This window comes from Protopterus annectens, chromosome 7.part0, assembly GCF_019279795.1.
Source record: "Protopterus annectens isolate FY-2018-M chromosome 7.part0, PAN1.0, whole genome shotgun sequence".
In the NCBI taxonomy this organism is placed as follows: domain Eukaryota; kingdom Metazoa; phylum Chordata; order Ceratodontiformes; family Protopteridae; genus Protopterus; species Protopterus annectens.
This window is the reverse complement of record NC_056739.1, coordinates 394,114,413-394,186,501: the sequence shown is the minus strand read 5'-3', so window position 1 is coordinate 394,186,501 and position 72,089 is coordinate 394,114,413. Positions and strand designations below refer to the sequence as shown.

Here is a 72,089-nt window from a genome sequence, read left to right as displayed (position 1 = left end):
TCAGAAGAAGCTGACACTTGAGGTAGATGGGAAGAAAGTGGAGCAGGTTAATAGCTTTAAGTATCTGGGAGGGGTGGTTGATGAGAACGCAAGTCTAAATGAAGAAGTCAAAGCTAGAATGTGAGGAGCTTCAGTCAAATGGCATAGAGTGTCAGGTGTGGTGTATGACATACGAATGCCAAAGAAGCTGAAAAGTAAGGTGTACAAAACAGTGGTGCAGCCAGTACTACTGTATGGTACAGAAACTTGGGCAGTAAAGGCAGATCAGATGAGAAAGTCAGAGATGGAAATAAAGTGCCTGAGAAGGGTGGTAGGATGCACACTGTGGGACAGACAAAGAAATGAGGACATAAGAGCAGAAGCCAAAGTAGTTCCAAGTGTAGAAAAGATCAAAGAGACCAGATTGCTGTGGTTTGGGCAGATGTGCAGAAAAGGAGAACACAATCTACTGAAGATGATTTGGGACAGACCAGAAGACAGTAAGAGGAAACAAGGGTGTCCATCAAAGAGTTGGATGGATTGTGTGAGAGAAGCTCTGCGACAGTCAGGCACGAGTGATGGCGACACTTATTATGACACCCCAACCCCATGTAGAAAAATGGGAAAAAGGGAGTTGACGATGATTAAATGACTACTACAGACTGGTGTGACAGGTATGACTAAATGACTACTACAGACTGGTGTGACAGGTATGATTAAATGACTACTACAGACTGGTGTGACAGGTACGATTAAATGACTACTACAGACTGGTGTGACAGGTACGGTTAAATGACTACTACAGACTGGTGTGACAGGTGTGATTAAATGACTACTACAGACTGGTGTGACAGGTACGATTAAATGACTACTACAGACTGGTGTGACAGGTACGATTAAATGACTACTACAGACTGGTGTGACAGGTACGATTAAATGACTATTACAGACTGGTGTGACAGGTACGATTAAATGACTACTACAGACTGGTGTGACAGGTACGATTAAATGACTATTACAGACTGGTGTGACAGGTACGATTAAATGACTACTACAGACTGGTGTGACAGGTGCGATTAAATGACTACTACAGACTGGTGTGACAGGTACGGTTAAATGACTACTATAGACTGGTGTGACAGGTGCGATTAAATGACTACTACAGACTGGTGTGACAGGTACGATTAAATGACTACTACAGACTGGTGTGACAGGTACGATTAAATGACTACTACAGACTGGTGTGACAGGTCCGATTAAATGACTACTACAGACTGGTGTGACGGGTACGATTAAATGACTACTACACACTGGTGTGACAGGTATGATTAAATGACTACTACAGGCTGGTGTGACAGGTACACATTCCTCAAGAGATAGTAGGAGGAATTTAGCAAAAATGCTATGAATCTATAGTAAAAAGATTTATGTTTCAATTTACTTTTATTTGCTCGAGATTCCAAATCTTAAATACTTCTCAGAAGAGCATTTGTGTACCCTTTATAGCTGTGTAAAGTGATTTTTTTGTAATAACAAAAGAAATACTGTATTCTAATACCAGTCTTACTACTGCAATGTACAAAGGAACTAGCATCTCCTGTTTCTGAGAGGTAAAGAAATGGAAGCTTATGAGTAATACATCATAAGGTCTGGTGATTTCATACGCTACACTATAAGTGAAGTTAAGATTTTCTGTAATAATTTCTCCCAAATTTATGAGTTGTGACTGCTTTAATTCTAAGCATTTTTAAAGCATTGTTTTGTTGCATCCTGTGTGACAATAAATTCTGCAGTAGTAGAACCATTTAAGAAAGAGAAAAAGGTATTCCTTTTTATGTGATATTGTAAATACAGAATGAGTGATCACTTTTTTTTACAGATATGCCGATATATTTTTCTTTCATTCTAAACAGCTTGGTTAGATATTCTGAACTTCATTCACATTTCATTTGGGCCATCAAATCGTTATGGCCAGGGATATGCCCTGTGGCCATCTATACTACTGTGAATCACCCCAGTGTCATAGCAACCATGTCATATTGGCTGCTTAGTATCAATACGTCCTTCAGATAAATCATTCATGTTTATATATGTATTATTCATTGTTACTTTGTGCATACCACACTTCATTCTGTGAACTGTAACTACTTCAGGACACTGCATTGCTATATGTGTTTAGCTTTGAACTAAGATACTGAACTCCCAAATTTTTCATCCTGGAAACTAAACCTTGTGGCCAAAGTAACAACGACATTCCTTCCCAGCATCACATAACATTACATCATTATCTAGATTAAGGTCTATAGCAGCAAGAAAGCATGGGGGGATAGACCTGGTGAGGCTAAACAAAGATGGGGGGGAGACCACAGAAGACTGAGAAATGCAGATGATGAATGAATACTTTGCTACAGTTCTCAGAGAGGAAAACAAGGGAAAGTGCTATGCTGAGATGGAAGAAAGGCAAGTGTTAGAGGAATGGAAATATATTAGGATAGAGGGATTTGGTTGCTTTTATGGAGGGTAAAGTACAAGGATCACAAGTTTCATATCCCATAATCCTCAGGAACTTGGGAGGATTGCTGGCAGATACTTGGAAACATCTCTTCACCAGATCACTGGCCAGTGAAGATGAGCCAAGGTAAGGGGGAGAGCAAAAAGATACCCTGATAAAAGATGGGGTAGAGCAGGAGAAATCTGAGAAATTACAGCAAGATAGTACCCAGCCATACGCAATGCATCCTGTATGCCACAGTGTGTGCTATAAAAGTAATCTCTTGTGTGTAGTCATATGTGCTAGAATGTAAATAAAAACTGGTATATTTACCATAATTTTATTTTATTGAGTATTTGTTTGTCTAAATAGAATATCTTGTTAACTAAAAGGGGCTTTTGCTTGTATACAAAATGTATCCAACATAGTGATTTTGTGTTGTCAGGTATGTTACAATGCAGGTGTAACTAGAAATCTACATTTTGTACTTAAACCTCATGGTATTACACCAAGCAGTCACTTACCTCTTAAAACACAACTGACCCTCAAAATATTGCCCAAATATATTTCAGAATGGGGCAAAATATTTTTGCTTGTTGCGAATTATAACTCCAAAATTGCTGTTTTAGAGGTGCATAACTGTAAGAATGCTTTGTATAGCTCTATACAGTGGACACTAGTTTACAAAGTTCTTTTTTTAAACATCTTTATTAAATTACCATTTTATGATGCAGGCAATCTTTCATTTATATAAAAGTATTCAAACCATATTAACAAGTTACAAGCATTATACATCACTTATATTTTTATATGTCTATAATTAAGAAAAAATATTCATTTACTGCCTTCTCTTAAACTTCATTGCTCCTCTAAAATATGTTTCTGCATGCATTGTTCCCATACTTTCCATTTGTTACTATGTAATGTACTCCTACACTTTCCTAAAGAGACCACTTCCTGTTCTTTTATATCTGTTACAGGTTCCCTATTAGAAGCCTGAAACACTATAAGCCTGAAAGTCAAAATCCTGAAAACTATAGACTGAAAATGCAAAATCTCGAAAGTGCAAAATCCTGAAAGTCAAAATCCTGAAAACACAAAATGGACATACTGACGTCATTGTGGCTTTGCTATTGTTAGCCCTGTGGTGTTAGGTCATGCGTTGGGTCCAGGTAAGTGTGCGGTTGGTTTTATGTTAGGGTTAGGGGCGGTTTAAGTGAGTTAGGGTTAGGGCGCAGGTTAGGCATGTATGCAATAGTGACAAATATTGGGGTTAGGGGCGGTTTAAGTGAGTTAGGGTTAGGGCGCGGGTCAGGTGAGTGTGCGATAGTGACGGACCTTAGGGTTAGGGTTAGGGTCAGGGTCAGTTGGTAGATATTAGTGTCTTTATAGTGACATATTAGCATTATTTGTGTTTTCAGGATTTTGACTTTCAGGATTTTGCACTTTCGAGATTTTGCATTTTCAGTCTATAGTTTTCAGGATTTTGACTTTCAGGCTTATAGTGTTTCAGGCTTCTAATAGGGAACCCTGTTACAATATTCACTACTTCAAGTACAGCTAGTTTAGATTTTAATTTCCATTTTCTAGTAATTTCTTTTTGGCAGCCACCAGAATTAAACTTAACAAGGCAATTCAGAACCTGTATCCCAGTTCAAACAAACCATTTCCTTAGTTACCCTCATTTGCTCACCCAGTATTCCTGACAAAGTACTCTGTGGGAAATTTCTAAAGTCTGCCAACTCAGTATACCCCCAAAACATATGTTCCCAGCTACCTGTTTCCTCCCCATCATACGCCAACATTTACCATCTATCTGAGGAAAAATTCTTTGGAGTCTACTTGGGGTATAAAAGCATCTATGCAAATGCTTCAAGGCAAAAATTCTAAATCTTTTAGACTTTGTTGCACATTTGGGAACCATACATATGTCCTCCCATTGTTTCTTTGTGAATTGCATATTGAATCTCTCTTCCCAATCTTTTCTGACTTCTTCTGACCGATTGCTATAGTTGCTGGGCAATATTTTATATGCCCTACGAATTATCCCTTTTTAACAATAACTTCTGTCCTAGTTTCATTTAAAAACTCAGCAAATGCAGGTCTTTCATTTAGGGTTCCCTTTCTCTTTGTCTATAATTGGATATCAATCCCTGATAGGAAAGGCAATCACTAGCATGCAATCCAAACGTCTTCTTGGTCTCTTCCCTTTCTATTACCTTTCCTTCTCTAATTATTTGTTTCCAGTACCTTAGTTCTTTTGTCAGCTTCCTGCAGTAAATTCCAGGCCTTCCTGTCTATTCTCTATACCTCTAATTGCAGTCATCCATCCCAGTTGGCAGAATCTCCTTTCTCCATTTCCCTGCTTGTTTTGTTCTCAGTATACTTTCTGCTACATTATGAATACAACATTCTGTATGACTGTTATTGTTCTTAACAATTTGTGTCCAAAATCCCATCCTTTCCTTATTTCTTGAATCACCCCCCTGCTTTATCACTATCTCTTTCTACTTTGAATTGTAGCTTTCTGCTTGTGTTATGTATAAAAGTCTTTACTGTGTAGCTCTAAAATATCTTTTCAAATCAGGTAATCCTAAACCTATCGGTTCTGTTGGGAGGATCAACGTATCTCACTTGACTCTTTCCCTTCCAAAATTAAGTTCTTCAACTCTACTAATTATTGTCTAGAAATTCTCCCTTGGTTGATAAAAAATATGCCTGACCTCTGTATAAAACTAAAGGAATTAAAAATACTTTATTGCTTCTGTCTTGCTACCATATTCATAGGCAAGAGCTTACAGTTTCTTAGTTTTTGTATTACCTTTTGTTTACTCTCTTCCCACATATCCTTAGCTGTCATAAACAAATCTTTTTTAATCCATTCTAATACTTCATTTTATCATGTCTCCATAAATATGGGTATTGTTAGACCAATTCATATGGGGGTACATAGTTTATAGTTATAATGTTTGTTTTATCTTCACTAATTGTATATTCCCCCCTCAAAATTGTTGCAGAATATTGCACGACGCTGAGATATGCTATTCTGGTTGCATCACTTAGAAAATAATATTATCTGCTAATAAAGCCAACTTTTCTCGAACATCATACCAATTATATCTCTGAATTTCAGAGTCCTTATTTTCTTTGCCAGTGTCTCTAAAAATAATAAAGATAACAATGGGGAAAAGCAGAAACCAATGCTTGGTTCATTTGTTTATAAATAACTTAGAGATTGACCCTCAGTTTGATTTTTGCCTCTGATCCCTCATACGTCTTTCTAATTAACCGTATTATTGTATCAGTAAATGCAAATTATTGTATCAGTAAATGTAAATGCTTCCGTTGTCCTCATGAAATCTGAGTCCAGTCCTTTGAATGCTTTCTCTACATCCCACCAAAAACAGCAGTATTTTCTTACGCTCTGCTTCCCTCTGGATTATCATTCTTCTATTAATATTGTCAAATGTTTGCCTCCCCTCCACAAAACCAAACTGGTCCATATCTGTCAATTTTGGCATTAGCTTTGCCATTCTTTTAACCCTTATAGATAAGCACTTAAACATCATGATTTAAAATTGTAACAGGCCTATATGGAGCTGTATCACATGAGTTTCAGCCACCATAGTTTTTTCCAGGATGTTGGTGCCTCCCCTCCTTTTAAAATACCATTAAAACAAAACCTTCCAGATCTTTTTCGCTTTTGTCCATCCTAACTTCCACCAGAATATCATACGTTCCTGGAGACTCTTATGTGGATTGGCTATATATCACGATTTGTATCTCATCTCCTCCTGTCTTAACTGCTAGTTGTTGAACCTCATCTATCTCTAACCTTGGCATACTTAAGTCTTTATCAGAAGAAAAACAACATATTTCAACAGAAAAGGGGGTGTTCTTTTAGTAGAATGATACCTTTACTGTTAAAACTCACTGTACTGATCATGACAAGGAAGTGTGGATGACTTCAGCGCTGAGTTGCAATTAAACCGCTAAGGACAGAAAGGCAGTCCTAAGTTGACTTTATATCCAACTGTTCAAGTGTAACTTCTTTAAAGATTTACTAATAATTCTTGAAGGTGACTGTCAGGTAACCTTATACGCAGCGGTCCACTTTCATGGCTTTGTAAGTATTTCACAGGGAGTTTGGCATGCTTTATTGTACTGTTTTCACTAGGGGTAGGAATAAAATTTGTGCTCACGAAGAATGCAGCACCCATCCACAATATATCTGTTATTATTTGACATTATATCCAAAGAAAAAGTCATATATAACAAGTTTTTGTCACTGTATACATTCCTCCCCTTAGCATTAGACTTTGTAATGACACAAACGTGCAGAGGTGCATGTCTTTATACCTGAAATCACCAATGTAGTGCATTCTGTATGTGACAGGGATTGCAATTTTTTCTGACAAATTTAGAAATTTTAAAAGTGATTCAGAGATTCTGACTTGTATTTAATAGGTACTATCAGTGGACCAGCATAGCCATTGTCTTGTCTTTTGCCATTCGGCTCATCGGAAATAGTCAAATATTTGTTCAGGCTAATAAAATTGGTAGATGTCAACATTGTATCATTACTGTATTGGGAAATCAAATACTCATTTCTCAGAAAAGTGATGTTTTATGTAATTTTAACTATTGCATAAGAAATTATAGTGCAGACAATTATATACTAATGGCTTGAAAAGACTAACATATTCAAAATGAAAAATGTTATCAGTTTTAACTTTTAGATAAAGTACCGCACATACAGACAACTAAAGAGCAATGCCAGCCACCAGCCTAGATCTGAAAGAAAACATGTCTTCTGACTTTACAGGGCCCTGTTATCTTGCCATACTAGGAAAAAAATATAACAGTTTTTCACTGAAAAATATAAGCTCAAAAGTGCTTCTCAGAATGGTCAGTGTCTCAAAAGTAAGCAGTCGCTCACACTGATAATGCCACAGGATTTGTGTAGTGGTATGACATTAATTTTCTGTGGAATTAAGAACTTTTTTCTTTATTTCAAGTAACAGGAAAAAACAAACAGACCAGCTAAGGCTCCACACTCCAGCGTAAAAACTCAGGTTTTATTCACAGATAAAACTGCACAAGCACTTTCACACATTGCTTTTGTCAGGTGCTTAACAAACAAACACAAAAACTTCCTTATATACTCTTATTAACATATCACATGACTTACCCCCTATATATAATCACATGATTATAAAAGTAACATAAAAACATTATAAACACAATAAAAAAAAATTTAAAAATAATAATCTAAACAGAGGTCTAGACTTCAATTTAGGTCTTAAGGGGACATGGTCATTTAAGCCATGTCCTGCGTCCCCTCTTAATCTAACTATCCAGGTGGCCTCTAACTCCTCAGTTTGATTCTGAATGTCACCGACCCTAACATTGGGATACACCCTACCTATCGCCATGAACTTGAAGATATGTGTAGAATCTGTATTAATAATATGTTTCACTAATGCACTCACTTTATTCTTCTTATTTATGTGGTACATATGCTCACAAATTCTGTCTTTGAAACATCCATCTTACCAACATAAAACTTTCTACAACTTAAACAGTGAGCAAGATAAACTATATGCTCAGTTTCATGTGTGGCATTAACCTTAAACTTATAAACCTTCTTATGATCAAGATGATCAAATTCCGAGCTAGTATAAATTACCCCACAGAATGAACATCTGCCACATGGTAAAGTTCCCCTACTACTCTGTACTAGAGGCATATCTCTAGGGTAACAAAGCCTTCTTTTTAAAGACTTTTTATTCCTAAAAAGGAACTTAGGTTCACTATCTATAACTGCTGCTATCTCTTGATCTGTAATCAAAATATTCCACTGCTTTCGAATTATGTCCATATATCTACAGGCATCATTAGTATAATATAGGGGTAGTTTCAGCTTATTTCTACTCAACCTGGGTTTGACATAGCTTTGTATGTTAGGCAGAGATCACCTCTGAGTAGGCGATATGCGACGGAGTAAAGCTGGAGTTTTTTGAGACGGTCTGCGTAGGGTATCTGTTTTATTTACATATATATATATATATATATATATATATATATATATATATATATATATATATACATATGTATAATGCACACACACACATACATATACAAAAAGCAGACAATTACAAAAAAAATATCAGCACACGGGTAACTATATGTGCAACTTAAAATATTTAAGTAGAATTTAAATAAAAAGCTTTTTTATTTTCTCGTGATGAAAAGCCTGTATCTTGCTCCTTTCAGAGTCTTGAACATAAGACTCTGGGTGGATATAGCTCTGCACCAAATATAGCACATTTTGCTAGGTATGCAATCAAATAAATCCTATATGGGAGTGCGAGTCTCCTATGGTTAGAATTTCAGAAACTTTTAGCTTAATGGCTCAAGGGGGGGGGGGGGCAGTGGTGCAATGGTGTTTGCATTTGTTCCCATGAAAGTCTTAAAATATATTCTAATGGAATCAGAGTAAGTTAAAAAAACTAAACTGACATCCACCCTTAAATAATCTGCAGGGGTCATCTCTCTCCAGTCTCACATGACACAGATAATACTGATTCACTGCTTAAGACTACCACTGTAACTCTGATCTGACACTTCAAATAAAACAACATATCTTGTGGTGTGTTTTGGAATATACTCATTGATATTAACATAGTTCCCCATGTTAGGATATTAAATCCTGCAATGTTTTATATAGTGTCTCTAAATAACTTCAGGACTTTTGGGGATCAAATGTTAAATATACAACCCGTAATGCTACAAAACGTGTTATAAATATATCCTAGATTCTTTATAAATGTTAAATGTGTCATTATAATTAGCCATTTTCTCTGCCTGCCTTATCTCATCATACAGAAGCTGTGTATGCAAAACAAAATCAGATGTACTACATAATTTCATCATCACTATTAAGAAACTCTGTTCTGATTTTTAGGCTGCATGACAGACTTTTTTTGAATATGTTTGTGTCCCTCAAGACTTTGAACATTAAAAGGTTATTCTCATTAAAAACAGCAAATGTAAAAGCTCCCTGTGGCACTGTCCAAAGCATTTTTGCATGGAGGTTATAATGTCCTACATTGTAACCCCACAATCTTGCTACTTGCATATAGTGCCTTGAGACTGCTATACCTTACAGTAAGAGACATTTTCTAGGACACTGCAATTTCAGACTTTAAACCAAAAAAAATTCTAATTCAGTGTTATGAGGATCTTAATTTAATTCTTTGTATATTCAAATGGATCCCTAAATATCTGGGAAAATCATTTATTAACAATTCACAAATCAAATGCCAAGTTTTAGCCAAAGCTTTATCAGTGTTTTTTTTTGCCAGTTTTATATCGTCTAACATTTTGCATGCCAAAATGCTTTATCAAATGTGATATGTTATTGCCCAAATGTATCCACCTTACTTTTGGACAGAAACTGCACTTAAAGAGAAGAATTTTTAGCACAGAAAAAACAGAGCTGTGACTTCCATCAATTTGCTAGCCTGTAGCAGCAACGATTCTTAATTTCGACATGGCTCCCGAGCTGACAACAGGTTGTATGTCTGCTGTTTGTCTGTGTGAACGGCTGCAGCAATGCAATTTAAATAGAAGAAGCATGTTTGGGAGGGAAATCGTAAACCACTATATACCAAGCAAGCATTCATAAACCATTATATACTCTACAAACATTCATAAACTGCTGTATAATGTGCAAGCATCAGCACATATATGGGGAATGCAGAAGCGGGACAAGCTTTAGACTATCCCTTTTCCTACTGTTTAGATAAGATAACAGACTTTTTCTTAAATAATGTCATTATATAATAGCAATACTCCACTCCTGTATGACCCTAACTCTCAATTTACTCACAGCTGTCTTTATTTTATAACTTGGGCTTCACCCTTTTGATCCAAACACATCAATCATGGTGCTACCCAGTTTTAGATTTTTGCTATAATCCTCCATTTGTTAGACAAACTGTTTTCAGATGTGACCCATTCATATTCCTCTGTTACGAATTTCTATGTTCATGTGAAATTTCTTTTTCAACTTTGTTATATAGTCGCTTTTCCAGTCAAGCTCTTCCATTTCACAAGTTCATAGACAAGTGCTAGACTAGCTGCCCTAGTGGGACATTTTAAGCTTAGACAATTTCCTTTTCAAAGGGGGAGAATCAAACCTGTACCTTGTGACTGTCAAGCAAACACTTGAACTATAACAAATGCCAGCCCTACAAGTTTAAATGGGGTCAGTACAAATGCTGTTTTCCCAAATTTCCCCAGCCTCTACTGAATGAACCCACAGTCCAGAATACAACAGCATTTTACCCAAATAATGCAAAAGTGCACCTTGTAGTACCTGAATGGTAGGAAATGGAGCTTCAGCACAATAACCATACAGTCAACATAGTTTACACTCCACAATTTTGCAGGGAGTCAAGCCCCTGCACCCTACTTGTGGGTAGTTGTGTCCTGAAATATTGCTACTTAATTACTCTCACTTCAAGGTCATAGGACCTTGGAGACAGAATAAATATGTAACGGCACAATGGGGAGATGCATGGGGGCTTGCCCCTTCATAAAAGCTGTTAAGGGGGATGGTTTGGAACAGTGGTTAAAGACTTTACCTCACAGATATAAGCTACATGGTTTGAGTCTGCCCTCCACTTATTGACTAGGTTTGTAAAAGTCTGTAGACTGATATGAACCTGTAATTCATGTTGACCAGTTTTCTGTGGGATTACATTTTGGGGTAAATCTGCCTAGTACTGCTTAATTATTTTCGTTCTAAAGTTGTGTGACTTCAGAGAGTAGTTCAATATTTTTTCTCACATGAAAGTCAATGTTGAAATAATTTCTAAGGCTGTACAGCCTCAGCATAAGAATAAAGTAGCTGGGATATGTGAAAAATGGTCTGCAAGAACAAATTTAGGATATTCTAGCCACTCCTACTGATGTGCGTCTGTGTTTCTAGATTCTGGGTTTGTTCAATGTAAAGCCTGAAAAACAGGAGGTGGGTATTTGCAGTGAACATAATTTCCTCACTCGACCTTTAAACTGTGACATACAGGAAATAATTACAACTTATTGAAACATTCCAGCTTAATTTAGAAAATAATCCAACAGTAAAAACTCCAACCAGAGTGAATATTCCATTGTTAAATGAAAAATATAATATGCAGTACGTAAAAACAATGGAATAAAGCAGAAACCAGAAGAACATAAAATAAAATAAAAACTTTTAATGAAACATGAAATAAAATGTGTATAGCAAACAAACAGTAAGAACTTTCATAATTGCTTCTTCAGACCATAAACCCAGCTGTTAAACCTCATTAATTTATATATTTAATAGAGCCTAATTAACATATTAAATTGCATAGTGGGTGGTTCATTCTATACAACCAATGTTCATTCTTAGAAAACACACATCAACTACAATCAAGGCTCAGTCCCTCTCTATCATGGAACCAATTGATCCTTCCGAAAACAATTAGGCTATAAATCATAGTGAGCCAGGCAATACTATAAGATGGAATATATATGGCTTCAGAGGGAATATTTAAATAGACATTAAAAAGCAATATCTGATACTTTAAGTATTAAAATTCCACTAGTGATATGAGCCTGACAATGCAATGCGGAGCCTTGATTCTACTTGTAGTCCTTTTTTGTCACAACCCGTTATTTAGACAGTAAATCACAGCACAGCTTCTTTTTCTTCACCTGTAATACTGTGCTAGTAGCATGACCCCTAAGAGTATCATCTGAGCTCAGATTCTGGATCACTTTCTTGTTAGCCGTAGACAACAGGGTTAGAAACAGAAGTTCAGCATATACTGCCTATAATGTTAACACTTTACCAATTATTAAACAAAGCAACGCCATTTCTTAAAATTATAGTTAATGCATGCTTCATATAGTGATGTTGTATTGTGGAAACCTTGTCTAAATTACTATTAGTCAAAAAATATATATTACTTTTTTGCAGGCCCCTTGGAGGATAAGAATGGAGTCTGGACTGTGACACAGGTGACGTGGGTTCGGTTACTGAGCCTGGCACTAGAGTAGTCAGCAGGGGGATGGTGTATGTGAAAAAGCAATATCTTTTTGAGTTGCTTATCCTGTTATCATGAAGGAGGGGGTTTCAGCACAGGATAATGCTCCCCAGAGGTTAGACAGAGAATATTTATCCTGGTTTGAAAATTGCACAGACATTTTTGATCTGAATGGCATCATACCTTTGCAGAGCAGGGATGGGGGATAGGTACTGTTAAGGCATAACAAAATCTCTATATCATCAAATGTGATGCCTCGGGTTTCCCGTGTGACTATGGGATATATACGAGATCAGGTCGGGGAAGTCAGGCAATTCCTCATGTCAGTGATTAAGGTGAAGCACCAATGGCGGCTGTAGAGGGGGACAAAACACTTTTTTTTTTAAATTTTAAGTATTAATTTCTTTAACAAATTCCTAGAGTGAACATTTATTGTAGAACTTCCTAACACCTCACATAACAAACAATTCAATTTAAAGACGATGAAAAGAGACTTGGTTCATGAAGTCCTCACTCTAACACACCATCAGGGGCCTTTTAATGCTCTTGCTATGTAGAAGTCGGCTGTTGCACTGCTCCTCCCAGATTTTCTGCAGGCTGCTTTTAAATCAATGAAGTCCCTTCTGTTTCTGATTACCTGTGTCCTCTTCATCAATTAAACATTTAGGTTAATAATGTATAAAACTGGGAGTCTAAAAAGAAAATAAAACATACCACATAAAATGTGTCTGATGATGCACTATTGTATGGGCAAAATGCACTCTTATATTTTTACCTGACTACTACTACCACTGCTGTTCTAATAAATGACAGTCACCTCCTGACCTACAGAAAAGGGAGCCCTTTAATATATTTTAACTCTCCTGCTCTCCGTCAAGGACATTTTAGTGATGCCCCTGCTGTGCATATAGAATTCTGTACTGTATTGCACCTTCCAGTATCTTCATTTTTTGCTCCATTTTTTTTCTTCCCTGGTGTCATGCTAACAGCTATCCCAGTGTCCCACATAATGTATACTGGGTCTAAAGGACACTCCGACCCCCCCAGACTATTACCGAATTTAAGTCAGGGCCAGCATGGTACCTAAAGGCATCCTGGGGGAGTTCTTACTGTCCAATCATCAGCCTGGGGGTGGTTCACTTTTACGGTCTACCCTGTTCTTTCTTGATGTGTGTGCATTGAATGAAGGGATGTGCATTGGGCAGACCACACTACTCTTCCTCCACACCTCTGTATGGGACTACCATCAGCAAGCTGACCTGCCCTTCCACCAAACACATTATAAATGGCTTCCCAGCCTCTGACAGAAACCTCTTATTTCTCTGCTTGCCCTGCCTACACACACATCACTCCCCCTTAGGATAAGCATGCCCATCCTCACTGCTGCTCCATCAGTCAAATGAGCAGCTAACCTGAACTGGGTCAACTGGGCTCTAGTCAAAGCTTTATCAGTCTATGCCACCGAAGCGGCCATTCCAGTGTCTTAATTAATGCAAATTTACTGTAACAGCAGCAAAGCTAACAGACTTCTACTTTACTTAATAATTATATGCATTACATTTTAATATAATATAAAACAAAATAGGAAAGAAAAAAAAATGACAGGTAACAATTAACAGTGAAAAAAGCTGCCCTGTTGCACAGTTTTCAAGATGGCTTAGACAATTTAGTACAAGGCAAATGGACAGCACCTTCAGCTGGGCAAGATTTGCCAACAAGCCAGAATTGGTCAGAAAAATAAGTTAATAGATTGCTTATGGTATAGGCCTCCTCCATTTTTCATAAATAAATAAATTAATTAAAATAAACCTACCCAGTGCCAAACATTTGTAGTTTACGTGACAGTATTGACAGCATTTGCCGTGATTGCATTCCTGTAATAATTTTTATACTGTTCTACTGGTCTGTCAATGACAATCTTTATAACTTTCTCCAAATGTTTCACACTTGCAACCATGCAAAATGTAGGATTTACTCTATTTCTGGATTCATGGACAATTTACTAACACCGGTGTTATTAGTTTATTTTTATCTTATCACTAATGACTGACATGAGACTTTTGAAAATACGGGAATATGCGTTTAAAGTTATAGTTCACTAATGTCATAAACCTTGCCCTTCCAAATAAACAAGATAACTGGAGCATTTTTGGGTTATGATCTCATATACGGTCACTAAGCAGTTGGTTCCAAGAGACTATTGCTTAAGTGAGAGCCAGGAACAAAATCAGCCTATCAGAAATATTTTAAGTTGGAACATGGACTTGTAGACTACTTGTGTTAGTATTATACAGCCTCATCAGCGAGAAGTTTTCAACTTCCTGCAGCTTAATAATTGACCAAGAGCTGTGATTCGCACAGCCTTCCAAGGGTCACATTCTCTCTAGTACAGAAGCTGTACACCTCTCTTTTTGTTAATGCCACCCAGGAGGCCCCTCACTACATTTACATAGAAGATATGATTACCATCACAGAATTTCAGAGTAAGTAAGAAAAATTATTGTCGAGTTGCACTGCAAAGTTGTAGTGTTTACTATAGCATACTGTCTATTTTAATCATTTTTGCTAGTATCTGTGTAGAATGTTAAAGTAATCATTCACAAATCAGGAAAAAATCATTGTTGATACAGTGCTCATATATACTTGATTATGTATCTTATCTTTAAATACAAGGAATGTAATAGAAGGCAAAAAGCAGCTGTTTTGCCTATTTTATCAGCTTTGAGCCCATGCTGACAATTGCAGTTCACCCAGTGTTTTCAAGTTTCAGTTTTGATTTGCACCTGTGTTTTTTTTCCCATGAATAATAACAGGACAAAATGAAATCCCTGCTTTTCTGTATTCTTTGTTAATGTTCCAGAGAAATTTGAAAATACCATCATTGAAGAAATTATAATATGTTGTATTGCAGGCTTAGGAGATTATTCAAACAAAATGTATACCTCACTTTGGAATAAAGCAATATATGTAAGGTCATCTTGTTTAGGCATATCACTATGACTTTGGCCCTCAGATTTAGTTTTGCTCCTCCTAGATTTACATTTCTCTTAAAGTCAGACCTGTTTATTAGTGCATATTTTATTAAATGCAGAAGCTAAGCCTAAATAAAGGCTCACTACCACTAACTATATAGGGTCTAGTAAATAAAAATGTTCTACCATGAAAAAGAAACAGCTCCTCTTCCAGACCTTCTGCTATGATTTTTTTAAAGGCCAGTGCTGTAATTTATAATGTTTGGAGGTTGAGAGGTAGAGGGAAAAACTTTGTATGACCATTTCAAGAAGCTACAGTTTGGTCTCAGAAAGAGTTATCAATCTACAATCATTTCATTTAATATTTTTGTACAGATTATTTAACATCAGAGCAGAGGTAACATATACTATATAGCACTTTGCGCTGAAAGCTCTGCTTTCTTGCCAACTCCATGCAGGTTTACAGTATAGAGTGTATAGTATATAATTGGGGTGGGATCTGTAGAATTCATACAGTTTCTAACATATTCACTATTAATCCCCATTGTTCTCTTTCTCTCTCTATAAGGAGAACAGAAAAAAGAAATACTAATATATGTGAATGCTGTTAAATGGGAGAAAAAAATCAGAAAGTTTTACAATGGCATCTTCATTCATGAAGAGTTTTTTGCATAACAAACTCAAAGGAGTTCTGTCTCATTTATGTCATGTCTGCCACCTTTCTGTCACTATTCAGACATGTTAGTAACAACCCATCCCATGCCTTGTACTCCTCACAGTTTTAGCTATCCTCCGTTTCAGTCTACAGATCCTATCTTTTCTGTTATGAAAGATTGCCCTACATTTCTCTAGGCTCTGAAGTCTGCCTACAATCCTTTGCTATTAGGGTGTTGTATTTTGTGTTCATATAGATGTCTCATGCCTACTGTAGAACAGTGTGCTATGCTGTGCTTCCTTTACCTTATCAGCCACTGCAGTTTAAGGAATTTTCCAGGTTGGAAGGCAAAAATATAAAGCAAAATCAGCATCACGAAGCATTTGATACTTTGAAAAATAGAATTTCCAGTCAACCTACACTGGGATACTATGGTGTTTATAAACCTGCAACTCTCACTTGTGATGCTTCTCAATATGGTCTTGGCGAAGCATGTCTTCAGGAACACATTCCAGTTGCATATACAGCTTGTACTTTGACTCCAACAGAAATGCATTATGCACAAGTACAAAAAGAGCTTCTTGCAGTTGTTCCAAATTCAATAACTGTATATTTATATATATATATATATATATATATATATATATATATATATATATATATATATATATATATATATATATATAAAGCTATATATATATATATATATATATATATATAAAGCTATACATATATATATATATATATATATATATATATATATATATATATATATATATATATATATATATATATATCTCAGCAACAGTCCTAGTCCCAAGATATATGCAGGAAACAGCCCCAAAAACGAAAATGTATGGAAGGTACAGTTTCAAAAACAATGATAGTAATTCACTTGAATACACTCACTTGAGTACACTCAGATAATCCAATTCAACGGATTAAAACCAAAACAGCTTTATTTACCAATGTAAGCGCTTTCACGGAATTGTGTTCCAGAAATATTGCAATTTTCATTAAGCCCTGGCACTCTAAAGGCATCTAATTTGAGTTGCCATTCTAATTCTAAGTTCTCGAGGAGTAGGGAATAGGGGCCTTCTCTAATAGAAGTTGGTACAAGATCAATGGCCATAAATTCGAAACTGTGGCCTGGGAAAGAGTGGACATGTTTTGCCAAAGCATTTTGGCAATTACCCTTTCTTATTGCATAATCGTGCTCGTAAATGCGGTCACGGCCCCTATTCCCTACTCCTCGAGAACTTAGAATTAGAATGGCAACTCAAATTAGATGCCTTTAGAGTGCCAGGGCTTAATGAAAATTGCAATATTTCCGCTGTCCTTAAATTGAGAAGCTATTTGAGATAAACAAGCCCACTCGCTCCTGTCAAATTTGGCTTTGTATTTTGTTTCATAATGCTCAATTTTCAGTGGTCGTTTTTACAATATTTTTATAATATTTTTATATATTAAATATTTAATTTTACAATCTGTTCATTTACAATGAATGTAGCCTTTTTAACTGGCAAGTTGGTCCAAATCATAAAATAATAATTAAATAGAACAATATAGATTATACATTTAGTATTACAAATATATATAAATTTTTTTGCACTTATGTACACCATAAAGATAGCCATACACCTTAAGGGTGTTCCTTTTTTATTTTTGAACAGTCTATGGTGATATGTATGGTGTATTAGTGTGTAATATATATATATATATATATATATTTTATTTATTTTAAGGGAATTAATTAATTCCCTAGGTATGTGTCTGTATGGTGCACTTACTTGTAGATCCAAGGAAACATTTTTATAATTCTATTTACTTTTATATGTAGTTTAAGTTGGTTTTTATAACGTTTTATATTTTATAAAACTAAAAATTAGATAATGATTTAATTATATATGTCATTTCCTGTCTATAAGTATTTAAGATACGGGTCTTTGAAACTTTCTTTGTATGTATTAACTCTGATGAAGCCACAAGAGGCTTGTGGCGAAAACGCTTGATCTCTTGACAATAATAAACTTGCGTTCAGGATTCCTTACTGCTTGACCAAGGTTGCTGTGGCATTTTTTCGTACTTTATTAGTTTTATTCTTGACTAATATTTAATAGTTTGATACCTTTCTGGAATATGGCACATACAGTTTTCTTTCAATTTCATAGAAAGAAAAAGGAATGTTAAAACAAATTAACAGAAGAATGCACTCTTGGAAAAGATATGCAAGCAAGAAAGCTACTGACCTCATTCTAACATAGTACTTTTGTTATCTGATCCGATTACAGAGATTGGAGTTGGCATCACAGGATTTGGGATATTCTTTGTCCTGTTTGGGATACTTTTATATTTTGACTCTGTTCTGCTAGCATTTGGAAATGTGAGTACTATTTTTTTATTTCTAATATTAATCAATGTGTGTACATGTATGTGTATAGAAATGCATCGTAGTACCTCCCTCTGTTTTTAAAATGATTGGTTTTACAATACTGTATTGGCTGTTTGTCATCAGTTTTGTTAATTTCCATTGTCCAATTCTAAAGCTACTAAAATTCTAATACAAATTTTAACGATGTGTTTTAATGCATTACAAAGCTAACAACACAACATAATATTTCTAAAAACAATTTGATTTGAAAGCCACAGACTAACAAAACTGAGCTGAATTGTGACTGCATATTTTAATTCTGTACTTCAAAATGCAGGAATTGCAGAGCAATGTACCACACAAACTTCTTCTCCTTCAAGAACACCAAAGCAAACCAGTGTACTTTCTGCACAATTTGTTTACTTCAAAATGCAGGAACTGCAGAGAAAAGTACCATACAAACTTGTTCTCCTTCAGGAACACCAAAGCTTTATTTTACAAGTACTTGTTTACTGGTTTTTGGGTTGTTTTGTATATTTTAATTCTGTATAAAGACCATGTAGAATATGGATTTATTTGCCTTCATAATGCTACACCATAAGTCTAGTATAATTAATTACTTCTTCATGGTAATGCCCCTCAGGGAACTGTGTACATCGTCGTAAGTTAATGGGTCATAATAAAACAAATGAGATATGTATCAGAAGAGAGGGAGGAAGTATATGTAATAAATATCTAAATACATGAACAAAAGGGAAAAAATGCAAAACAAAGATAACTGAAACAATGAATGTCAATACATTTATAATAAATGTATTTCTGTTATTAACCCCTGGGATGGCTTGTGGTACTGGCTACTGCGCTGCAGAATCCCCCAGTTAAAAAAGCTAAGAGAAATGGCAATATTTTTCAGAAACTTGGCTATTTTTAATTTAAAGTAATATTTGACAACTTCTTTCTTCATAGCTTACATCCCCAAGGAACACATAGACTAACTGAACGAAGGTAGACAAGTCATCAGTTAAGATTTAAGGTCTGGGGAGTAAAAAGAAAATGTCTAGACAAAAGTCAGATAATGGGTCCAACTGAAAGACAATAACAATGCCAAACAATACATTATAATCAATGTCCAAATTAACAAATTAAACACATCAAATAGTACACCATTTTATTTACTTGTTTTATTTCATACTGTTTTACCAGGACAGAACACTAATCAAAAAGTGACCATTTGGAAGCTCAGCCAGGATACATCATAATGTAACAAAACACTGAACAGAATATACTCACACTGAAGTTAATAAATGTGGCATACATTGAAAGGTCAACAATTATTATAAATATACATATTTATATAAAGAGAATGGAAGGGAAAATAAAATTACTTGTAGAGATGAGAAACACCGAGGGACTTCAAGCTGGTAATAACTTAAATTGATACAACCAGATGAGAACAAGTGGAGAGTAATTTATGTGGAGGAAATATAGAGCAGCATGGGTATAGTCACCCCAATCCACTGCAGAACGTGAAAAACTGTAGTGGGTAGGTGTGATTTGAAATACTTTTACACATCCAACAGTTCGAAAACAATCTACCTCTAATACATTTAAATAGGATGTCTTCATGTCAAGCCTAACCCAGGGCCCATACAAAGCAATATCACTTCTGAACTATTTAAACACTCAACCATTAACAAGTCAGAGCTAAAAATAATAGGAAAAGGCTACTTAAAAAAAGAGAACAATGTTAACAAGGTAACATAATATGCTAAAATGGTGGCAAAACTGAGCATTCAGGGGTCCAGGAAAATATTAATGAGGTTATAGAAATCTGATAAAATATCACAAATAAAACTGGGTAGAAACTGGAAATGAGATTAAAAAAATGGAAATGGCAGGAAACAAGGTTAAACAAGCAAAGGATTCCAGAAGGAATGTGAAAAATGGGGTCAGCTGCAGCCAGAAGGTTAACAAAAGATTTTGTCCAGGAATAACCAAGGGGAATTAAAGTAACTTGCATAACAATGCATCAAATCAACAGTAGTTGGAATTGGGCCTGGGAATAAAAAAAATAGCCAGATGCACTGTGAAGGGAGGAAAACTGTAGTGATATATATATACTTTTGTAATTTGTTTAAGTAAGATAAACTATAAGCAATAATGTAAAATGTACACTGTGATGGTTGAACATATGAAATGTACTATTGTATGATCTGAAATAAAGCTCTATTTAAATAAGAACTGACATGAGCACAAACAATAAACTATCGGATTTACATACATGGCTAGCATGGTCAAAACCTAGCATTACAGATGATCAAATTATCCTACCGGGATATAACATTATATAAAAAGAAATGAAAATCAAATGGACAGGACACATTACAAGTCTCAAAGTACTTACAAATTCCACTTTTTGGAAAAGATGAAATTTTACTAGGCTTACTTAAACTGAGCACCCACAAAAACTTTCATATTATTATATGGTTACCTACTGAAATGTCAGCACTCATAGTGCCTAAAATCCAAAAAAAAAAAAGACAATAAACCTGGAGAACAGTGAATCTTGAAAATTGCTCTTCTCCTTAAAATTTCCTTTTGTGGGGAGCAAGTCCCCCTTCCACCTGTCATGTGGGAGGTAAGCCCCCCCCCCCTAAAATAACTTATACATACTGACTCTGAGATCGCCATGCCTTGAAGAAAAAGGAATAGTCCATGAAATGGCATCTCCGACTTGGTATATACAAGTCCGATTTTCAGCTATTTAGTCTCTCTGCATTTCAGGACTCGCTCTAGCAGGTCCCAACATTTCAGCTAGTTACCTATTATATACCACTACAATTCATGTTATAGGCAATGCTGTGTAATATTTCAATACCACAATTTGAATCATCCCAAATTCTTTAGCCCCACTTCATAGAAATTTAAATACAGTATTCCTTCATGGCCAATATGACCAACTAAGCATGGCATGAACCACATAGATGAAGCTTAGAAAATACAGTGTTTGCAAAAAAGTCCACATAAACTAAAATCATGTTAAACTAATTATCAAAAATGATAAGGAAACCTATATTGCAAGCCATTCATAAAAACAACGTCAAAATGCTAGTCTTCAATAAACAGTCTTCTTAAATCAGGAAGATTATTTCAATCAACTCCATTGTCAGAAGGTGACAATTATATAACAGCGTGTAAATTTAAAATACTTCATACAAGCAGCAATCTCTAGCATAAAACTATCAGCAATGTATAAACTGAATAAAACCATGAATGGCTTTTTTACTCTAGATCCTTTACTGAGAGATAGCATGAAAAAAAAACTCTCATGAAATTGAAACCAACCACAGTAATAACAGATAACCTACTCCTACATAGTATTTTAATTCATACACTTACACAACTGCATTTCCTGTGTTCTTACTAGTCAGATCAATCAAGGAAACCTACACACACTTACAATGGAACCAATGCTAAATCATCCCACTACACAAACTTGGACTGTCAATAGATCTAGCAAATAACGGACATATAGCAATTTCACCCTCTCTCTCTAAAATGTCACAGAACATATTCATAAACAAATACTAACTCACCTAAATAAAAATGACCTATTCTGGTGTAAGGAGGATATTTTCAGACCCCATTGCAGTACAGAAACAGCAGTAATATCTTCTTCTTCTTTTGGCTTTTCCCGGTTAGGGGTCACCACAGCGGATCACCTGTCCGCTCATGATTGGCAGTGGAGTTTTACGGTGCCGAGTTGCCAGCCCGGCACCCAAACTTCCATAGAAGGCACACACATGCACACACACACACCTCACCTAGGGCCAATTTAGAGTATTCAATCCACCTACAGCATGTCTTTGGGATATGGGAGGAAACCGGAGCATCTGGAGGAAACCCACGCGACCACAGGGAGGACATGCAGACTCCGCACAGAAGGCACCCCAGCCGAGGATTGAACTGGAGAACCTCTTGCTGTGAGGCAGGAAGAATGCTAGTATAATCATTATGCAGAATTTGAATGTCCCTTTTTGGAACAGATTCTTGTTTCTTGTTGTTCACCCTCCTTACGTCTGTTTTCGGCTCCTTGTTTGGCTCGCGAAGGAAGGGATGGTTTGCTTTGTTTCTTAGATATAAAAGAGGATCTGAGAAATCTGTAAAAGACAAGGTGCTGAAAAACCTTGGAAATTTCCTATATTAATTTTTGTCTCTCATCACATTGTTTGAGGACCCGAGTAACAGGTGCGACAAAAAAGACCTCCTTATTTAAAGTGAATTTATAATTTCAGACTTTACCCCATCAGAAAATGTTGATTGCGAATCCAGACATCTCTCTTCAATAGTGTAGCAGTAACAGTAGCCCTAGAAAAAGTAACTGCACAATCATACACAAACCTTAAAGCATATTTTAATACTTAAGAAATGTCAGAAACAGTGAAATTCAGACAAATGCTACCTTCAAGGAAAGTGTAATAGAGAATTTTTTCAGTCTATACAAAACGGAAAAAACTTCCTCACGCAAATCTGATAGCTAAGAATTCTATATGCCAAAATGGAAGAGGAAAATATTCTCTTACCAAATCTGTCCAATAACATTTGTGATGTTATGAAGTGGTACCATCTGTGCCAGGGAGAGTATAGACAGCAGTAATATAATTTATCATAATCATTAATGAAAATAGAAACCAAAACAAATGAATAACTGCACTATTCATTGATCTCGCTAAAGCATTTGCTATAGTTTAACATCATTTTATACACATATGTTTAAAATACTACTACGATTATAAAATGGTTTAATAGTCATGTCACATAATGCTCATAAGGTGTATGCTGGAAAGACTCCTGCTCATCTTCCCTGGTAAGTACTAGGCTAGCTGCCCATGAGGGCCATTTTACACCTAACCAATTTACCTTTTAAAGGTGAGAATTCAACTCTGTATCTTGTGACTGTGAGGTAAACACCTTAAACATTATACCAACCTTAACCCCCCCTCCCTACCTGAAACAGTAGTACAAGTACCACAAGGATATGTACTTCTACCACTTTCAATATATTTGTTAATAAAGTGTACACACAAGTAGGGAAGGCAAATAATATACAATATGCTAATGATTCCACTCTAATAAGCTAAGCTTCAGCTACCCAAAAAACTTCAAGCATTCACTCAAATGCCTTTCAGTATCCTGGAAGAATGTCTCAAATTCACAACCAATACTAAAAAAGCAACAAAACTTAGCTTGCTCTCTTTGTACCACCAACTACACCAGAAATTTGACAAGATTTTAAAAATCTCTTAACTTGACAACACATACATAGAACATATATCGGATGCAAAGGCAATAGGAGATTTGATGGATCAGTACTTAACAAGTGACATTCACAGTAACTACTTTATCAAAAAAAGCTGCAGTACAAACCTAGGTCTATTACATATAGTCAAACTGTCTCTTACAGACCATGCCTGCTCACATATTTGCCATTGATTTTATCACCCAGACTGCTATTATACATCATCTATTCTCATTAATATCAATCCATCTTAATAAAGTGGAACAAACCTACAATAAAATAGCAATATTTGCAGTAAACAGAATACATCATTGCATATCTCTCAGAGATCTTGATTAGTTACAACTTAAACAACTACTTATATTCAGAAAACTCATAGTAGCACATAATATGCTATTTAAAACATTCAAATGCCCCAATATAGTGGACTTGATAAAACCAGACATATCTGAAAGAAAACTAACATCCCAACACAAAAATATAGTCCAAATACAAAAATCCAATAATAGCATTCAAAGTAAATGTAATAAAAAATGGAATACTATCCCTTACAAATTTAGAACTGAACCACATTTAAAAATCGTTTAAAAAAATCTAATGGCACATTGGACACACAGCTAAAATACTTTTAAACAAAACTATAAAAATGGCTAACTGTTCCATCTTGAAACCACCTGTTGAGTTGCTATGATGTAATGGTAAATCATTTAAGTTCTTACAACTCAAATGGTGTAGTGTTACACTCCTCTGACTATAGTGTACAGGGTCCTGGGTTCGAGACTTAGCAGGGCTGATTATTTAGTGGTTGGGAGGGTGGCCTAATGGTTAAGGTGTTTGCCTTACAAACACAAGGTGCAGGGTTTGAGTCTCACAAGGGACAATTGGCTAGGCTTAAAGTGGCTCACAAGAGCAGTTAGCTTAGTATGAACCTATGAACCTATTCAAATAACCTTAGGGATACCAAATATCCTAGGGATTCAAGTAGGTTTAACTACCAAACAATTATATATACTACTAGATATACTATATCAATTAGCAGATCAAATAAACTGTACCTAAATATTTATAAACTGTGATCAGTTCATTACATGACACAGTTATATCTTGCTTGAGTAAATTGTGTGTTTTAGTATAATCAATACAGTCATTAAAACAATACCTCTGCTCTTATCTGTTTTCATAATGTGGAGGTATTTGTCATTAGTTTATATAATAATTAAAAAACTGAGCGGAAACAATAAAAGCCGTCAACCAACAGAAAAATAAATTAAAACTGTTTAATTGCGAGCACTTTCGGCTAGGAAGTACCGAGCCTTCATCAGACAAAACAGTTACAATGAGCAAGCAGGTTCATTTTATTTAATTAGGCATTCTCAATTAAGCAGCCTAATTAAAAATTTAAAGCTACATGTCATTGAATGACAACCGAGTACACCAAGATGTTATTACAATAAAAACTCATAATCTAGAAAACCTTATTCCAATATAAACAATAAAATATGATACTCTATATTTATTTATTTTAAAATGTTATTTATATATACATGTATATAAAAATTATATATATGCACATGTATATGCAGAAACTACAGTATTTGAATCTAAATGTACTTATTTTTAAACTTATTTTTAAACTTATTGTTAAAGACAGCTTCTCAAAGACATGACATTAGGTTATACAACCAGTCCCATAATCTATTATAACAAGACACCATAAGCATAACATTTATTCATGTGTAACTCATCTAAAGATAACTTGTGTGTCCCAACTTCATCAATAATGGATAAATAAAATAAATTCTAACCCATTACTAAAATATTATCTTTTAAAGGACAATAACTTCAAAATACATTTAATGGATATATTCTCATTCAAGTCCGGAAAGGTATGAGCCCCTGTTCTTATTTGCCATTTTAGCTCGTCAATCTCTAATTGTACTTGCCACGGTCCCCCTCTAATACCTGGTGTTCTTTGTTGCAAAATAGCAAATTTAAACCTATGGTTGGGGTGATTCATAACATGCTTGGCAAGTGCATTATTAATGTCATTTTTACTAATGGCATAATAATGTTCATATATCCGTTGTTTCAATTTCCTTTCCATCTTCCCAATGTAGAATGCATTGCATTCGTTACACAATGCCACATATATAACTGCTGTAGTTTCACAATTGTATTTAAAATTCAATTTGTACATTTTATTGTTAATACTCAATTGATTACCAACAGTTATATGTTTACATTGGGGACACGCCCCACATTTAAACATTACATTTTTATTTTGGCATGGAATATTCTTCTTTTCCAAAAGGGACTTTAGATTTTGTCCTCTCCTGTAAGTTATTTTTGGTTTAAACCCCAAGGCTTTTACTAACATTTCATTGCCTTTAATAATAGTCCAATTTTTATATACCACCTCTCTGATATGAACATAATCCAAAGAATAAGTACAGAGAAAACTTGTGTGGTATATTTTATTTTGCTCTACTAGGCCATGTTCCTGTACATTAACCTCATTAATTTGGGGACTTGAATTATCAATTAAATTCCCAATCAATGGTGTTTCCTGCCTTGACAATAACGGAATAAAGAACCCAGTGGTTCTTTTATGAATGGCCTCGTTTTTGATGGCCATTATTAAATAAGAAGGATAACCTTTATTTAAAAACATAGTTTCTAACAGGTTGCATTCAAAATTAAATATAATAAGACAGATTATTCTTTTGCGAAAGTGTAAACTGCTTCATTGATTTTTGATCTTGTAAGTTTCTAATATCAATTTCATATTTTTTTTCTGCAAACAAAAGTACTTTTTTTCTACAAATAACATGTAGAATACAAAGAAGATTAAATACTGGTCATTCTGGTAACTGTTTGAAATGTCAGGGCTGACTTTAGCGAGTTCTGAATGCTGAGACTGAATGGCCATAAAATTACCATTTCTCAGAATATTCCCATTTCTCAGAGCTGTGATGATCTCAAAGTTAGTGTATAAGAGTTTGGGGTATGTGGGGGCTTCCCCTGCAAAAAAAAAAAAAGAAGTTTTAAGGAGAAAAGTGATGTTCAATATTTACTCTCTTCCTGCAGTTGTAGTGTTCTTTTATTCAGCATGTAAGCACTCAGGGTTGCAAGACATAAATGAATGGGTCTATATTATAAGCTCAAAAGCTTAAAAGAGCAAACGCTTGTTTATCCAACTGTAAACATTGAAACCACTAAATAGCGAAACCATGTAACATCGATTTTTTTCCCAGGGAAAAAATTGCTGCTCCGCAAAACAAAACAAAACACCCCCCTACTTAAATATACCAACTGCTAGATCACACCACGGTGGAGGAAATGGCAAAGTCCCAAAAACGGCCAAGTGATTTCTTTTCCCTGGGAAAAAAAATTGCTGTTCCATGGTTTCGTTATTTAGTGTTTCGCTATTTACAACTCAATACATGAGCGTTCGCTCTTTTAAGCTTTTGAGCTTATGATATAGACCCAAATTAACAACAAAGAGAGGTTAAATGTCTACATAGTTCTAATAGTCTCTCATTCTACTGTAAAACCAGAGATTCTGTAGACTGTGACAGACAACATAACAATGATTTGGTACATTGATAAATTCAAACTATTTGCTTAGAATGCAAATCACTTGGGGAATAAGATTCATTTCAATAGCAGATTCCCAAGTAATCATACCAAGCCTGCAAAGCGTTACGGTGGTTAAGCAGTGTGGACCCTTTTACTACTTATTGGAATCCCAGCTTCTTCTGCTCTACTCTACTCTACTCTCTGCTTTTTCAAGTGCAAGCTATGCATATCAATGCCTTTTCAGTTTAAGTCAAGTCCTAATGTATATCTTTCCAGCAACTATACTAATCCCTAGAGTGCTGTTAAATGCAAAAAAAAAACTTTAATTCTTGTAGCTCCAAATTGTCTCAGAGAGCCTTGGTTATACTGCTACCCTATTTGCAGATAGTTCCTCCATTAAACCCATATCTACACAATCTAGCCTTGTCATAACAACAAGACATAGTTTTGCATCCAGATCCCAAGTCTTGAATTTAAAGGAGAATTGCACCCACAGACTCAAAATACATGCTTATTTCATCATGATTTGGTGCTGTATCCTACATTTTAACACCACTCTGGGACTATTTACAGGTTTTTAAATATTTTTATATGTAATTTCTGAGTCAGACCACATGGGGTCTAGCATCTTGAAGTGATCCTGATTGTTTAGTCTGCCTTTAGGTATCCCACGATGCAGTGCTTGTCTGTAAAAATATTACATCACACAGGCCTCTTGCTTCCTAAAACTACTGTCATTGCATTGATTTTACATGCACACACTACTGTCTTTCAGTCAGTTAGTTTTAAGTAATATTTCATGCTGTTCAATGACTATTTAAAACAAAAACAGTGCAAATGCCACAGAGCAGACTCTCAAAGTGCTTTTTACTGCTGCTTCTTTTTAGAATGGCTAAATTGCAGTCTTTTGTGAAGCCTGAAGTGTACTTCTTGAACTCATCTCCCATCCCCCTTCACACCTAACTTCTCTAGCTGTCAAAGTGCTAAAGGTAATTTGAGCTGTTACCTGCTGTGATTGACAGCTCACAGCAGAAGACCTGATTCATACTGTTTCTTTGTTCTAGGCTTTACTTTCTGTATGGGTAGGGAAAGGACCTGGGAGCTGTGACATCACAGCATAGGTGGGTTTTTAGGATGCAAATGGTATGTCAATGTGGGGAAGGAATTGGCTAGAAAACTACCTGTATTCATTGGCCTTGATGACATCAGGGAATTGGAGACTGCAGCAAGCTTTTCCAGGGCGGGACAAAAGTTTTTTGAAAGTGAAACCACCACAGTACAGTAAGGTACTGTTCTAGTGGAGAAAAACAGTCGATTTAAAATATTTTACATGCTGTATTGTTGTTTATTCATAGCAGGGCAAGTAAACTAGGAGAAAAAGGACAGAGAAGTTGGGCATTTAATAATAGAATCCTATTGTTGTCCTTTAAGTATGAAGAATTGTTTAATTTCAGATGACCATCTTTTTTTTCTTTATAGGTGTTATCAATTTTGAAGAAAACTAAAATACCAGTTAGTAGAAAAATGATACCTCCTTAAACTAATCATTTTTTTTTTCTCACTGGTCTGAAAAGAAAATGATGGATCCTGCTGCTTACTTGGTTTCTTAGATTCTAGAATACTTCTATATGTTCAATACTGGCCTGGCCTGTTCATTTATCATGTATACTTCTCTGCTATTTTGACTTCTCTGCCCATTTCTATAGTTATTGCTTCTCAGCTGACTTGTAAAACAGTAAGTTGTTTTTTTTTTTTTTTAATTTAGACATCCAGACATCCAGTAGCACCTACACGGTACTTTAAATTTTGCACATGAAAAGGTCTCTCTTTTAACCTCTAAGTCTGCCATTGCTTTAGACCAACAATTTCTCTTGGAAAACACCTTAGCACAGTCACCAAAACAAAGAGAATTTCTAAGCTGCAAGCATTGTTATGTGAAGAGCCATACAGAGTTTTGCAAAGATGCATTTTCTACTATTTGGTATTTTAGCTTTCTTTAAAATAAAAAATCTCTGTAGAGAAAACGGATGGTCATCTGAATATTGACATACCCCTCCATTATCCCTACAGTAATTTCAGAGGTAAGACTTTTATTCAGCTGCCTGTCTTATTTCATAAGAACCTGAAGGAAAAACAATTGTACAACACTGATATGCACAAGTCAACAGTATTTCAGAAGGAGCACCAAACCTACTAGGAAGATTAATCAACTGCTTATTTCCTTAAAAAAAGAAACATGGAAAGGGGGGTCCAGTCACCAAAACAACTCACAAGTGGTTAGCTATCTGCATTAACTTTTGTTGTGACAAATAAAATGAGAATATTGCTGGGGAGTTAAGGGTGCACACTCTGTCAGACTAGTGTCTGATAGTGTAGTCTTTTTTACAGTAATATATCTGAACTGAATGCTTGTGAGGCTGTTATGTGAACATCCAGCACATTCTCCACACAAGTTATTTTCATCCATAGCTCTGCACAGCCTTAGGGTTCTGTCAATGTTTCCCAAGTGTTGTGCTAGAAGATGTCCTTACATTCACCACTGCAGTATTCATTACTATATGGGATTCCCTGCCATGAAGCCCACTGTCCAGCCAGTCTACCAAAGTCTACTGTTGCTTAAAGTTATGCTGAACATCACCTACACACTCCTCATGTAGTGTAGGGCATAAAGGTGACATTCAGGTATACCATCCTCAGAACTTCTTTGTCGCCAGTGCGAACACTGTTTTTTAACCATCGGTCTGTTTGTCTCTGTCTGTTTTTTGCCATTTTTTATTTCTGTTTATTGGAACCCCTGTGATTTCTCCTGTTTGCTGAAGTCCTCACCATTGCAGATAAGTACCCAGTTGGGGATTTTGCTCTTTTATTAATTTTTTTGTGCTGTTTCGGAAGGGGGGGTTAATGTCATCCAGGAAGGATAAATGCCAGTGTGGGAAACAGATTCCCCATAAAGACTGCCATGATAAGTGCCTTTTTTCCCTAGGAGCTTCTCACAACTTTAGCTCTTGTTCTGTTTGTCAGGTATTTGTCCTGAATATCCTTTGTAGTCGGCTTTCTTCCCTTTCATTGTATCTTGAGAACCAGCGCCTTGAGGTGCTTGCTAAAGACACTATGAATGGATCTTACTGCCCTGAGGGTCAGCTCAGCTGTCAGGGAAGAAGAAGAAGGTGAAAAAGGTAAGACCGGAATTTTCTGCTGTCCAGCCTCTGCCAGGGGTTTCTTCCGAGGTTATTACAAACCCAGAGACTCGCCTGGTTTTGTTGTCAGATTCCTCTGCCACATCTGGGTTGGAGGCCAGTGAGGATATGGCAGGCAGCATGTCGACAAGGCTTTGTAGGCATCCATTTCAGGTGTTCAGGGAGAACCATGGTTGATTGTTTCCAAAGTGTATAGGGGGGTTTTGCAGTTTTTTTCTTAGGGAAGAAGTTACAAATATGGTTGTGGAATGCTGCCTGAGTCAGGGCCATCTCAGTTTTCTAGGATAGATGTCCCCTTAAAAAAGAAACAAAAAAACTAGACGTTTCTTCTGCTCCCAGGGATCCACAAAGTGAGTGGCAGGCCTTTACTCAGGGGTTATTTAATGCTTTACTGTCATTAAGGTCTTCTTCTTTATCTTAAAGGTCCAGGAAATTACATTCTTCTGAGGAAGAGTTGGATTCTGATGAAGAATCCCTTACTTGTTCTACACAGATTCCTTCTCCTTTAGACTATGAGTCTGAGGAGGAGCAATCTAATAGTCTAGATACTCCTTCTGAGGAAATCTCTAGTATGACTGATTTTTTTAAGTGGGATTGTGCCCAGTTTTCTGATATCCATAAGAGGTTATATGAGTTACTGCATATGGAATCTCCTAAACCTGCAGCTGTTCCTCCTGTCTTGCCTGCTTTACTACATGTTTACTCTAATGCTTCTAAAGTGCCTTATTCTCTGCCCCCTGCTCCCAGAAAGTTTGAAAGGTTTTATAGGGTGCCTGAGGAATGTTTCTTTTTGTTCAAATGTCCTGCTGCTGACCCCCTGTGGTGTCTGTATCCTCTGATAAGCCATCTCAGTTGCTTCCTTTGTCCAAGTTACTGCTTTCTGACAAGGACCACAGAACAATGGACAGCCTGGATAAGAAGGTTTATACTACTGCTACCATAGCTTTTAGAGCTATTAATTATCAGACTCATATTTCTAGATATGTGTTGGCTCTTCTTTCTCAGGCTTATCAGCTTTTTTTCTGCTCTTCCAGACTCTGAGAGTAAATCTTCTGCTCTTTCCTTGTTAGGGACTTCCTCTCAAGTAGTTTGTTATTCTATCAGATGTAGTTATGATGCAGTGGATGCTTCTTCTAGGGCTGCTGCTTTTGGTTCAGTACTGAGGAGGTGTGCTTGGCTTAGACTTCAGCCTTTACCTAATGATATTAAGGGCAAGATACTGGATGCTCTTCTGGATACTAAACTTTTGTTTGGGGAAGAGGCTGCTAGCTTGTTTAAGTCTCTTCAGGACAAATGAAAGGCCTTACAGGAGCTTAAACATGTCTTTGTTTCTCTTGTGCTTAAATTTTGGAGAAACTACCCTTCTAAGCCAACCTTTGTTCGTAGTCAATCTCTCCCTCCTGCTAAAGGTAAAAAGGGTCATAAACAGGCTCCTCCTGCTAAGACCAAGTCTCAAGTCTTCCATTCCTGACACACCAGGTGCTGTCTGACTATCCACCTGTTTCCAACTGCATTCCTCTTTTTCTTCACCTTTGTCTTTCTCTTCCTAGTTGGTTTCAAATCACCCAGGATTCTTGGGTTCTGTCAATCATTTGTCAGGGATACTTCATGGTGTGGAATTCCTGTTCTCCTTTTATGGACATTCCTCAGCCTCCTTGGGAACAACTTCCTTTTTTCCCAGAGGTTCTTTGAGCTCTCTTGTCTCAATGTACTATTTAAGATGTGCCAAGAAAAGAGGGTACTCGGAGACCAATTTTAGACCTCTCTCATCTAAACACCTCTCTGAAGGTGCCCTCCTTTTGGATGTTGACCCTTCAGACCCTTTTTCCTCTCTTGCTACCTCAGGCCTTTCTGGTGTCTCTAGATCTCAAGGATGCCTATCTTCATATTCCGATCCATCATATTTTCTGGAGGTTTTTGCATTTCTCTGTTGCTTCTTGTCATTTTCAGTTCTGTGCTTTGTCCTTTGGGCTTTCTACTGCCCCAAGGATTTTCACCAAATGCATTGCTTTTGTGATTGCTTTTTGCAGGCTTCAAGGGATCCAAATATTTCCTTACTTGGATGACCTGCTGATTCAGGCATCCTCTTAAGAAGTCCTTTTGCAAAATCCTCATTTTTACCATTTCTCTTCTTCGAAGTTTGGGGTTTACAATAAACTTCAAAAAGTAATCCCTGACTCCTTCTCAGGATCATGTCTTTTTGGGTTGCAGGATTCAGACAGTGCCAATGATAGCATCCCTGCCTCATTTCCTACTTTTAAACTCCTCTTCCCCTAGGGTCCATTACAGCCAGGGAGTTTCTCAGAGCTCTGGGGTTCATGGCTTCAACCATTCTGATGTTTACTCTAGCCAGACATCACATGAGGAAGTTCCAGTGGTTTCTGAAGTCAGTGTGGCTTCAACATGTGCAGCCTCTAGACTTCACAGTTCCTCTTCTCCATTGTCTCAAGAAGGAACTTCTGTGTTGGATTCAGCAGTCGTCTCTGAATTCAGGGCTCCCTTTTCATCCTCCTCTTCCCTCTCAGGGTCTGTTCACAGATGCTTCAGATGTGGGATGGAGGTCAACATTTGGCTCCCTGAAGGTTCAAGGAGGTTGGTTGCCTCATCAGCAGAAGGAGCACATCACTGTCAAAGACATGAGAGCTCTTATGCTGGCCTTTCATACTCTTTTCTCTCCAGGGCCTCTCAAGGTATTCACAGACAATACCACAGTTATGTGGTATATCAACAAATGGGGAGAGAAATATCTTACCTTCTTTGACAGCTGGCACTTCTGGTATGGGCTCTGCCTATCAAATATCAAGTGACTCTTCAGGCAGTTTATATTCCTTTAGATCACAACATTGTGGCAGACACTCTGAGCAGGTCCTTCATTCAATCCCACGAATTAATGCTTCACAGGGATGTGTTTCTGGGAATTGTTCACCAGTGGATACTCCTCAGGTTGATATCTTTACCTCCCCTCTGAACAGACAACTTCTTCTGTTTTGTGCCAGAGTCCCAGGTCCCCTGGTATGGAAGGTGGACACCCTCTCATTTTCTTGGAAGGGGATGTGTCTTTATGCATTCCCTACCCTTCCACTCATTACAAGAGTACTATTCAAGATTCAATGGGATTTCCCAAAATCTTGTTGGTGACTCCCTTTTGGCTGCAATAGCACTGGTTCCCTCTAGTTCTGCATCTAGACAAGGGCAATCATCACAAGTTACCTCACAGGGTGGATGTACTCACACAAGACAAGGGATCCCTCATCCATCCCCACCTGTCCACACTTCAACTGATACTGTGGGTGATAGGGTTTCGATCCTTCATAGACACTTTTTTTCTGAGGACATGCTGCAGGTCCTGCAGGAAGCCAGGAAAGCTACTACTAGGAAATCCTACTTATCTAAATGGAAGAGGTTTTCTATTTGGTGTCTTTCTCGTGACCTGGACCCACTTATTGTGGATATTCCTTTGGTTCTCTCTTATTTGTATAAGTTGCTCAATACTGGTTTGGCCTATTCTCCTATTAAGGCCCACTTACCAGCTCTGTTCTGCTTGTCTGCCTTTAACTCCCCCATTAGCTTCTAGATTTGAGGCTAAGTAATTTCTTAAAGGCGTCCTTAATATTAGACCTTCCAGGAAGCCTGTTCCTCCTCCCTGGGATCTTAATTTAATTCTGGAGAAACTGACTCAAGCTCCTTTTGAGCCTACTTTTTCAGCTTCCTTGCAATATTGTTCCTGGAAGACAGTTCTTTTGGTAGCTCTTACTTCTGCCAGATGGGTGTCTGAGTTGCAAGCCCTTATGGCTTTTCCACCTTTTTTGATATTTCATGAGGACAGGCTGTCCTTGCATACTAATCCTTCTTTTATGCCAAAGGTGGTTAATGAGTTGTCACTTAATCAATCAATTAATTTGCCTACTTTTTTCCCCTCTCTGCAATCTGACAGTGAGAGGGTGCTGCACACCTTAGACATGCATAGACGGTTCAGATTTTATTTGGATAAGACTAAAGCTATCAGAAAATCTGATCAGTTATTTGTTTCCTTTCATCCTAGGTCTTTAGGATTTGCTGTTTCCAAGCAAACTATTTTTACTTGGATTTCTAAGGCTATTTCCTTTTGTTACATTTTTCATGGTGAGGGCCTTCCTTCTTCTGTAAAGGCTCATTCTACTAGAGCTGTGGTTTATTCTGGTGCTTTTTTCAAGGGTTCAGACACTAATTCTATTCTTGAAGCAGCTACCTGGACTTCTGTGCATGCTTTTACCAAACATTACAAACTGGATGTATCTCCAGAGCTAGAGCTGGTTTTGTTAATGTCATTCTTCATGGCTTCTTAGAGGGCTCTACTGCTGCTTCCTCCTCCCAAGTTTCTTCTTGAGCTTTGCCACTCTCCCGTATAGTAATGAATACTGCAGCAGTGGTGAATATAAGGACATAGTACAGTTCTTTAAAATCTTACCATAACTTAGATTTCCTTGCTTTCACCGCTGCAGTATGCACTCACTCCCTCCATCCCCCTAGTCTTATTTTTCCTTCCTGGATATGCAGGTGCTCTTTGGTTTTCCTTGGACTGCTGTTCCTACTGGGACAATCAGTTCTGAGGATGGTATGCATGAAAGTCACCTTCATGCCCCATGTTACATGAAGAGTGTGTAGGTGACATTCAGCATACCTTAAAGCAATATAGACGTTGGTTGACTGGCTGGACGATGGGCGTCATGGCAGGGAATCCCATATAGAAATGAATACTGCAGTGGTAAAGGCAAGGACATCTACTGTATGGTAAGATTTTACACAACTGTACTTTTTTGTTAACATTAAAATGCTGCCTCCTTCCTTAAATGGACTATTCAGATATTTATGTGGTGCTCTTTGTGCAGGTCTGACAACAGCATGATTAGTTCACTCTGTTAGCTTGGAGGTGGATCCCTGTCTATCTAACCTTTTATTCTTGAATGCCATCTACACTGTAGCATTTGTTTTCCTAATGCATCCTTGTTTCAAACTGCCCCACTCTCTACCCTTCAAATGCTGTAATTAGCAGCTGTAAGAAAGATGGGTCAAAGCTCAGTAAGTGTATTACAACAAAATGATAAAAACAGAAAGTTTGTAATTGCTCCTTGAAAAACAGTGATGCCATGGGAATTTGCATAGTAATTTATAGTTTTCAAAATGAAATTAACAGATGAGTTAAATGTGTAGTTAAACTAAATGAGAATATGAAATGAAAAGTAGTCTAAAGTGATATTGATTCTGTCACTTGCAGTGAGAATTGCTGATGGCATGTTATAACACTTGTCTTTCATGCTAATGTGTAGTAGGATCACTAGCTAAGGGTTGAGAACTTTATTAAGGCTCCACTTAATGGGTTATTGCTTTTCAATGTTTACTTGAGGATGCTGGGAAATATGGTATTTTTGTGGCACTTCCTTAATGGAACAAGGCAACATCTATGCATTCGCTCCTGAAGGTCAAAAATGGAGGTTGAAAGTACTACTGCATATGAACATTCATGCAACATGTAGGGTCCCAGAGTGCTGTGATTTACAACTAGATGACCAAGTGAATAGTGGGAGGGACCGTGACCACTAGCTGCAGCCCAGATACTTCTGTAGTTCGTTTATGGTTGCTATGGGTAGGTCTTGACAATTTGGTTACAGTAGGCTCATCAGTAAGCAAACTTGAAATAAAAATAGGATAGAAGTACTGCAGAAATCCAAAGCATTATTGGCTCAAAGGTATTTTATTATAAGAGGCACAGTAGCTATAAATGCTACTGTCAGGGCTGCCTTGATGTGAGTATTTCCCACTAAATATAGTGGCTAAGCTTCTGGTGTAATTCTAAGGGGAACCAGTATCTGTCTGCCTGGGATGACATGGGTGACAGACCAGGATGCTTTGCCAGAGAGGGCCTGCACCTGTCACCCCTGGGATTCCGGATATTGGCTAAGGCTCTTGCCACCCCACAGTGCCTTTTTAGGCAAGGTTCAAATGCTAAATTCACCACCTTAACAGGTACAAGCAAGCAATCTCTGAGGGTAATGCTACTCAGTGCTAGAAGTTTAAACCTCAAAATGCACTCACTTGAGGCATTCTTTAAAATGGAGAACATTGACATCTGTGCAGTGACAGAGACCTGGTTCAAGGCTCCAGAGAGCACCCCTGCATTACCATGCTATAATTCATACCACACCTTTTGGCCACCTAACCTGGACTGAAACACTAAAGGCAGAGGCGTGTCCATATTCATTAAGGATATCCACACCTCCAGGCTAGTTGCGCAACATAATGCATCTGAAATTATCCAAGTGCAACTAATACTGGGCAAGACTGCAATCCAGGTTGTAGCTTGTTACAGATCCACCACCATGCCCCAGGATTCCCACTCTTCATTTCTTAAGATACTGGAAAATATTAAGGTACAACCCAATACCTTAATTATGAGCGATTTCAACTACTCCACCATCAACTGGGAAAACTACTCATGTACCAACTGATTAGCTCAACATTTTCTGGAATTCATAAATTCCAATGCCTTGGATCAGCTTGTCCACACCCCCACCAGGAGCATCAATATCCTGGACCTGGTCATTACCAATATGGGTAACTGGTGTTCCACACCAGAGGTCAACACCTCGCTGGTCAGATCCGACCACAAGCTAATCAACCTAAACATCCATATCTCACCCCCACCCGCCATTAAGGAAACCGCCATCAAAAACTACTCCAAAGCCAACTTCATGCTTCTTAAGACAGAAGTGCCAAACTTCATGACACCCATGCAGACGGAAAATAGAGGTACGACTGCTGAATCTTACACAAATGCACTGTATAAGCACATACACGAGTGCATGCATCGTGCCATCACCAACAGAACCAAGACACTATCCTCCAAAAAAAGGAAGCCAATCTGGTGGTCCACTGCCATAAACAAACTCTACAACAGAAGGAAGAAGCTGTTAAAAAAAAGAGTAAAATCCCAAGACTGGAGGAACTCCCTGGTCAGCCTCAGCAAGAAGCTGAGATCCCTCATAAAATTCTCCAAAGTCAGTTATGAAAATAAAATTGCCACAGATTCCAAAGACAACTACAAAGCATTCTACAGCTATGTCAAGAATCTCAATGGCAACACTCAGATCTGCTCTGAGCTGCAGCACAATGGCACTAAATATACAGAATCAACTGATATTGCCAACATCCTGGCAGATAGGTTCAGTGCTAACTTTACCCCCCCTCTCACCCTCCAAAGGGCCCATCTTAATACTAAAAGAATGCAAAGCCCCTGTAATCACAGATGAACAAGTAAAGACTGCACTCTCCAAAGCCAAGAACACAGCATCCATGGGACCGGACAACATCCCAGGCTGCGTACTGTACGAACTACAGAACGAACTGGCACCCCACCTAAGTACAATGTGCAAACATAGCCTCACCTCAGGTTATGTGCCTACTGAATGGCACACAGCAACAGTTATCCCACACCACAAAAGTGGCACCACCATGGACCCAGGAAACTACTGCCCCATTAGCCTGACAAGCCTAGTCTGCAAGGCCATGGAATGTATCATCTTGGAGCTTATAAACAAAGACATAGGTAACCTCCAAACCCTGGACCACACTCAGTTTGGGTTTGTAAAAGGTAGATCATGTCTACTAAACCTGATTGACTTCTTTGAAGCAGTCACTAGAGCTGTAGACGAGGGCAAGGTAGTGCACACAGCTTATCTTGACCTTGGCAAGACTTTCAATACCATCCCCCAATTTGGAATTATAGATAAACTCACTAAACTGGGCATAAATTCCTACGGCATAAGATGGGTGGCCAACTGGCTTACTGACAGAACCCACACAGTAAAAGTAGCCGACTCCAAGTCTGACTTCAGACCAGTGATGAGTGGAGTACCACAGAGTTCGGTCCTGGGTCCTCTCCTGTTCGGAATCTACTTCTCTGAAGTGCAGGCTAACACAGAAGGTCTTTGGCTAACAAAGTTGCAGATGACTGCAAACTGGGAGCCATAATAGAATCACCTAATGATGTAGACATTCTACAAAAGGGCCTCACAGAGACAGATGCTTGGTGTCAAGTCATGGCCTCAAGCTCAATGCCCAGAAGTTTACTGTCATTCCCTTTGGGAAAAACTCTGTACCCATGAACTACCACATAGGCAGTAGCTCACTAAACACTGAAAGTGTGATAAAAGACCTCGGGACACAGGTGGACAGTAGTCTCTCCTTTGATAACCACATTGCCACAGTAGTCAGGAAATCCTTCTATGTGGCACACCTCATCACAAAGATCTAGCTGGAAGACTGATGTCTGTCAGTATCTTTATCCCAACCATAATACAATACCTTTTGCAAGAATACACCATTAAAATCTCTACTGTTATGGTGACAGTACTCTTGCATCATACAGGCACACACACACACACACACACACACACACACACACACACACACACACACACACACACACACACACACACACACACACACATTTATAGTTTCTATTATATATATGTACACATACTGTGGTTGACAAATCAACAAGGTCGACAGCAAGAATGTCGACCACAAAAGGTTGACAATACAGATGATGACATATTACCATGGAAGCACCAAGAAAGAACCTCACTGCATACAAATTTAAAAAAATAATAAATAACATTGTTTTTTTTGCACCGGGGAGGGGGGCAAGATCCCTGCACCCCCCACACCTTCTACTAATTACACATACTAACTCCAACATCACATAATCCTTGGGAAAAAGGAATATTCTCCTACCTATGGATTGTCGCTCTAGCGCACCTTTTGACCATCTGCTGTTGTTGACCAAATGTGGTGGATTAAACAGAAGTTAAGCACCTAACATTTTGACCAAATGCCAGACTCCCATAGATATATATATACATATATATGTGTCTGTACACATACAGACATATATCTAGACTGTATGTCAGAACATCTCATAAACTGAGAAACAAAGTTATTCCAATGTTCACTCAACAAGCTCTGCTGAGATATTACATGCTTCTTAATTTATCCGGATAAATTATTTTAATTTAAAAAAAATCATGCTGATGTTTTTTCTATGTTATATAACACAAAACATACACAGTAATTATATTTCCAAATTCAATTATCTGAAGAGCCCAAGTAGTACATTTTGTTATTTATCAACAGCAATTCATTACAGGAAATATGGGTAACAGATGCAACAGCTATACCTCAAGATATACAGCTACAACAGAAATATATTTTCAGTACATTTCATCTGAATACTCATTCAGGCTAACTAATTCAAAAAACGAAGACTGCATCTCAACATTTTCCCTCCACATGAACTCTCTGTTGAGTACAGTATATTAGCAATACTGTTATGTTGAATCATTCAGCATAGCAGAAATTACTTTTCATTTAGTGCGGAATTAGAGGAAGGCATGAGAAAAGCTTAACCCCTTGTTTTCTGGGTGCATCTCGTTTCTCCTCACTACTGCAGTGTTGTTCCTCCTATAAGGGTCTAACATCCACTGTGTAAATGGCAGCCATTCACCTCTGTATCACACTACCAATATTGATCATTATAATATGGCGCCCCTCCATTCTGAATCAGAAAGACAACATTGATTAAAACATTCCAATAGTTTTTTAGCAAAAACTGCATAAACTGCTACCTTTAATACAAAGTACAACAAAGGAAAAAATACATTAGTAAAAACTTCTTTATTAGAACGTACTCTTACTGCCTTGGCTAAAACTTTCACAAGAAGGTGAAAGTGTTATAGTATGGTTTAATAAAGAAACTTTAAAAAAAATTACACAGTTGAAAGGGAAGATATACCTGATGAATTCTTGAACAGGATTCACACTGATCCTTTTTCAGCCCTCACAGGGCCACATTGCTGGGTGTTAGAGCTTTTAAGTCTGTTCCTCAAAACAATGATGGATATTTGGTCATCCATACATAGCCACTGCCTGTAGTTTTATACACCAGACAGTCTGTAATGTGAAGCGCAAGCATTCTGTCTATATTTAAGTGGAGAATTGTTTCAAGTCCCTCAGACTGAACAAAGACATGATAAAAGTTGTGAAAAAGAGAGTAACAGAGAGAGGTGTACTGTGTACATGTGAGGAAAGAATTCACTAGGTGGAGAAATTCTTGCTTGGGATATAGGATTTGGGCAGGCAACATCATTAGTAGAAAAGTGAGTAAGTTGCAGCTTAGAAAGAAATACTGTGGTCTGAATTTGTGAACTGCATAAATTTCATCTAGTAATGTGACAGACTAGCCCTTTCTCAGTGGCCACATAGTGACAGTTATAGGTTTGAGTAATTTAACTGCAAAAAGTGCAACTACTTTATACCAAATAAAAAAAAAATTAATTTAATGCATGATGTTAAAATAAAATCTGTTTTCGCTACTTAACATGATGGAATATTGGGAATCATGACTAGGCCTAAAAAGGCCCTTGAGGTTGTTAGCCTAATAAACACCTATGAACCTATGAACAAGCAGCATAATTTGGGCAATTTAGTTAACAAATTATTTTCTTTCTCCCAGACAAGGCTTTTAATTCTTTTCATTACACTGCAGTGTGGGAAGTTGTGCTTAGACACTGTTAATGGTAAATTCTATAGTTAAGGCAGAAAAATGTAAACATAATACATGTACACATATCTGCAAAAAAAGAAAAAAAGAAATAAATGTACAGATATCTGTGTTGCAACTGAACAACAACAAACATATATACAATCATTTATACCAAACCTTGCAATAATGGTGACTGCAGATATTTTATTCTTAAAATCTTTTGGTGAGTAAATTTTCTGACACCTACCCTTAAAACAGGTACTTTTAGGTGTTATCCCATTTTTACTTCCCATCTGTAAAATTGCTTTGATATGTTCATCATGGTATTAGCATGGGACGAATGTGATATAATGATGCATTTGTGCACCAAACACAAATACCTGGGCAAACCCACAAGTGTTCTCAAAGTGACATACATACTTGCTTCCAGTTTGGTTTAGTAATACTAAAAGAATCACAGGCCTAAAGCAGATGCCCTATGCTGACCATCTAAAAAAAATCCAGCTATACTTTGTCACATATCGTCTATTCAGAGGCAATCTCTGCTTAACATACAAGGCCATGTCAAACACTGAGCTGTTGGACATGCTCCACTTAAAGAAATCCCAATCCCTCAGAGCCACACGCTCCAGGGATCTAAACCTTGTCATCACAATGAACAAAACATGCTGGGGGGATAGGTTCCTGACCCAGAGACTCCCCAGACTCTGGAATAGACTGCCCATACATGTCAAGCAGAGCACCTCATTGGCCCTCTTCAAAAGGAACCTTGGCAATTGGATAGGAGATAGGAAATTCACCCCAAGGATCACGTCAGTTGCCCTGCTAGACAGGGGTCCAGGTAAATAAATATTGTGGGAAGAAATAGCCAAAGAGTTGTTATGGCTAGGCTTGTATAGGCCCTAGGGCCGATAGCGTAGTACCAACCTATGAACCTATGAAACATTTTCTTGAATTATGTATTGCTTTAGCCATAGGGTTATAAATTGACTGTGATTTCTCATGCACTTTTAAGAGAAATCTGCCTAAACCCTAGGACATCGTGCAGTGAAGATGAAAGCAGATTTCATGTAATTTAAATGAAATATATAATGGATGGGTGGATTTTGATAATCCCTTTGTTAGCACTTATCCAGAAACATCAAAAATAGCTGCTTATTCTGATATTGTGGATGATCAACTATCCTTTACTCTGTAAACACTATTGGAAAAGTTCTAAAGAGAGACACAATAGCAGTGTAAATGTACAGGTGATTTGTCTTTAAGAACAAGTTATGATCTCCTCCCTCTTCTGTCAAACAATGGATTTATTGCCTTTTTCTTTTCACTGCATGCACATTCCTGCTTTTCTCATAAAATAAGTGAAAGACATGCAACGTTAATATACCAGCACTAATTATTGCCTTTGAGCAGTTTTGACAGCCATGTTTGACAGTATTTCTTTTTTTGTCATATACTGGGAAGTTTACTGCAATATACTGTCTGATATGCTTCTCTGTTTTACTAGATGCAAATGTCGGGTATTTTTTTTTCAGAAGTGACTTGGACCAGTGGTGGCAGAAGTCTTATCACAAACATTTCAAGATTACAAGTTTTTATACAGAATACATGAGAGATTACATTGTAGTGCAGAGAGCACCATGATTATGCTCCAATGTCCGTTAAAAGATAACCTAGTTCAACATTACTTGAGCACAAGAATCGATCTTAATACTTAGAAGGGTGTTAAACACCCTTTATGTGCTGCTAACATTATGTCACATATGAGCCACCAATAGCTGACAGTACTGGTCAACAAACAACAGTGACAGGACTTTAAGCAGCTACTTTTCAACTTTGTTTCTGTCTGCTGTCTTAGTTATGGTCAGTCAAAATGAAGTACTTCACTGACATACAGACTATGTAAATATCTCTTACAGTCTGACAGTGCTTGCAAAGTCCTTCACTGACAGAGAAAGTCAGCAGAAAACTTTCCATTTTTTCTATAATTAGTAGTACATGGAACTGCAAATAATTATGATAGGACCTCCAGCTGTAACTCTATATTATCTGTTCTCAACATGGATGCCAAGATTCACCTGTTCACCTTTCAAGCTTTGATCTTGAGGTGAATTTCTTAGGATTCATATCTTGCATACATTAGGTAATGGTCAGAGACCCAACCATAATCCTCTATGTAATATGTAGTACAGTAGATACATACAAACACATCTGCATATCTAAAACAGAGAGATAGATTCACAACTGAGGTATACATCGAAGAACGTATGAAGTCCAGATCAGTGTATGGTAGCAAGAATACATAAATATAAAGAACAGATTGCTACAAATAAAGAAAAACAGAAGTAAGAGCTGTGGACCCACTCAGATGATAATATAACCACAACAGACTTGGCTTTTTAATATTAAACAGTCTTGCTGTACTCTATACTGTTTGCACAGGTCTATATCACAATGTTGAACTAAAATAAGTTCAAACGTTGTAACATTGAACTCTAAAGTCCGAAACCCAACCATAACAAAAACACAGAACAAAGATTTTTTTCCCAGGGAAAAAAAATCGCTGTTCCATGACAAAAAAAAAAATTAAATCTTAAACTAAAGTGGGGGGCTTTGCTCCTCACACCCCACAACGTGGTGCCCCCACACCCACCTACTTAAATATACCAACTCAAAGATCGTGCCACAGTGGAGGAAATAGCAAAGCCCCGAAAATGGCCCACCGATTTTTTTTTCCCTGGGAAAAAAAATCGATGTGTGGTGGCTTTGCTATTTTTGAATTTCGGACTTTAGGGTTCGATATTACAATGTTCAAACTTATTTTAGTTTGACATTGTGATATAGACCCTGTTTGCACATAGAGTTCAGGATGACACTTTATTCTTATAACAGATACAACATTAGCCTTCTTTTTCTTCCAGACTACTGTATGAATCATATTTTTGTGACCTGTATGCTTTGTAGATACATTTATACAGTGCATGTTTTCTTGCCACATGCTTGTTTTAATGCTATGCTTTTTACAAATCACATCTCCTGTCTTAAATGTGTATGATTGCTGAAGTGCTTATGTCTATGTTTACATATAACAGCTTTCATCACTGGAAGCTTTATCCTTAGGCCTGCCCTGCAAATGGGCCTAGTTGTGTTGGATACTACAGGTCAGTAAAACAAACTATTAAGTGTTGCGAAACCTGTAGTGAGAAACATTTCTAAAATGAATATACTGTACTAGGTACATACCTACTGTATGTTAATTACAATTATGCCAAACCTACTGCATTATAATCAGGTTACTCACCATCCTGGGATGATAATCACCAGAGTTTGAAGACTATTAATGTATTAGTACACATACCCTGTTTCTTACAACTGGACTTAAAGCACCCAAGTCTGATTCTGAGCATTAACATGCTTTTCTCTATTGTGTTTCAAAGATCCTCTTTTTAGCAGGCCTTGCCATTATCATTGGACTCCGAAGGACCTTCACTTTCTTTTTTCAGAGACCAAAGTTGAAAGGAACCAGTTTTTTTCTTGGAGGAATTCTAGTGGTGCTGTTCCGGTGGCCTGTTATAGGCATGATCCTGGAAACTTATGGATTTGTCACACTCTTCAAGTATGTTTCTCCCTCTTCTCAAAAAATCATTGTTTTTTTTTTTTTCATACAGTAATAATCAAATCAAAAACATTTCATTAAAAATGTGATGGTCAGTCAGTTTACTTATATTTATGATTTGGAGCTGAACTTTTCAGTACAGTTGGAATTATATCTTGTGCCATGCTCTCCTGAAATTGAAATGACAAACTAATTCAACTTGCAAAGAAACTATTAATCTTCTAAGATTCAGTGTTACTATGCAACCTAACCATATTTGGAATTTTTCCAGAGCTAAGACATCATCATCATCATCATCATCATCATCATCAGGCCCATTTTTCCCCATTTTCTACATGCAGTCGGGGTGTGCTGTGTCAGCTGTTGCCATCTCTCTCAGTTCAGTGCCACTTGCTTACCTTTGAGAGTCATGCCTGATTGTCTCATGGCTTCTCTCACTTAATCTAGCCCATCTCTTTGCTGGATGTCCTTATTTTCTCTTACCTTCTTCCTATCTCTCCCAAATCTTCTTCACCAAATTGTGTTCTACTTTCCTGCACATAGGTCCAAACCACCGTAATCTGTTCTCTTTGACCTTCTCTGCAACTAGAGCTACTTGGACGTCTGCTCTGAAGTCTTCATGTCTTCATTTGTCCTGCAGTGTCCATCCTATTACCAGTCTCAGGCACTGCATTTGCATCACCTCTAGTTCCCCAAATGTTCTGCCTTCACTGTACAGTATAAATGTGCAGGTCACACCACTGTTTTGTAGGCTTTACTCGGCATTCTTCTTTTGGCACTTTGTGCCGGCTGGCTGCAGCACCTCTGATTTTACTTCTGACCTCATTCAGATCTCCATTCTCTTCAACCTCCCCTCCCATATACTTGAAGCTGTTTATTTGTCCCTTCTTATTTTTCCTCTTGTTGTGATTTCCTCCATCTGCTGTCACAACAACTGTAGTCAGTTTTTTCCTATATACCTTCAGTTTTGCATACTGGTCCCATATAATTTGCTATTCTGAGGCTGTAATATTACCATCTGCATACAGCAGCTTTGCTGGTATGTCCATTCCAACCTGTTTACTAATCTAGTCGATTATTAGCATAAACAGTAGTGGGCTCAGAGCTGAACCCTAATGAGCCACCACTTCCACTGGAAACAAGAGTTTGAATACTGTTTGTAAGTGTGTCATCAGATCCTTATACATAGGCTGCACTAATTATACCAATATTTTTGGAGCTTCAAACCATCAAAGGACTGGCCAAATCAGCTTTAATGGGACCTTGTCATTTGCTTTCTCCAAATCTAGGAAAGCCCAGATGAACTCTATGTTTATCCCTAGCTTCTTCTCTACTGTCACACTGCAAACATCAGACAGATTGTTTTGCATCCTGATCTGGACCCAAACTGCTCATCTCCCATCTTAATTTCTACTAATCTGCATATTCATTTTATCAATCACCCACTCTACCACATTCATGCAGTGTGATAGTAGTCTGATACCTTTATGCTGCCCACAGTCATGAATATCCCCTTAGTTTTTGTACACTGGCAACAGGATGCTTATTTACCAGTCATCCAGGATTCACCTTTCTCTCCATTTTGTTATGAGTATCCTCAGGAGGCATTTCTCCCTTAATTTACCCAACATCTAGATCATATCTCCTGTGACCTCATCTGAGCTGGCTTGTTTCTTTGACTTTATTTCTTACTTTTGCTAAAGTGGACTCTTCTTCCACTTTTATTGCAGGCTGTGCACTGGGCAATGCAGCTTCTGTGGGATTTTCTTCATTCAGAAGCTGCTGAAAGTGCACCTTCCATCTGCCTTTGATGTCTCGTGGCCTGGAAAGCTGGTTGTTGTTAGCATCCATTATGAATGGTGCCTGATGACTGTCTTCTTTATCTTTCTGTCTTTGCCTTGCATTATGACTGAGTTTCTTTGTGCCATCTGCCGAGTCCCTTCCAGAAGCTGGTAGAGGCCTGTGATGCCTTATTCTTTGCTATGGCAGCTGCTCTCTTACCCTCTTCGCTAGGCAACCAGCATTCCTTCTTATCCTGATCCATCTTTTCTATCTCCCACCTTTTTCCTGCCTTCTTTCTTTCTTTTGTTGGTGATGGCTTTCTGCACTTCTGCATTCTATCAAAAGCTTTCCTAATGCACCATATTTCAATAACTGGCTCAGCACATATCTGTTTTATAGTCTTCATACATGTGGTTTTGAGATACTGCCATTCTTTTATTTCCACTTCTTTCTGAGGTGCTAGAGCCACAAGTATTTCCTTGAATCTTGTGTTTTTGCTCCACTTAACTTCCAGGTCTACAGCTTTGTCTCTATTGACCTTGAGCCTTCTCTAACCACTGTTTGTATCTGATTTTGGCCACCAGTGGTTTATGCTGTGTGCTGACTTGTTGGGGATGACTTTGCATTTTCTAATTCTACCACAATACCCTTTCCTTTCTATGAAAAAGTCTACTTGAGATACATGTTGGCCACTCTTGTATATGATCTTGTGACTCTCTGTCTTTTGCTAAAACTTGCTTAGGCCAGCATCAAGCCATTTGCCATACAGAGGTCTAGAAAAGCCTCTATTCCTATTGGCCCATCCATGTGAATCCAGACAGCATTCATATGTCTAGCTGTCCTAAAAAGAACATTGACTTCCCTCATTATCAAGGCCAACTCATGTTGTCCTGTATATGTATAGTAGGTCCTGCAAATTCTGCCTAAATGCACTCTTTTCCTCACCATCACAACCCTGCTGTGGACATGAGCTGAGATTATGAATGCCAACATCCTTTTACACTGGGGCCTGCTTGTCATGAATCTGTCCCTAATTCAAGCTGACAACCCTCATTATCTTCAGAAGACTCATTCTCACCACAATTCCCCCTCCATTTATATTCTGTCATTCCTGAAATAGTAATCTCTGGACCCTAACCAAGTGGTTTTGCTGCACTGTCCTTCCACCTTGTCTCCTGGATACACAGATTGTCCAATCTCCTCCTTACCATCAAGTAGTCCACTTCCAAGCTACACCCAGTCAATCAGCCTATATTCCGTGTTGCAATCTTTAGATCACTTTTGGCAGGTTGATTGTTTTTAATTCAGCTTTTGCTCAGCAGTGTTATTCCGGGCAACCCAGGCTGAGCCACTGACCACCAGCTGGCAAGTAGCTTATTGACCCAGGGCTGATGGGCTTTACTGTGGACACACACTAGTCAATAGAGCCACATAGACCCCTTTGAATTATAACTTAACTTTACATGTCTTAATATGGTGGTCAGTCTTCTGTTTTGTTGAAGATTACATTATTGTATAGGGATTTAGATTAGCAAACTTTGTAGATAAAGTTCTAACTTATAGTCTGTATGCAACATTTGAAACAATAGTTTAAGTGAAAAAGCAGCCTTATTTCTTCTTACTTTCCTTGTTTCCAAGTCCGGACGTTGTTAGAATATGGTGTCCATAACTGTTATATTTATTTGCAAACTGTCTGTGGTACTGAAACAGTTAAGGTTCATACTAAATATATTTACACATATGTGTTTCACACTGTCTTGTATTTGTTAGACTTTAAGTTGTAACTTCACCCTCAGCTGAATCACCTTACTAATGTAAGATGACCTTAACCCTGCCTGTGCCCCTAACCTCAACCCTACACCTTAGGAAACAGCACTTACATAATATTACTGCTACAAAAGACATTCAGAGACTCAAACAACTACAGCTATACTCCATCTCATATTGCCTACTTAAGAGACGATCTCTGCTTGGCATACAAAGCCGTCGGACCCAGTGTTACTAGACATGCTTCATCTGAATAAGACTCAATACCTCCACACCACATGGTCCAAGGACCTCAACCTCATCACCAGAATAAACAGAACCTGCTGGAGGGACAGGTTCCTAACCCAGAGACTATCCATACTCAGAGCACCTCACTGGCCCTCTTCAAGAACAATCTTGATGAGTGGATGGGTAACAGGAAATTCGCTCCGGAGATCATTTCAACAGCCTTGATTGATAGGGGTACAGGGAACTAACCTCCAGCAACAGGACATCTGGGTATGTTCTTTGACTAGGCTTGTGTTGGCTGCAGGGTCATTAGCCTAGTACTCACCTATGAACCTATGAATATCCTACAATACAGCATACACACATAAAACTAAATCTATTGTCTTCCCTAGCACTTACGCTAACCCTAACCCAAACACCTGCATACGCATTCCCATCCCTAATGCCAAAACTTTTGGTATATCTGAAAGTTGTCATTAAAACCCCAAGCCATGCTTACTGTAACCACAAACACTCAATTTTCCTCCTTTCGACATTCAGCACCTGATGAAGGGTGCATCGGTGGAATTCCCAAGTGCCTCCCAATGTTACTGAACTGACTGACAAAATAAGCATGTGCCCACAAATCATATACATTCCAATGAGACTCCATTTCTATTCCCAACATTAGTTATCCCTGAGGGGTCCATCCATGACATCCCCACTGTATTTGTGATAATGCACAGAGTACGCTTGATACACCCTTTTAAAATTCTACATTAGGAATTAATGAACCACTGTAGGCAGTTTTTCTAAGTGATTTTTCAAAATGAGGACCTTCTAGTTCCTTACTCTCTGCTAAAAGTTCTGCATGCTTCTAGAAAAAGGCTTGTGGAAATACTGTGAATTTGTTTACAGATAGCAGACTGCTGTTCATTTTTATTTCTTCACTTCTGTCCTCAGTACTTTGAAATGTTCTACCTTGACAGGTAAAGCAGTTCCCAGACCAAGTTACCAGACCCAGTCACCATGTAAGAGAGAAAATAAACTGGTTTCTTTAAAATGGCACATATTTTGTCTAATCTGGTTAAGGACAGCTGTTTTTTTATTTTATTATATTTATTTTGGGGGCATCACTGACAGCTGCCAATAGCTACTCCTGGTGCCGTTTCTCAGCCTCTGGTTCCCTGAAGCCAACTACCCCTCCAGATGTGATCAGGTACTTGTGACAGTCAGGAGACTAAGGCATCACAATGCTGTGTCATACTGCTGCGGATAAGGGAAATCTTTTGTTCATGCCCCATGCCTAAGTCTGCCCCCTTGCACAAGACAGACAATGATGCAACCAGAGCATCCCATGGATGTCTGCCAGTCCATGCCTAATCTACTATGGTGACTATAATCAGTTCCGTATTCACTAATCAGAAATCACAGCACAAACTAAAGAGCCACCTCTCCCCAGGATATGCAAGCTGTCAAAATGCTGTTTTTCTTATCCCCTCCCCCCTTCCTGAGTCCTCAAGAGCCAGGTCTACAAAATTAATTTAGGTGGTTCATTTGTGTAAAAGAAGTAGTATCTTTTGATAACAGTTTATAATGATTTTCCTTTTTTACTTTAAAATTCTGCAATATTAACAGATGAAAATAATATTTGATTTTCCTCCTACAGGAGCTTTTTCCCTACTGTCTTTGGATTTCTTGGTACAATAAGCAATATTCCGGGACTCAGCAAAGTAAGTTTACCAGATCAAGTTAACATATATTAGTCACTTTCTGAAACAATTTGGCACAAAATGATTACTGGCGAAGCTTGATTTTTTTAATTTCACAATTTAGTATTTTTTTTTTCTTTCTAACCAAACTCACAAATTGATTTCATAGTTTGTAATGAGTAATGACTTACATACATCTGCAAGGTGACAAGGGTAAGCAAACAACTTAAGTTTTATAGAAGAGAAGCTTTGTACTTACATTGTGGTTTCCCTACTATATCTTTGTATATGTTAATTTTGAATGCATAGTTTTCATAGGTTCATAGGTAGGTACTAGGCTATCTGCCCGAAGGCATTTATAAGCCTAGCCAGAATGTGTTGGCTTTCGCCGCCCCCATAGATTAGTTCCCTGTGCCTCTGTCCAGCAGAGCCACTGAAGTGACCCCTGGGGTAAACTTTTTGTTTTCAAAGGAAACTCTTTGTCAAGCTACTATTTGCAGAACAACACGCAGATCACTAAAGCGCTCAATTTTAATAAGAAGCTTTCGGGTTATCCACCCTTCATCAGCATATGCTGATGAAGGATGGATAACCCGAAAGCTTCTTATTAAAATTGAGCGTAAACTTTTTGTTTCCCATCCACTTGCCAAGATTTCTCTTGAAGAGTGTTAGCAAGGAGTTCTGCCTAATGTAGATTGGAATCTTGTTCCAAAGCATGGGAAGTCTCTGGGACAGGAATCTATCTCTCCAGCACGTCCTATTTATTGTTGTGGCGAGGTTTAGATCCCTAGAGCGTGTGGCTCGAGGGATAAGGTTTTCTTTAGGTGGAGCATGTCCATCAATTCTGGGTTGAACATGGCCTTGTATGTCAGGCAGAGATCACCTCTGAATAGGCGGCATGCAACCGAGTACAGCTGGAGTTTCATCAGTCGAGCTGCATAGGGCATCTGTTTGAGGCCAGTGATCCTCTTGTTGAGGTACTTCTGTGGTCTTTCCAGCTGTTGTAGGTGTCTTGTAAGGTACATCCCAAATGGGGCGTTGTACTATATGATTGGTCTGATGAGTGATGAGTAGAGGGGCACAATGACCTCTTTTGATCTGGATGCAAACCCTTTTGTGATTAAGTGGGCCACATAGAAGGATTTTCTAACCACTTTGGCAATGTGATTATCAAAGGAGAGATTACTATCTACTTGGGTCCCCAGATCCCTTATTACATTTTCCGTATTTAGGGGGCTACCACCTATGTGGTAGTTTGTGTGTACTTTGTTTTTTCCAAAGTGGATGACTATGCACTTTTTGGCATTTTTCTTGAGACCATGATTTTGACACCAGGTATCCGTTTCAGTGAGACCCTTTTGGAGGATGTCTGTGTCAGTCAGAGAGTGAATTATAGCCCTCTGTAACTGTGTCAGTTGTGGAATCTTTCAAGTTTTTGGGATCTATAATCTCCCAGGTCTTGAAGTGGGAGACCAGTGTAGGGTCCATCATAAAAAAGGCACACCAGCGCATGTACTTTCTGCGACAGCTGAGGAAGTTCAGCCTCACACAGGAACTGTTGATTTAGCTCTATATAGTAGTCATTGAGTCTGTTCTCAGCTCATCCATAACAGTGTGGTTTGGATCTCTGTCTAATCATGACAAAAATAGGATACATCGAACAGTGAGGTCTGACGAAAATAATACTGGTGCTAGTTTGCTCTCCTTACAGGACCTGTACTACTCCAGAGTCATGAAAAGGACAGGAAAAATCATCACCGACCCTTCACATCCAGGCCGCCATCTTTTTGAACTATTACCATTGGTCAGGCGTTATAGATCAATATGCACCAAAACAAGCAGATAAGAATATTTTTTTTTCCGCAGGCCATCAAGTTCATAAATGGTTAACTCAGCTTATTAGTTTGGGATATTTTTTTTCCCAAGCCTCCAAAGATTCTGTAGTATTGTTTACATATTGTTAATACTGGTTTCTTTCTGAATTTACTTCAGTATTTTGCACCTTGTATGTGTGACAAACCGAAATGCTGCCAGCACAGCTAGATGGAATTTTGTAAATAATCATATGTCATTTGTGAATATTAATATGATGCATACGCTTGTCTTACAAATGTAAGAAAACAAATGTAAGAGAACTATATGTTATGTGTATATTAAACTACTGGTACAGAAGTGTGTGTTGAACTGTATGTTATGTACTGAGCTTCAAGAATGTAACCAAAGTGTATCCTACTGGAAAAGTTAATTTGCAAACTCTAAGAAAATAAGTGAACTGTTTTATGATTGTGTTTATCTCTCAGTTTCACTGAAGGAAACAGGATGTCTACAGCTAGAGGTTTATTTTTATTGTCTTGAAACAGAAATAATTACTAGGTTTAAAATGTATAAGTGTTTTAACTGTTTTACGACTTCCAGTTCTAGCCAAACTTCTGAGAGATATGTACTTCTCACACAGAGATGCTAAAAATTCTGTTGATATCTGTTAGCCTGGGAACTGAAGGCAGGTGAGAAATAGTGATGCCATCTAGCCTGAGCAGCCAAATGGTCTGGATTATGCACTTGCATGACCTAGTTGACAACTTATCTTACTATAAAGTAAAAAATTCCAAATGATGCATCTAGTGTGGAAATACAGTGGTCTAAACATTGTCAGGCATTGTGGATTCAGTCTTTCATGATGCCATGGCAAGTGTTTCCAGTTTCAAGAAATTTTTCAGGCAGGCACTATAACATTTGGAACTATATATATATATATATATATATATATATATATATATATATATATATATATATATATATATATATATCTCGTAAAAGAGTGGCATACATAGCTTGAAGGGTCAGTCACTTAAATTTACTTCAGAAAGTTATGCCTGCAGTTTAAGAGAAAATAGCTGAATACGTTATGCACTACCCTCATGCCATACTTTCATTTTACCTATTACTAATAAGAAATGCAATAATGCTAATGAAGATTAAGTCCACATGTGCTCATCTGCACTGAATTAATAGCAAATTTATTAAAGCAAAGGGGTGGAATAGACCAATTGCATGAACTAAGGCAGAGTAAGTAATCATGCAGGTGCTACATTATACAGGTATGTCTGTGCAGTAATCATGTAGGTGCAACATTATACAGGTATGTCTGTGCAGTAATCATGCAGGTACTACATCACACAGGTATGTCTGTGCAGTAATCGTACAGGTGCTACATTATACAGATATACTTGTGCAGTAATCATGCAGGTGCTACATTATACAGATATGTCTGTGCCATCACATACCCATACCTGATTGAATCAGGTGTTCTTAAAAAAGATTAGCCTAACACCTAATTTCTCCATTTTACATTTTTTGATATTTTGAGGGATTACAATGATACAAAATGCATTATACAAGTTAGGAACAAAACCCTATATGCTTGTTAAAAGCAAGCTGTTGTACTTTTATATTATAGGTGTGTGTGTGTGTATATGTGTGTGTGTGTGTGTGTGTGTGTGTGTGTGTGTGTGTGTGTGTACACACACACACACACACACACACATCTATCTAGGGAGAGACAAAGAGTGATACAAATACATATCAGACGTCTGGTAGAGGACCAATATTGTATTGTAAAGATTTGTGATGAGTTATCAAGAGTCAGGAAATACATTTCTTACTGCCACACTACAAATTATTATATATATCTAACAGCAGTCTCTGACGCCTTGGTGTTCCATTTAGCTTTTCTGCGTATGTTATGTTTCTGCACTGTTTAATAAATTTGCAGTTCTGAACTTGTGCATTAGCACAATTCATATCATTATAATTTTTCATGACTAGATGTCACTGACAAGGATATTAGGTCAAGATGACTTTTTTTCTATTTTTTTGTGTACTTTTTATTGGCTGGGGTTTTACATTGAGGGGGTTCATTGTTTTACTTTCATCTGAGGTTTGTAGCTGCCAATAAGTAAGGGCTAGGTTAGGGAGTCAGAGTCTATACTTTTTTATTGAACAGGTAATAGATTTTTTTCTATGTTTATGGATGCATCCATGTGAGTGAAGGTTTGTAGTAGGTTCCGATGAATTATGGGAAACATGGACTTTCATTAAGCCTGAAGTAATAATGCATCAATGAAACTATATGGTCACTGGTATGTCTCATTGGTTCCCATTCAGAAGCCTGAAACATCATAAGCCTGAAAATCAAAATCCTGAAACCAAAAGCCTGAAAATTCAGAATCCTGAAAACTCAAAATCCTGAAAGCCCAAAATCCTGAAAGCCCAAAATCCTGAAACTCAAAATCCTGAAAACACAAAATAGACATACTGATGTCATTGTGGCTTTGCTATTGTTAGCCCTGTGGTGTTAGGTCATGCGTTGGGGTCAGGTAAGTGTGCAGTTGGTTTTATGTTAGGGTTAGGGGCGGTTTAAGTGAGTTAGGGTTAGAGGCAGGTTAGGCATGTATGCAATAGTGACAAATATTGGGGTTAGAGGCGGTTTAAGTGAGTTAGGGTTAGGGCGCGGCTCAGGTGAGTGTGCGATAGTGACAGACCTTAGGGTTAGGGTTAGGGTCAGGGTCAGTTGGTAGATATTAGTGTCTTTATAGTGACATATTAGCATTATTTGTGTTTTCAGGATTTTGAGTTTCAGGATTTTGGGCTTTCAGGATTTTGAGTTTTCAGGATTCTGAATTTTCAGGCTTTTGGTTTCAGGATTTTGATTTTCAGGCTTATGATGTTTCAGGCTTCTGAATGGGAACCGTCTCATTACATGTTCATAGCATTGTGAAGTGTACATTAAAAAGGTGGTGACTCATCTTGATGATTAATGATGGCGCTCTTATGATTACATCATCATGGAATTAGCATATATAATTTAAGTAGGTGATGGGGACATAGGCATCACTAGCCAACTTATTTCTGTTTTTTTATGGTTTATGTTTTTTGATGTAATATGATGCTTAGTAGTCCAGTTTTACACCAGTTTTTATTCAGCAGGTTTAGTTTTGATAGGCTGATTTCTGATTACTTGAGGTTCTATTGGTTGCTATGAATCCAGTTTAAAAATATAACCAAACATTTAGTCAACACAGAACTTCTTTATTTGAATCAATGCACAGAAAGGGCTTTTAGCTTCACAAAGGCTTCATCAAGCTATGTATAACCTAGGAAAAGATCACATTGAATACAATAAAGTCCAGTACAAAGTTAAATCTATTTAAGATAGCCAGTCCTATAGTAAACACTATCTATGCTTTAACAAATGCCACTTTAATGCAGATTTTAAAGAATGATACCACTAGACCTATAGAACTGCATAACATTTAATTTGAGTTGCCACAAATATTCCTTATTCTGCAGAGTGATCTCAGAGTTAGCAGTGTGTTGTTCAGCTGAATTTCCCAGTGTTATTTTTGGTGTTTTATTTTCATGATTTTGCTTTTATTTCTATTTATAGTTATGTCATCTAGCTACCTGCAAGCAGATTAGTCCTAAAGAGTCATATGGAAAGTGTGTGTGTGTGTGTGTGTTTGTGTTTATACAGACATACTCATCTATATGACTTAGACAAGAGAAAGTACTTTTTTCACGGAAAAGGATTGGTGGATACAGTGGATGAATTGCTGGACATGAAGTAGAGGCCAAGGAAGTAGGAGCTTTAAAAAAAGCCTTAAATTCACAGAGATCGTTTTTTTTTTTTGGGGGGGGGGACTCTGTTCACCTTAAAAGTATTGATATGAAACTGCACCAAAGACATTTTCTCTGTTTACATAAAACAAAAACAAAACAAAAAAATATAGAAAAAGAAAGCAATAAATTAAAAATAAGCATTTTTCAGGGGGCTTTTGCATTCATGAAACTTCCTTGTTAATCCATAGTTGCACAAAAGTTGGAATAAGGGAGAAACTCCTTATATGAAGCACAAAAATTTTATTAAATGTAATGTCATAAAGGATATAGATAAAAAAGGAGTGATTAATAAAAACCTACCATTACACAAGCTTATTAAAAATCTAAAGGTAACCATTTGAAATGTCGGGACTCACTGGTGTAAGTCCTGAAAAATGGAGATTAAATGTTTGAAAAAACGAATTTACATATACGAAAACCAAGACGGCTGTTTCCCAGAATGTTCACTTTTCTCTGAGGTATGGTACTCTCTGAATTGCTATATATAAGATCAGGGGGTATAGGAAATGTTCCCCTACATTGGGGGGGTGTCTACATGTGGCTTGAACCCCCTGTTAAAAAGAAGCGCAAAGGAGAAGAGTGATGTTAGAGATTCCTGCTTCACTTGTGTTTTTAATCTTTTTTTTTTCTGTCTGTTGGTACTCAGTATTACAAGTGCCAACATTTCAATAGGGAGCCCATCTAAAACATACAAATTGATCAATACAAGAAAATACTGCTCTAGCAATAGCATATACATACAAACTACACACAAATAAATAATTCCATATCATAAAGATCACACTTTAGATCAGCACATACCTTTATACCATCTAATAAAATCCAACTAAAATCATTTTTGACCTCCTAAAACTGTCAAATTGACCTATCTGAGTCTATCATACCACAATGCAGGACACCTCATGCTAGAGCAGTTTAACAGGAATTATGGCTAGACTCGCTACAGTGGTCACAGAATAGCCAGGCTCTAAGCCTCCTTCTGGCAGCTTCCAGCTCCCATAACATGTAAGACTTTGAACATGGTAGTTTTCTCCTAGCTTTGTAACCACAGCTGCTGTTGAGACAACATAGCAGTGCTTCATCCTTGGAGCCAGCACAATCAGTCAATGTTTACACAGAACTGTGGGAGGCAGCATGCATTCTTAGCTGATGCTAACGTGAAATGTACATTTTCTATATGTGAACAAGAATTGTGCCTTTGCCTTTGTCCAGTACTAGATTTGCTTTAGGACTATGCACTTTTGGCATTTTGGAGCAGTAAGTAGTAATTTGTCTTATATTACTGCATAACTAGTTGGTATAAGGAAGAAGATCAAAGTAGGGTGAGGTAAATTACAAGATATTTGAAGGCAGGTGCTTTAAGGATAATTCACTGGGCCCAAGCATACTCGAGTAAATCCATAACAAATAAGATCCTTCAGGTAAGTTTTGCTGGTATTAAGAGATGAGGTGAATTCAGAGGTAATGACAAAACTATTCACATGCAGAGTAGACACTGAGACAAGAGGAGGGGGTGACATATGGATCCAAAGGAACCCCATCAGTGTTGATAATAATGATGGTACTCTATAAAGCACTTTTTATTTTGACTCTCTGATGTTCCTTGGCATGATGACTATAAACTCAGGATCAGGGCGCATTCAAAACGTAAACTGCAAAAAGTGGAGAATGATATAGTGCACTGAACAAACAAACATTTAATCTATGGAATAGTTTGCTTTTATCAGGACTAAATCCTTCATTAGATGTAACATTAATGTCATTCAAATATCTGTATAAACAAAACATCATCATAAAATTTCCATATGGATTTATGAATACGTTAGCCCTTTTCATTTAATAATTATTCTCAAAAATAAAAATCCATTCTACACATCTACAGAATATTTCTAAAACATTAAGCTAAGGTACTCATTTTATAAATGTTTAGTGTCCTGAGTTGCAAAGATGCTTTAATAAAACATTTTGATCAGATGTATTTGACAAATGTCAGAACTTGCCAGTAACACTTTCTTTTCTAATATAACTCTGTACATTACAACTAATACAAAAAATATAAAAGAATGAACATGGTGAGGTGACCATTATTGTCTTTTTAATATGTGCCATCCACAGTTTCTAATAATCATCATCATCAACCCCCTTTTTCCCTATTTTCTACATGGAGTCAGGGCATCATGTCAACTGTTGCCATCTCTCTTGATTCAGTGCTACCCTTTTACTTTTTTCAACAGTCAGGTCTGACTATTTCATGTATTGTCTCACACAATCCATCCATCTCTTTGCTGGATGCCCTCATTTCCTCTTGCCTTCTTCCTGTCTATCCCAAATCTTCTTCACCATATTGTCTTCTGCTTTTCCACAAATGTGCCTGATCCACTGTAATCTGTTCTATTTGACCTTCTCTGCAATTGGAGCTACTTTGGCTTCTGCTCTGATGTCCTCATTTCTTTACTTGTCCCACAATGTGCACCCTACCATCCACATGAAGCATGTCATCTATCACCTCTAGCTTCCGCAACTAATCTGCCTTTATTCGTTAGGTTAATGTACCAGATAATAGTACTGGTTGCACCACTGTTTTGTACATCTTACATTTCAACTTCCTTGTCATTCTTCTGTCACACACTACCCCTGACAGTCTGTGCCAATTGGCTGCATCCCCTTTGATTCTCGCCTTAACGGTTACCAGATGGTTAAGATCTTTATCTCTCCCACGCACAAGGTTAGATCCTGACCTCTGGTCAATGCCTGCATGTAGTTTGTATGTTCTACATGGGTCCCAAAAACATGCCAAGCATTTCCACCTCAAACTCAGCCATGTATGGAGCTGTGGGCAGCAGCTCAGGATCTAGATGGTGCCCTTTAGGGGGAAGAGTTGTACAGACCAACTGCTTTGGGCATCAACTGTGGTGCACAGTATTGTCAAGGCAGATGAACATGGCTCATGGACTGCATGCTGTGACAGAGATAGCCACTCGATGGTGGAAAAATTGGCTCTAGGTAATTCGGTTGTATTGACTAATGTTGCCACAGTTTCTAATAATATTATGTTTGTGCTCCAATATTCCCTTTACAAAATTTATTTTATTTTATTTATTTATTTTACATTTGTTGACCGGGCTAGTCTAGCTGGATACATGTCCTTTTTCAGTAGAGGCCCGGGGAGAAAAGCTCCCACAGTTAACAGTAGTATCACCAAACAATTAGATACAATAAACTACATTAATATAAAAATAACACAGATAAGAACATCTAAATATACAAGCTGATAGTTTGGTAAGCATTTGTTGAGATGGTCATATGACATAGATACCTGTGGAGGTAGAAAAGTACTAGATAAAGCTTGAGAGGTAGAACAGAGATTAGGTACTAATAGACCTATTGGAATTAATCAGGGTTGGAACATGGGCATAACCATTGAGACTTAAGTAATTCTCTGAGATTAGTTTTGAATAGATTGAGTGAGGTCATGAGCCTGAGGTTGTTGGGAAGGGAATTCCATTGCTTTCCAATGGAGTTAGCATAAAGAGCATCGCCGCCCATGTTATTAGGTTTGATGGTTAATATCTGAATACTGTTTGAGGATCGAAGGCTACTTAAGTTGGTGTAGGGGGTCAGGATTTTGCTCAGCGAGGGGGTTTTCTCTGGTTGATTAATTATTTTGAATGCTTCGGTGAGTTGGTTTAATTTAAGAAGATTGGGCAGTTCCAACCAGCCGAGTTTCTTGAGGTTGAGGCAATGGTGGGTACGATAGGGTGTACCTGTTACAAATCTGGCAATATGATGGTAGGTGGTAGAGAGGTTATTAAGCTCATGTTTGTTGAGGAATGATAGTATCGGTGAGGCATATAGTAGGGTGGAAAGGAGATGGGTACGAGCAATGGTTAATTTAGCATGAGGAGTAAGAAAGTTCTTGATTCTGTACATAGAGCCAAGTTTCTTGTTAACTGACTTAATAGTTTGGGCAATGTGCATGTCGAATTTAAGCTTGTGGTCAATAGTGACACCTAATAGTTTGGTATAGGGGACGGGCTCAATGATGGTGCCATTAAAGGATTCCACAAAAAAGGTCCTCGGATTGTCAGGAGGGGGTTCTTGGGGTAGTGGATTGGTGGATGTGGGGAAAAATAGAAGTAACTTGGTTTTAGTCGGGTTGAGTATGAGTTTCCGGTCGGAGAACCATTTTTCAACTTTGGCAAAACATTGTTGGGTGGCTGCTTGGAGATTCTGAAGAGACCGATCAGAACAGATCAGGGTTGAGTCATCTGCATATTGAATGCAGGTGGCTCTGGGGATGACTGTGTGGAGATCATTTATGAAAACAGAGAAAAGAAGGGGACCAAGTATGGAGCCCTGTGGAACACCAATGTTGTTTGAGAGCAGGTGAGGTAGACTATTTTGCCATTGGACTGCTTGTTGCCTGCCAGTGAGGTAATCCTTAAACCAGCTTAGGGCTGAGTTGTCAAGATGGAGGATTTGTAGGGTGTGTAGTAATAGCTGGTGGTTAACCATATCGAAAGCTTTCGATAGGTCGAGAAAGAGAGCAGAGGATGTTAGTTTTTTGTTACGGTTACTATTGACTGAGTCGACAAAGGAGAGGAGGGCAGTGGTTGTACTATGATGGTGGCGGAAGCCATGCTGGGTTATAGACAGGAGATTATTGAGGGTGAGGTAGTGTAGGAGTTGTTTGTGAACACACCGTTCCATAATTTTAGCTATTGGAGACAATATTGCAATGGGTCTATAGTTAGATATTTCTGTGGAGGAACCTCCCTTATGAAGTGGAATGATGTATGAAATTTTCCAAATGGGGGGGATGGTAGCCTCAGTTATAGATCTATTAATCAGGATTGATATAGGATAGGCAATGACATCAGACGATATTTGTAGGTATTCCGCTGGGAGGCGATCGGCCGCTAGGGTGGGCGGTTTCAGTTTTTTTAATAGGGTACGAATATAGGAGGTAGAAACTGGTTGTAAGTTAAAGGAGAGAGGAGGTGTGTCATCAGGAAGTGTTAAGGAGGGGGAAGAGGTAGGTAGATGATTGGCTAGGGACTGGATGGTCTCAGTAAAGAAAGTGTTGAAGGTGTTGGCTACCACTTCTGGTTCTTGACCAGTGAGATTCTCAGGGGTTGGGGTAGTTGATTTACCAGGATGGAGGAGGTTATTAAAACCAGCCCAGAACTTTTTTGGGTTAGTCTGATGTTTGTCCTGGAGGTGACAGAAATACTGTTTTTTGTCTCGAGTTATGTCCGATTTCGTAGAGTTTCTTAGCTGTTGAAATATAATACGGTCTAGGGGAGTTTTGGTAGCTCTCCATTTGTGCCAAGCCTGGTCGCGGAGTTTAATTTTTGCTTTGGTTTCTCTTGTTAACCAGGGAGCTATGCGGTCTTTGGTTCTAATTTGTCGATTTGGGGCATGAGAGTGGAGAATGTTTAGGAATGTGTCATTGAAGTATGACACGCTCTCGGCTAGGGGTAGAGTATTTAGGATAGACCAATTGCAGGATTTTAGTTCCGCAAGGAATAGTTCTGGGTTAAACTTTTTCCTATTTCTAACAAGTTTGTATAAGGGCGGGTTGGTACAAGAAAGTTTGTGTTTTAAAATGTAAGTGACAAGGTGGTCACTAAGGTCATTAGGGAGGGTACCAGTGGTATAGTTGTTCGGATCTTTATTGGTGAGAATCCAGTCAATCGTGCTCTCTTTTTGCTGAATATTACCAATTCTAGTTGGAGATGTAATATTTTGGGAGAAGCCATATAGATTGATTGGGTGGGGATTTGACTTGGCGGAGCAGTGGGACCAGTCAATATTGAAATCCCCTAGTACTATAGTTTCTTGAGGGTAGTTGGTGGCTAACCAACTTAAAGTTTGCTCTAGGTTTTCAAGGTTCTTCCCTGGTGGAATATAGATTACAACAAGATTGATACATTTTTGGGTGTTAATGCAAATCTTTAGTGCAATAAGTTCTGTGTTAGAGACCTGGGGAGGATGCAGTGGGTTCCTAATGATGTTAAATCTGTTCTTAAACATTACAGCTATACCTCCGCCCCTTTTGGTTATTCGATCCATCCTTAAGATATTATAGCCAGGTGGAAGAATTTCTTCATCCTTTGTGGCAGGTTTGAGCCATGTTTCTGATAGGCACATGATATCTGGGGAATGTGTGGCTATCATAGCATGTAAGCTATGTACTTTATTGTTTATGCTTCTCAGGTTTAGGTGAAAGATGAGGAGGGAGTTTGTAGGAGTTTGGGGTAATGTTGAGGTGACAGAATCTCGATTGGTGGTAGGGCCTGGATTCGGGTGAATGTCACCATGTTGGGTAATACATTGTTTTAGGTGCTCTAGGAATCTATGGAGTTTGCATAGTAATTTGAGGTGAGATTTATTTTTGGTTGAGCTAGGGTAGTGAAGGGTTAGATGAGTTTTATAGAGACCTAGTGTTTTTGCAGGGTGGAGAGAGGGTACTATTGTGTTAGGGGGAAAGTGTGTGTGTGTGGTAGTGTGAGCCTTGGGAAAGGGAATTCCAAAGAGTGTTTGGTGTTCTTAACACAGAATACAACACATTAGTGATTCAGAACAACAACGTTCTTAAACTGCAGCCTACATACTACTTGATATAACACTAGTCAGTGCCTGGATATTTAAAACAATTCTCATTTTTAATCCAAGCACAAAAAGTATAGCTATAACATTTAAATGGGTCTATATTAGAATCTCGAAGCCTTAATGCTTCGAATTACTAAAGATTGAACTTTAGTGATCGAAACATTAAACCATCAAAATTCTAGTAGACACTATTAAACAAAAAACAAGTAAGGGGCGTTTAGGTAGGGGGCAAGCCCCCCTGCACCCCCCACACCCACTCTACTTAAATATACCAACTCTGAGATCGCACTTCAATGAAGTATGGTGCGGAAAGGGAAGATTTCCCTTTTCTACACTGTAGCGCGATCTTGGAGTTGGTATATTTAAGTAGCAGGGGTGTGGGGGGCAGCCCCCCATATGGGGTGCAGGGGGGCTTGCCCCCCTGTCTATACTCATTAGTTTTTTTGGGGGAGGTTAAAAATATTTTTATTGGGTTTGATTGTTTAATAGTTCGATGCATACAGTTCGATGTTTATGCATTTGAACTATTAAACTTTCGAGATTATAATATAGACCCCATTTAAATGGCCTTTTTATTATTATTATTATTATTATTGTTATTATTATTATTATAAAACAAATTTATGTTATCACAGTTACACTTATATTGTTCTCTCTTCTAAACCCCTGTGTATAGATATCACAAATTCTTCTCTTTGTGTTATAGCTAAGAGCATAGGTTTCTCCCATACAACTTTATCATTTGCATTGTCACTGCTGAATAATAAAACCAGTTGCATTTGATAATCTTGTCAGTCTCAGGACTATTAAAATTGTAAGTTGTTTAAAAAAGATTAAAATGATGTCCTGGTTGATAAACGTCAAAGTCTATTAATATTAGATTCTCTCAGTCTCAGCATGCTTACTGTGTGCCTCTGAGCAAGTCACTTAACCAAATAGTGCCCCTGGGTCATTTCTGATGAGGCAGCTGGGCATACTTCATTAACAAAAATATAATAAAAATAAAACAAAATTATCTATTAAATATGGTAAAAAGTCAAAGTTCTCTACCTTCTGAATATTATCATCCTCATTTCGGAATAGGTTTTCCTTATAGCCATGTTCTAATAATCAGTAAACCTCCTTGGTAATTGTCAAACCCTACTTTGACCTTTTTCTGCAATTCTTACTGTTTTCAAGAACTAACCTTTTGATATACATTTCCTGAAATGGAATGGATGACAACTGCTATAATATAAAACATTGTTTGCAATAACATATTACTAAAAACTGTACTACCTAAAACCATGTCTTATAAATCACTACATTCAAAAAAATCTTTTTTACAGTGAAACACTTTATATCAAACTCCAGAAGTGAAAAGATTTTCTTCATCCAATCATATTTACTGATGTTTCAATCCCTTAACAATAACAGATGTCAATAAAACTTTTAAAATATATTTCAGTCCCTGCAAATACATTTTTGTCAAAATCACATGACATACAGAGAAAATGTGTAAGTGCGAGCATTCCCAGTGGCCTATGGGAAATCCCACATCAGCACACTTCAGCATCCTAAAGAACAAACCCATTTTAAAACTCTTCTAACAGATGCTAGTTAGTATAATTGCAGTAAATGAAAATTCAGTTGAAAACAAGCATAAGATATCAAGTTTCTCATAATGAGAAATGTATATGGATAAGGATCACTACTAAATAAGATATCCATTGAACATCATATTCCCTTAAAGACAAAAATTCTGGGGATGTTATTATTATCATTATTATTATTATTATTATTATTATTATTGCTACTAACATTTTAACTGCTCGTTTTAAATAACGGTCAATGAAAATACCTGCTGTTTAGTAAAATAACTACTTAGCCTATCAAAAAAATGAAGTGTAGCAAAGGATTAAATGAACATTTGTGTATCTTGGGAATGCAAAAGGGTCTGGAGCAATACTTGTTATAAACATGCAAATACCTACACTGCATAGGGGAAATTCATTCAATATGAATTCCTCAGTAACAGCCCTCTATTCCTTGTTAAGCAGTCTTTTCCTTAAACAGGACTCCTCCATCCTCTTCATAGATACTACTGCCAGACACTATATCCATCAAGGTGCATATATACCATATCAGCCATTTTTATAACAAAATTAGTTGTTTTACTCAAGTCCCTAGAAACTTGTTAATCACTTAAACTGCTGCTGAAAAAATTGTTCCAGATGTTAGCACTGCCTTTACATTGGATCTCTTTCTTAATTAACATAGAGTGATAATGAATCTAAGGTTTATAGTAAGATAAAGTCTAAAATATATCAGCTTCGCATGAGGACTCAACAAAATTAACCAAAAAAAATAATTAGGCTTGCATATATATGCAACTGTGTACCAATTTCTGATGCATCTGTACAAATGGTGTGCATACATTTCAAAACTTTAAAATACTTTTCAATTTTAGGCTCAAGGCCAAGTTGTAACTTTAGTTCACAGCACTAAAAGTGTCCATAACTGCAACATCCTTTGCCATTTGTAGGTGTGCATATACTGCGACTTTCTGCTCCACTTGTTCTACTGACAGCAGATCTCCTGGCCTGTTCGTAATACTTCGTATTTACTGAACCCTAAATCACTTTCAGAAATCTTGGTTAACTGTCAAGCATAATCCAAACTTAAAAGGAATGTGTCAGGATGAACCTCCTCAAAGATGCACCACCAAAACAGTCAGATCTTTATTAACCATGAATTGCATCATCTCTTTTTTATCTTTCGGCCCACATATTATAATTCTGAACACATTCAGGTTTCTTGAGGCTACAGACATTATTGTTTCAATCTCTTTCTATATACTTCCACTGGAAGATGTCACCATTTTATAGTCCAAGTCATCCCTATTGAGCTGCTGAATTTATACATTCTTAAATTTCTGATCTTCCTTACTCACATTTACTTCCAGCATATCAATACAATGTAAGGAAAACGCCTTATTTTCAAAATGCTCCATTCTGCATGGCAGAAAAAAATATATACAACTTAAGTGAAACTTTTGCTGACACCTGTAATGATGGCACCCATTACTTTACATACAGTGACAGCAGAAGTAAATTGTGTACCCATTTACCCTCCTTACTGGGACACCAGTTACATTACATACAATGCTATGTTCATCTGTTACCATCTACGTTTCATACTGGGTACACCTTCTATGGAATGCTGCTTCTTTCCCATTCAGTCAGTCTGACCGTTCCGTGCTCTCTTTAAGATTATCATCAGTTCAAAACCTACCAGCCACACAAGCAGTCTATTCCAAGAGTCCACTAATGTCTCTGTGAAACAGCACTTTCAGTCCAGGTTAAAATAAATACTCTTCAGCTGCATATGCAAACCTCTCTTCCTCCTCTGTCCTCATGCCTTAGTTTCAGCCTTCAGTCCTTCCATACACATTGTGAGAATCCATATGGTATCACCAGCTATGAATAAAAGTCCAACAGTTCCAAAAGCTGTTCATAATGCCCTTTCCTTTCCAACTGTGCCATAAGACTTTTGAGCAACCATTAAAAGCTTTCCAGTTCTTTCAAGTCTTATTTCCTGCAGGGTCTCCGCAGTTTCAGAAAGATTTGTCAATGTGATATTGTTGGAGAGAGATGTGAGGATATTAGATCTTCAGCCCTGGCATCTATGCCTATCACTATAGAAGGCAGCTCCATTGGCTATTTCCTCTGTTGCATCAATCTGTGCTTGGAGGTTCTTGGTGGACATGATAATTAGTTCTCAGTCCTTTTCAGGAAATATATTCTCTAGTCTGGTGTACTGCAGCTTGTATATGACATTTGGGTTGTTGTTTTTGAAGTGCAAGGTGTTGGACTATGCTTCTTGAACTTTAGCTGCCATTTACAAAGGCTCAGCAAGTTCCCCTTATAGACTTTCCAGGACTGTGGTCCAAATCATTATGCCATTGTAGGATAGATTCAGTTTGTCAGCAGTCCTCCTTTGACATATCACAGATGGTTATGTTGAAGAGCTAGGGCCCAGTACAGATACCTCTGGCACTTCATGTGCCCACTCATCATCCCCTTACTTCTTCACTCCACCTTCTCCCCTGGAGCCACTCTCTCATCCATTTCCTACACTTATTTTTGACTACTATACTTTTTAGTTTTTAAATAACCTTTAATGTGGTACAAAATCAATAGTCTTTCCAAACCATAGGCAGACCACAGCCCTAAGCACTGTTTAGGTTTGCGACTTGTCATCTGTTGAAGACCAGACAGCAGTGATAGTAATGTTCCAAAGTTTGAAGCCATGGAGCTCACGGACCAATATATATATTTCCGGCATCAGCATAATTAACAGATGGCCATTGTGGAGAGTATTAAGCTTTACAGATGTCATTCTCATTTTGTGTCACAAGCGTGCTTAAGATATGCAATATAGCACTGTTTTTTCAGCTCCCTATTATGCTGTCACAGACGCAGGTTGTCAAATGTGTCTTTGTCGAACTGAAAAGTGCGAAAAGGCAAAATAACGAAGCGTCTTTTCAGTGAATTCTTTCCCTGGAAAGAATTTGCTTGGCTTCTTTTGCTACTTTGCCATTTTTGGCACTGTAGTGCGATCTCAGAGTTGGTATATTAAGTAGGGGGGTGTGGGGGGTGAAGCTCCCCACATTATGTAATGTTTTACAGTTTTTTTTTTTTCTTTAGGAACAGTGATTTTTTTTTCCCTTGGAAAAAAAATTGCTGTTCTGAGGTTTCAACGTTGTAAGCTCTCACTTACATGGGGTCGATTATGTGTCGTTCGCTCTTCTGAGCATGCAATATCATAATATAGACCTTTTTTCCTTACTATCTCTACTTGTACTTTCCATGTCAGTAATAACATTTACAATAAGTTAGGTTTTAAACAGTCATTTTTAATTTCAGTGAAGCAGTTGTCAGAGCACAGAACAACAGCTACTTGCTAGAAGATTCTGAAGTTGGGAAAGGTACACAAAAAATGTTATCCCCAAAATCTGACCACCAATGCTTTTCCTTTATTCTAGTTTTTCCAACATTATGCTGAAAATGGATCTGCAGTATGAGAACACAGAAAGAACAGAATTGCCATCTGCCAACATGGACATTATCTTTAATTTTTTATGGACTCTTCCTGACAAACACAGGATATATGATCACACACGACAAAAACATTTGTGAAGCAAAACCATCATCTTACAAAGTGCCATTTACACGTTCTGCTGTACATACATGTTTTTAACCTAGCAAGCACATTTTTAAAATAAGAACTATATGGCATTAAAGGGATATGTGTATTCTAATAGTATTTAAAGTATAAATTAATACAGTAACCTCAATATAACAAATGTGCATCTTAATTTCATAAATTTAGTAGTTTTTCCTAAGAATAAATGTTTTGTATTATGTTTTTGTGAAACTGTTGAAATAAAGCTTTTTACCTAAATTTTAGACTGTATGCAGACTTGTTGCTGACTAGTCATGTGACAGAGTTTCCCTCCTGGTTACCACTTTGGGGATGTAAAGATCACAAGTGCTATGCACTGTTAAGATTTTACCTGAATATGAGAGGTGTTACGCTAATAAAGACCCCAAGAGCAAAGTCAAAGGGTTGATAAAACACATCCTAATCTACATGCTGTTTTCAAAATGTATTTTGCTCAGATTATTTTATTCATTGTTTTCTGTACATTTGTGTTTTGTTGCTATCACAAGCCACAAGAAAATTGTTTATTTTGCTTCCAGTGATGTGCAACAGCTGCGACAAACAAGGAGCAGTTAAAGAAACTGTCTAGGAATTTGTGATTAATCCAGTAAACTAATATGTTTTTCCTATTAAAAAACAGAGACCAGCAGTTATAAATAAGTCATCTGTTAGCAGCTAGAATCATTAGGATTACTACTAGTGGTGCTGCGGTGGCATTGTTGCCTCATAGCAAGACGTTGTCCCGTTCGATTCTCAGCTAGAGCGTCTTCTGTGTGGAGGCATATGTGAATGGGCGTGCCTTCGTTGAAGGCTATGCATCAGGGCTGATAACTCGGCACGTAAAAATCCTCTACCAAACATTAGTGGACCAGAGTTCCGTTGTGGTGACCCCTAACCGGGATAAGCCAAAAGACACAACAACAACTTTGCAAATATTTTTAGTCTAGTGTATCTCGCTGTTAGAGTTAATGAAACAGTAGCATATGAACTGAACATGTTTTGATGCCAACAACTGAACTTGTCATCTCACAAGAATTAAATTACATGGAAGGATCATGCTAGATTTAATGGTTGAGATAAATGATGCACTAGTTAGAGAAAAAAATCTAAAATAGCAATTTTCTGGAGCAGCCAGCTCAGTTAAGAGTGGTGTTCATGTCGTACCAGAGAGTGTAATGTGAATGCGCCAGAATGTCATGGTATAAATGTGCAATTCAAACGGAATGTCAGATGTCAAACACATCTCCACCTATGCATCCTGAGCTATATGCAGACATCATGACTTCTAAACAATTCAAACCATTCACATCCCACTTCATGTGACTACCCACACAAAGTTTGGAATAAAAGAATTATCATATCACCCTACATCTGTAACATTTGGCCAACTCAACTTTACTATAATCCCATACCAAAACACCCTCACATCTCCCTAAAATATGACAAATACACAGCCAAAATGATTAGAACCATACTCGACGTTGTACCTAAACTTATTCTCAGCAGTGATATTCACCCTAACTCAGGTCCCAACCATAGTCTAGACAGTATACCCTTCCAACCCTACAACCAAACCTACCACATACCAAATTTCCCTATGAAGAAATCAGACCTCTTAATAGTAAATATTAACATTTGAAGTATTACAAACAGAATCCATGAACTACATGCAGCTCTTTACTTATATTCCCCAGACATTGCTCTAATCACTAAAACCTGATATATCCAACAATGAAATTCTAGCCCAGGATATAATATACACACTAAGACAAGACTGAATGGCCAAAAGGGGTGGAGGATATTCTATTTAAAAATAACCTCATTCTTGAAGTCACAGAACTTAATGCCCCAAATTTTGATAATGCAGAAATCATTTTTGCACAACTAAAACTTAATGCTAAAAAGAATATAAATATTTTAGGATCCTATATCCCTCCAGGTCAGAACATCTCCACACTTAGAAAATATTGTGGATTGGTTTTTAAAACCCCTGCCCTCAAGATACAGTAATCTTGGGTGACTTTAACATTGACTGGATCACCTATAATTCTGATAATCCTACCAACCACATTAACCTCCATGGCTTCACCCAAACTATTCAAGTCCTTACCAGGGTAGATAAATCATTTAATAGACTGTCCACCATAGACTGGATATTAGCAAATAGACCTGACTTTTCATTTCATTCTGGCTCTCTCCCAGATTCTCTTAGTGATCACCTTCCCACCTTCTTAATTAGACACAGAATAAACCCTTCTAAGCTTACCACTTACCATCCTATCCGAAACAAAATTAACTTTAGCCACCAAGAATTCATACAAACTCTAGAACTTTGCAATTTGGTTCCACTTAAACCTCTCCCATTAGAAGATGCTGTGAAATATTTTAATTCCACCTTCTTGAATATACTAAACAAACTAGCCTCACCAAGGACTATTAGAATAAAATACACATTTGCTCCATGGCTAACAAAAGAAACAAGTGTACTCCTAAACAATAGAGATAAAGCTTGGAGTAAATGGCACATTACTAAATCTCAAACAGACTAACAATCATACCAGGAACTCAGAAACAAGGCAAAATCAAACAGGACAAAACAAATTATTACTTTACTATCCAAAAGAAAACATAACATCCAACAAAAATTCTGGACAGCAGTTAACAACATCCTCCTACCAGGCAATGCTAGTACACCCACCCCGTCTTCCACTAACAACCTAGACAGTATAGCCACTCAATTTAACAAATACTTCACCGAAACAGTTCTAACGCTCTCCAAGTATGCCTCCACTACCACTCCTATTAATCCTACTTCTGACAAAAATAGGCACTCCTTCTCCTTACAACCAGTATCTACCAACACAATAAAGAAACTGCTAAAAAATTGAAACCCACTACCCTAGCTGCAGATAAACTACCTGCAAAATATTGAAGCTGCTGCCATTTCCATTCCTATATCCATCCTCCTTAACCATTCCATTACTGAACGACTAGTTCCATCAATTTGGAAAATTTCATATAGTATCCCTTTGCACAAAGATGGCAAGTCAACTGAATTATCCAATTATCGGGCAATTGCTATACTGTCACATATCCAAGATATGGAAAGATGCATACACACACAAATTATGGACTTCTTACTTATTAATAAATTACTATCCAATACCCGACATGAGTTCTGACCGTTCCACAGCACCACCTCTGTCCTTATAACCATCACTGACATAGTCAACCACCACAGAAATAATGGCAAATTTGTATCTGCAGTTTTTGTTGACCTCTCTAAGACGTTTGATACGGTCTCTCACAGCAAGCTGTTAAATGTACTTACTGAACTCAACTTAAGCCAGTTTAGTCTATCCTGGTTCAAAGGCTATCTAGTAGACCGTCAGCAAGTAGTTCAATGACACAAACCCTTTCTTCTCTACTACCCATCACCTTAGAAGCTCCCCAAGGTTCTGTCCTGGGTCCCCTCCTGTTTACTAACAATCTCCATACAGCAACCCTTCATGCATCTCATATACAGTGCGCTGATGATTCTACACTGACATGTGCAACTTCTTCTCTGCACCATCTACAATCAATAAGTCAACAATCTTTCACTGTAGTAGAAGCTTGGCTAACTAATTCTCAACTTATCTGAACCCAAACAAAACAAAGCTTAGGCTTTTCTACCCCACTAGAAACACCCCCCCCCCCTTCAGCATCTTATCACTAAATAACACCATCATCTCTCCCGTACAACATACAACTTTTAGGTGTAGAAATCAACAGTAAATTGAAATTTGAGATCCATATTGCCCAAACCATTAAGAAAGTCCACAAAAAACTAGGTATACTTTATGGAATTAAAAAAATATTTCACTAATAAGTCAAAAAACACTATAGCTAGAACACATTATCTCACCTCTTCTCTATGCATTGCCAATTCTCACAAACATTAGAAAATCCAATTTAGACAAATTAGAATCCTGCTATAACAAAACTGCAAAATTTGCAACAGTAGCTCTAGGGCACATCATTGCACTGCCCTCACACAATTAAATTGGCTAGAACTCCTTCAACTAATAACTTATCACCAACTGTGCTTGGCACATAAGATCCTGCACCAACCTGAAAAAACACCAGTACTTCAAAACTTGTTAACTGCTTACTCTAACAAATGTACTTCACTCGAGTACCAAATTCTTGTTAAATATTACCAAACCTAACAATAAATCAGGCAATTCCCTTTTATCAAGCTACACAGCTAAAATCTGGAATAGCTTTCCATCAGAAATAACATCTATTACCAATTTATCT

At 37.6% G+C, this 72,089-nt stretch overlaps 1 protein-coding gene across 2 annotated transcripts; it reads left to right on the top strand.

The window, feature by feature from the left end:
* The first annotated feature begins 14,847 nt into the window (after nucleotides 1-14,847).
* GOLT1A (golgi transport 1A) lies at nucleotides 14,848-68,032 on the top strand. Of its 2 annotated transcripts, XM_044076076.1 has the most exons (5): nucleotides 14,848-15,035; nucleotides 18,471-18,562; nucleotides 44,642-44,820; nucleotides 50,246-50,309; nucleotides 67,609-67,736. In XM_044076076.1, exons 1-5 carry the CDS (start codon nucleotides 15,011-15,013, stop codon nucleotides 67,645-67,647), a joined length of 399 nt encoding a protein of 132 aa, XP_043932011.1. In that variant the 5' UTR covers nucleotides 14,848-15,010; the 3' UTR covers nucleotides 67,648-67,736. The 2 variants fall into 2 exon arrangements, with proteins under 2 accessions (XP_043932011.1, XP_043932009.1); XM_044076074.1 differs by lacking the exon at nucleotides 50,246-50,309 and having other exon boundaries at nucleotides 14,849-15,035; nucleotides 67,609-68,032.
* The last annotated feature ends 4,057 nt before the right edge of the window (nucleotides 68,033-72,089 follow it).

Excerpts from the sequence above, each read along its gene's own strand:
- GOLT1A (XM_044076074.1), top strand. The coding sequence starts at position 15,011 with ATGATTACCATCACAGAATTTCAGA. Across the intron at positions 15,036-18,470 it reads TACCATCACAGAATTTCAGA|AGATTGGAGTTGGCATCACA; the intron begins GTAAGTAAGAAA and ends ATCCGATTACAG. Across the intron at positions 18,563-44,641 it reads TTCTGCTAGCATTTGGAAAT|ATCCTCTTTTTAGCAGGCCT; the intron begins GTGAGTACTATT and ends TGTGTTTCAAAG.